Raw genomic sequence first — 66,495 nt, 5'->3', positions numbered from 1 at the left:
GTCCTCACCTCACACTGACCTGCCTGCCACTTGGCCTCAGGCATATTTGCATGATCAAAAACAAGTATTTTGGCAAACCAGAAAAACCTTTTTGCCCGGGAACACTCAGGGGCCTGCTTTTACAGCACCCACCTTTCAGGGCACCCTTCACTCCATGCCAGGGAAGAGCCAGAAATCACTGTACGTTGCGCACACACACACACACACACACACACACACACACACACATTCCACACTAAGTTTTCTATAAGGAATCCAGTCCAAAGATACTGCCTTTTTCTGCCTTATGACATGCAGTGACATTTGCAGATGCACAGTTGGGGTGACAGGTTGGGGTGGGGTCTCTGCCTTGGAGGGGTGCACAGAATCCTTCCCCCACCCCGTGCCCACTCTGGCTGCACATGTCCTGGAGGAGACCTGCTGCTGGTGGCCCCTCAAGCTGGCAGTACCACTGTGCAGGCAAAGGGCAGCCAGCTGACTAGACGTGTTACACAAGGAAGGGGTCATGTGATTGGGTGTTTGTTTTGGGAAAGTCACTGGGGCATGAGAGGTTTTTTTGGGGGAAGGGGGCATTGAGGAACTTAGGGTTGTCAGACCAGTTGGGGTTGTGAGAAAGCATGAGACCCTCCCTGGGGCCACAGCAGCAGGTGCCAAGAGGGAGAAATTGATTTTAGAACTATTCAAGTCTTTAGGTAAATGAGAATTAAAACTATAGTGAGGTGCCGCTCAGCACGACTTAGCATGGCTAAAATTTTTAAAAATCGGACGATACCGACTGGTATTGTGGCCACGGAGCGACTGGAGTGCTCACTCCCAGTTGGCGGGAATGCAAAATGGCACCGCCTCTTTGGAAAGCGGTTTGATGGTTTCCTTTAAAGTTAAGCATATGTGCGCCCTACAACCCAGCAATCCCATTCCTAGGTATTTATCCAAGAGAAATAAAAATGTGCCCATACAAAGATCTGTGCGTGATTGTTTAGAGCAGCTTTATTCCTGACAGTTCAAAAGCTGGAAACCACCCGTGTGCCCCTCATCCGGAGAGCAGATAAGCCGCATGTCCAAACAATGGAGCGCGCCACAGCAACCAAAAGGAACTACATGCTGACAAGGTCACGGCGTGGATGAATCTCAAAAACATGCTAAGTGAAGGAAACCAGCCACAAAAGCTGATATCCTCCATGATTCTGTTTATATGACATTCTGGGAAAAAAGGAAAGTCAGATCAGTGCTGGCCAGAGTGGGAGGAAGGGACTGACAGTAATGGACAAGAGAGAACTTTCTGGGGTAATGGATATAGTCTATATTTTGATTTTGGTCGTGGTTATATGAGTATATATTTGCCAAAACCAAAGAATTATTTTATGAAAAAGGGCCTTTTTGTTTTTAATTGGTTGACTTTCATTTTTTAGAGCAGTTTTAGGTTTACAGAAAATTGAGCAGATAGTATGGGGAGCCCCCGTATACCCTCCAGTCTCTGGATTACTAACATCTTTATTAGTGTTGGTATTTGTTACCATTGACTAAGCAGTACTGATCCGGTGTTAACTCAGGGCTCAGGCTTCACTCCCGGCCTCCGCCGCGCGGCCGCCCCCGCTTCCGCCACGCGCCAGCCACGCAACCACCCCCCCCCCCCCCCCCCCCCCCCCCCCCCCCCCCCGCCTCTGGCAGGCACCTGTGGTCGCAGTCGCACAGACGATCCCGCGGTCCTGACGGTGCCCCATGCATCCCCGCTTCATCGCTTGCCCCTTTCCAGCCCCCGTGCGCCCCTTCCCCTGCGGCTTTGCGGCCCCTGGGTGGGCTCCCTGCCGGGAAGGCCGTGGGCCCTTCCTGGCTTCTGGGGTGCTCACCCTCCCTTTCCCCGCCTCAACCCGCAGCTCCCGCCCCTCCGTGATGCCACAGCTGCCGGACACCGAGCACCGCTGCCGCTCGCTTGCCTGGCAAAGGAGAGGAGGGCGCAGGAGGGCGGGGAAGGGAAGGGAAAGGAGAGCAGAGGGAGCTCTGGCCTCGACCCCTGGGCTGGAGGGTGGGCAGTGGGGGCGCCCGGGTCCGCATGCACAGTCCGGGGCTGGGCTTCCCATTGCCCCATCTCGCCCCCTCGGGGACCGCCTGGGCTCCATCCCATGGCCCACGGCCCACCCCCCACCCCCGAGGCGGCCTGGGCTCTGAGCTGTTGGCCCTGCTTTCCTGCTTGCACCTCTGGACTGGGGCTTCCCTTCTCCGAGCCTCAGTCCTGTGGGCAGCGGGCTGGACAGTCGGGGCCCCTGAGGACGCAGCAGGAAGGTGGGCAGGTGCACTGGGTGGCCTGGGTCCTCGGTGGCTGCTTCCCAGGCGGACCAGGTGCGCCCTACAGACCTCCCACAGCCCGCCGCCTGCTCCCTGCTGGGGCCCTGGGCTGTGTTTGCCATCCCAGCCCCATCCCTTCTTTAGCAGCTGTATCTCCGCAGGACTTTGGAGAACCCCCTTGTGTTGCGGGCTCTGTCCCCTGCACTCCAGCCCCAGGCGTCGCCCCTCAGTGTACCCGGTGTCCTCAGTGATTGCTTCAGGGATGGGCAGCTGTGCCGGTTTGAAGCTATTATGTTCCCCAGAAAACCCACGTCCTTTAATCCTCATTCAGTGTTGCTGGGTGGGAGCTTTTTAATTGCTCCTATGGAGATGTCACTCGCCCAATTGTGGGTGGGACATTTTGATTAATGGTTTCCATGGAGATGCGTCTCTACCTATTCAAGGTGGGGTTGCTTCCTGGAGCCCTTTGAGAGGGAACCGTTTGGAGAAAGCTTCAGAGCCCGCACAGCCAGAGACCATTGGAGATGCGGAAAGAAAACACCTCCGGGGAGCAGTTGAAGAAATCTGGAGAAAACTAGCAGACCTCCCATGTGTCTTCCCAGCTGAGGGAGAAAACCCGAGCTTCATCAGCCTTCTTGAGCCAAGGTATCTCTACCTGGATACCTTGGTTTGGACATTTTCATAGCCTTGCTTTAATTTGGACATTTTGAAGGCCCTAGAACTGTAAACTTGCAAGTTAATAAATTCCCTTTTTAAAAAGCTGTTCTGTTGCTGGTATATCGCATCCTGGCAGGTAGCAAACTAGAACAGCAGGTAACCCTGTTCCACCAATAGGGAATGTGCCCATCAGAGAAGGATATCCAGGAAGTGAAAACACAGCCTGCAGATTAGGAGAAAATAGGTGCAGTCTCTCAGACCCTGAAATCCGATGGTTCGCCCTGCTGGGTTTCAGACTTGTCTGTGCCCCTGCGTTCCCTCCCGTCTCTCCCTTCGGGACGGGGATGTTTGTCCTGTGCCTGCCCCTCCTTTGCACGTTGGAAACTGTCACTTGTTCTCCGGGTTTCACAGGTCCACGCAAGGAGGGGCTGTGGCCCAGGGCAGGCCCTGCCGGGAACCGACTTTGAGAGACTCTGTCCTCAGCTCTGAGACTGAACTGACTTTGTATTTTGCATGTGGGAAGAACATGCTGTTTGGGGTCAGAGGGGACGGCTGGGCGACACCGTGTCCCCGCGGCCCTGTGCTCGGCTGCATTTGGTGCACGTGGCCCCGTCGGAAGCCACATCTCTCCTGTGTGCAGCCCTGGGCCCCGCCGGGCGGTGGTGCATGTCACTGGAGCCCGGCTGCAAGAGGGAATCCAGGGACCGGGAGAAGACATCGGCTCGGTGATCCAGCGCTGCCGGGGCGCAGTATACCAGAGATGGGGGCTCTTGACAGTGGGCATTTATTAAGTCACAAGCTACAGGGCTGAGGCCGCGAAAATGTCCGCACAAAAGCATCAGCAAGGGTCCCCATCATGAGGAAGGGCCGCTGGCACCGGGGCTGCTCTGCCACGCGGGGGGCACATGGTGACGTCTGCTGGCACGTCTCTCCCGGGCTGGGCTTCCAGCCTCCACGGCTCTCTCAGCCCTGGTGGGCCCTTCCCGCACTTCCCTGGGGCGCTGCTCTCTCTGTGACCTTCGCTGGTCTCAGCTCTCTGCTCTCTGGTCTCTTGGTATTTCTGTCTTTATTCTCTTCATCGAGGCTCCAATAAGAGGACTAACACCCACCTTGAATTGGGGGGGGTGTGTCACATCTTCATGGAAACCACCTGAGCAAAAGGTCCCGCCCACTACAGGTGTGCCCCACAGGATTAGAGAACGGGGCTTCTCTGGGGGTGCACACCAAGGAAAGTGAGCAGAAGGCAAGGGAGCCTGGAGGAGCAGGAGACGGGACGGGGGAGCAAAGGGGCCCGAAGACTGCGGGGCAGCCAGAGACACCGGCCGGGGGGAGCAGCCTTCCCGCCCTGGAGACACTGGCCCAGAAACTCCTGCTCAGTGTCCCCCGCTGAGTCCACCCCTTGCTGAGCCCACCACCTGCCGAGCCCACCCACTGCCCGCTGAGTCCACCCCCTGCTGAGCCCTCCCCCCACTAACCCTACTGCCTGCTGAGATCCCCCTTGCTGGGATCCCCTGGCTGAGCCCCCTTTGCTGAGCATCCCCCCCCCCAGCTGAGACCCCCCCTGCTGAGCCCTCCTGCTGGGAGCTAAGGCAGCAGGTAAGAACAGCTACTGTCTGATTCCACATACACGAAATATCTAGAAGTAACAAATTCATGGAGATGCAGGCAGATTAGGGGTCACTGGGGTTTGGGGGGAGGGAGGAACAGGGAGTTTGACTTGGGTGCTGAGCGATGCTTGCAAATGGCCTGGGGTTGCCCAAGGCAGAGGGCTAGGGGGGTGTCCAGGGCAGGGGCTGCTGGGGTGCAGGGGTCGGAGGGCCGTGGGGTGCTACAGACTGTTCCCTGGGGCCACATGGGACAGTGGCATGGGCGGGGGGGCCCCTGGGGCGGGGCTCCGGGGGCTGGGGCGGCCTGGGGAGACGGAGCCTGTGCTTGCTGTCTCTCGGGGCCACAGGAGCTTGGCAGGATTTGGGATGACCTCATCCGGTCACCCCCACAGCCACCAGCCCAAAGAGGGGAACCTCACTGAGTTCTGTGTTCAGGTCGGGGCTGGGGGTGGGGTGGGGGGAGCGGCCCCAGGCCCTTTTCCCCAGCCCCTTGCCCGGCCCCTCCTTAGTCTTGGTCTGGGGAGACCCTGCCAACTCCCACAGTGGAGCCAGTGGGGGTGGCCCTACGTGGGGGTCCCACAGTGGGTCCTGGCATGGGTGGGTGTGGGCTCCGCTGGTCTTTTCCATTCAGCTGCTCCTGTTCTGGGTAATTGTGTGTGTGTGTGGCGGGGGGGGTTGCATAGTCCGGGAGGCTCCTTCTATCTCTCGCCTCCTGGTTTTTGCTTGTACCAGTTCCAGCTTGCGGCACTAACATTGGCGTTTCCAACTCCATGAAGCTTCGGCCAACTCGCTCCTAGCCGTCCTGGGTTGTTGGGCCTTTCTCTGGGCGAAGCTGGAGTCCTTTCCTCTTGGTCTTCCGGCTGGCGAAGCCTGCTGTGCTTGTAGTGCCTTAGCAGAAGGATGGAGAAAGAGCCAGTTCTCTCCCAGCCCCGGTGTTTTTATACTGAGTGGCTGGACTCTGCGGCTGGGTGGGCGCGTGTGGCGTGGGTCCTGGAACTTCAGGCATTGGCTTCCTGCAGGAGCAGCCAGCTCGCGGTGGGGCCTCGTCCTGCACCCTGGCCCCTTCCCATGGACCCAGGTCCACAGCCTGTGGGCTCCTGCTCGCAGCGCTCACCTTCCAGGTCCGGTTTTCTACGTTGCTGCCAGGGTCAGAGAGCCAAGCCAACACGGCTTTAGCCAAGGGCCTCTTACTGCCTCGTGCTCTGGAAAGTCCGGGCTGGTCTAGGGGCTGGATCCGGGGGCTTCGATGGTGGAGGCAGCCTCCCCCTCCATCTCCTGGTGTCACTGCCTCAGTCCTGGCAGGGTCGCAGGCTACCCTGGAGGCTGGGCTCCTGCACCCCCCGGCTGGACCGTGCCAAGACCACGTGCCTGCAATCATGGGTGGGCACTGCCTCCTGCAAAATGGGGTGTCCCTACCAGATGGCAGGCCCATGGGCTTCCACTCGTGGCCTGAGGGGAGGAAATGCAGGTGCGTGCTGGGAAGGGCCGGCGCTCAGGGGCTCCCTTCGGGTTCCTGCAGAGACAGACCGAGCGGTAAGGAGTTAAGAGCTAGGAGGCTGTTTGGGAAATGGTCCAAGTAGACCAGGAAGCACGGTGCAGAGCTGCAGGTGTGAGCAGCAACCCCAAAGCAGCCCACACCCTAATCCCCAAAACCTGTGCATGCATTACCCTACGTGGCAAAGGGACTCTGCAGAAGTGAGTCAGTCAAGGGCCTGGCCGTGGGAGACAGTCCTGTGTCCCGAGGCAGCCGGTGGGAGGGGCCAGCACTTGAGGCCACAGGGGCAGGACGGCCCCCCAAGGGCGGTCCTGGGAACAGAGTGAGGGGGATGCTGGATTTCCATGAATGTAGGAATCCAGACGCACCCTTTGGAGAAGCTGGGTTCGCCCCAGGGAGCTGTTCTCCATGTGGGGAGTTGGCCAGTGTCCCGAATTGCTGCAGGCAGTGCTGCCTCCTCCGCCTGGACCTGCGGTGCACCTCGAGGGTGCCGGTGGGGCTGGCACCACCAGAGCGCCTGCAGCTGTCACAGAACGCCCTCCCCCCCCACAGACCCCTGCAGGCCCCGTGTGGGCCCGTCCCGCAACGTGCAACCACTGCTGTGCGCTCGGAAAGTGTCTGCACCCAGAAAAGCCGTGTTTTAATCCCAAGCCGGTCTTATGGGGCCAGACCTATGATTTAGTGTCCCGACCCGCGGGACAGACGAAACTGGACCTGAGGGAGGGAGTGAGAACAGGGGACAAAAGACACAGAGAATGGAGACAAGACAGGATTCTGATCAAGTCTCAATTTATTGAGGGCAAATCCAGGGTATTTATCCAGCAGGACAGGGGAAGTGCCTTTTAGCAGGTGATGGGCATTGCCCTGCGGCTAAGCCAATCCGCAGAGACTAAGATAGCAAAGGCGGATCAGCCGAGGCTAGTCAGCAGATTTCTGGGCAGAGCAGAGCAGACGTGAGAAAATAGAAACTTAACTTGAGATGAAAACTTAGCCTAAGAGAAAAACTTAACTTGAGTTGGTACCTAAGATGGTGTTAGACCACAGGGTGGCCAGCAGATGGCGTCAGACACCAAGATGGCCGGCACACTGTGGGTGCCATAAGCAGTTTCCCACAGGTCCCCCTTTTTTATTATTTTCAAAAAGATGGAGACTGCGACAACAGCCTATCCCAGGGGGACTGTGCCTGTCTTAGGTCGGGACACCACAAAGTCGGCAACCTGAAACCTTACCCGTCATGGAGGCTTAGGGCAGCATAGGGCCAGGCCTCTGGCTTAGGTGGTAGATTGCTCAGACTAAGGTGTCCAGTTGCCCGTCATTGGCTACCCAGTCCAGCACTCTGGAATGTGCGGAAGGAGTGTCTTTTATAGGTATTCATCAAGATTACCATCGCAATCTGCTGCGTCCAGTTTCTGATAGTGGACCTGAAGGGGCTGCATTTTTATGGCTTCAGTTTGTTGTTTTAAGGAGGCCATCATTTTATTGAAGAGGACAGGTCCTAGCGAAACTAGTATTAGTAAGACAAGCAAGGGTCCTAGGAATGGGAGAAAATAAGGCAAGCGCAGGGTGCGTTGACGGCAGTTCGCAGGAAAATTCTTCAATAAGTTCTTTCAATGCTTAAAGTCTTCTTATTTATGCCTGTAATGAATCTCAAACAAACAACTTAACAATTACTATATACGCTAGGGGGTAAATTACATTTCGGTTATAGCATCATCGTAAGTAGGGCTTGAGGGAGGAATAGGTTGGTAATGTCGCGTAAACATCATAACGTGAAAAGTATCGACCCGGGTTTTAATGAAGGCCAGGAGGTGCTTGAATATACATGGGCCTATAGATATTAGGAGAAGGAGGACAAGAAGGGGTTCTAAGATGGAAGAAATCAGGGTGGTTAGCCATGGGGATTTATAAAACAATTGTTGGTACCAGGTTTCTTGGGCTTCCCGCTCGCGTTTACGGTTCGCAATTCCTTCCCTAAGCTTGGCCATAGGTTCTTTAACTATGCCGGAATGGTCAGTGTAAAAGCAACATCCCTCACCTAATACAGCGCAAAGCCCTCCTTGCTTAAGGAAAAGTAGGTCTAAGCCTCTCCTGTTTTGGAGAACAACTTCTGATAGGGACGTAAGGGATTTTTCAAGATGAGTGATGGAAGTTTCAATGCGGGGTAGGTCTTCGTCCATTGCAGCTCTTAGGTTGGGGAGGCTTTGTTGTTGGAGGGTGATTGAGGCGATGTCGGTGCCTGGGCCAGCCACGCCAAAAAGAGAAGCAAGGGTAACGGCTGTGATGAGCTCTGTTTTTTCTCTCCGCATAGCTGGAAGCCGTGTATCCCAGTACTGATAAAGGTCCTCTTCGTTCAGGAAGAGGATATGGGGCAACAGTGTTACTAAAACGCACATTTCTCCTGTTTCAGTAAGAGCCCTCATCGACACACAGGGGGTAAGCCCTGTAGAAGAGCACAGCCATTTTGCCCCTACTGGGGGAATATAGTATTTACCTTGCGATGGAGAGAACGATTGCACACAGACTTTTTTTAGGGAGACGGGGACATTACCAATGCAATGCCCAGAATGAAGAACGGATTGCATGGTGAGACCAATTTTTCTGCTATACCAAAGACATTGGGAGGGATTGTTCTCATTAGAAGTATTAAATGAGGCATTAACGGCTATGGCATCATAATAAGGAGGCTTGGCAGAAAGACACAGCCAACAACTGCAAGTAAGGTTAGGAAAGGAGGAGTTTAAGGAAAGGAAAGTAGCTTGTAGCACTGGCCAGAGTGGGTTATTGGCTGGTCCGAGTGCAGTGGGAGAGCCTGTTTTGTTAGAGAGTGATGATGTTGAGATGAGAGTAGAAGAGGTGGTGGGATGACTCTCACTTGACTTGCGAGAGGTAGTGGAAATGCGAGGAGTAGTTGGAAGCAGGGGCACAAGCACTTTATTTGGCCCAATGGCAGATGTTTGCTGTATTGTTTCCTTTTTTATTCTAATAAGACCTCCCGGGTCGACCCCCTCCACATAGATCCTGATGCCCCAAGTTCTACCAATCAGCCAAGAGGGATCATTAGGAAGCTGTACGGTAAAGTTCAGTTTTTCACAGTTTGATTTATCGTATAGGTAATTAATGGAGTAGTCACGGGGTTTGCATCCAAAAGGGGCCCATGTTAGAGTTAGGTAATGATCAGTGGAGGGGGGTTTCCAAGTGGTGGTTAATGTTTCACACCCCCAAAATGGACAGCAATACTGGTTGGGAGCATTGCAATACCATTTTCCGGGGTTAAAGGACGGGCACAAGTAGTACTGGGCTTTGTTAAGGCATGGTGTGCCCTCTGGAAGCAGAACCAGAGCACAAGCATAACAATGAAGGAGGGGCGGCCTGTTGTGATCTGGGTCTGTACAATTTTTGAGTCCTTCCATCGTGCTAGGGCCCATTTCCAAGGCTGGTGGGGGTTGGAACCGGGGATAGGGAAAGAGTCACCCAAGCTATTAAGCACACTTAGTAGGAGAAAGTGTAGGGTGGCAAATGGCAGTAGGCTTAACAACACCATATTGATAAAGGCTATTGGTTCCCTTGATTAAGGAAAACAGGTTAGCAGGGTGATGCACCCTACAGCGCATAAATATGCTATGGCAAGCAGAATTCTTTCTAATGGATTCCAATTAGGGGCGACTGTCGCTAGTCCGATTGCAAACAACAGGGCAAGGAAACCAATCGGCAATAAGAGCCAGCAATTCATGTGAATTTAGTGAGAGGGTGTTTACCAGTGGGTGGATCCTTAGACTTCAGTCGTCCGTCAGCTTAGCCGTTTCTGAATAGGTTCTGGCAGGGCTTGCCAGTTTGTTAGCGGCTTCAGCCGTAATGGAGAAAAAAAAAGAAAGAAAAATGCCTTTTCTCAGGGCAACTTTTTTGCCCTGGAGAGATTGTTATTGTCTATTTGTTTTATTAAGCATTCTGGTAACCATCTGGCAGAATCTAATTCTTTAGAATCTATGCAGACCGATCCTCTGCCCCATATTAGAACATGATCTGTTCCATGCCGCATATTATCTAATGGGTCCTTCCAGAGGACCATGGCAAACTGTTTTGGACTTTGTGTGCCAGAATCGCTCTGCAGCAGAACGTCCGTCTTGATCCAAAGTTAAAAAATTTTAAATTAAAAGAGAGTGTGATATTAAGTTTCTGGGTGATCTTTTAGTGGGGTACCACTTCCCTTTTTTCATTTTTTCAATGGTGTTTTTTAAGGATAAATTTGCTCGTTCTATTATTCCTTGTCCTTGTGGGTTATATGGTATGCCTGCGGTATGTTTGATTTGTAGTTGTTGATAAAATTTTGTAAACATTTGACCTGTGTATCCAGGACCATTATTAGTTTTTATATGCCATGGGGTCCCTAGTGCAGCCATGGCTGCTAACATATGTGCAACAATTTGTTTTCCTGCTTCACCAGTCTGGGGCGTAGCAAATATAAATCCACTAAAGGTATTTATATTAACATGCACATATTTAAGATTGCCAAATTCTGGGATGTGTGTTACATCCATTTGCCATAATGCATTGGGCACTAAACCTCAAGGGTTAACCCCAAATGTGGTGTAGGCAGATGTGTGACGAAGCCTGGACACTGTTTAACTATTTGGCGAGCTTGCTCTTTGGTGATATGAAACATTAGCCTTAAGGTGCGAGCATTGAGATGATGCAATTTATGAGCTTCTATAGCTTTTGTGACTAGGTCAGGTAATTGGTTGCTGAGGATAATGTTTGCACAGCATGCGACATGTGTGGCTTGATCAGCTAATTGGTTTTCCAAGGACAGTGGCCCAGGGAGATTAGTATGAGCTCTAAGGTGACGAATAAAGAATTGTTGGGTTCTAGTCCAAATGAGGGATTGTAGTTGAACAAACAGACAAGCTATTTGAGAAGTATTTTTAATTTGAGCTGCAGTTTCTAATAGTGGCACAGATTGAACAATATAAGCACTATCTGTGTAAAGATTAAAAGATCTGTTTGGATAAGCTGAAAACACCGCTATGACTGCTTGCAGTTTTGTTAGTTGAGCAGAATTGCAGTGTGTTTGTAATTGAATAATTTTATTATTAACAACATAAGCAGTGATCTTTGATGAGGACTGTTCTAGTTTGCTAGCTGCTGGAATGCAATATACCAGAAACGGAATGGCTTTTAACAAGGGGAATTTAATAAGTTACAAGTTTACAGTTCTAAGGCCTAGAAAATGTCCCGATTAAAACAAGTCTAAAGAAATGTCCAATCAAAGGCATCTAGGGAAAGATACCTTGGTTCAAGAAGGCCGATGAAGTTCAGGGTTTCTCTTTCAAGTGAGAAGGCACATGGCAAACACAGTCAGGGCTTCTCTCTCAGCTGGAAGGGCACATGGCGAACATGGCGTCATCTGCTAGCTTTCTCTCCTGGCTTCCTATTTCATGAAGCTCCCCGGGAGGCATCTTCCTTCTTCATCTCCAAAGGTCGCTGGCTGGTGGACTCTCTGCTTTGTAGTGTTGCAGCATTCTCTGCTCTCTCTGAATCTCTCATTCTCCAAAATGTTTCCTCTTTTATAGGACTTCAGAAACTAATTAAGACCCACTCAAATGGGTGGAGACATGTCGTCACCTAATCCAGTTTAACAACCGTTCTTAACTAAATCACATCAACCAGGGAGATGATCTCATTACAGTTTCAAACATACAGTATTGAATAGAGATTATTCTACCTTTAAGAAACGGGATTTATATCAAAACATGGCTTTTCTTAGGGGGCATATATCCTTTCAAACCAGCACAAGGACCCATCAGTAAAGATTAAGAGGGCATTTTTAATTGGCTGCAAGGATGTTTTAAGTGGAAATATAAAGTCATGAGTGCTAAGAAATTGCAAAAGGTTATTTTAGGGTAATGATTGTGCATTTGGCCTGAATAGGAAGCACAAGCAACAGGCCAACAGTCTGTAGTTTGAAAAAGCCAATTAATTTGTGCTACAGTATATGGTTGAATAAGTGTATCTGGATCTTTACTAAAATATTTACACTCTGTTCTCGATCTAAGAGAATGATATTGGCAATTGCTTGGTAGTAGGGATAAATAGTCTTTGCGGGAGAAGCGTGCAAATGAACCCACATAATAGGTGCCTTTTGCCATAACACAGCCGTGGGTGTATAAGCTGTCCGGCAAACTACTAGAACTAATGGTTGAGTGTAATCTATGAAAGTAACAAATTGTGATTGAATAGCCTGTTCTACCTTGTTAATGGCTTCACGTCTCTCAGGGGTAATGGTTCTAGAGGAATTAGGGTTAGAGTTTCCCTGAAGAAGGTCAAATAATGGCTTGAGATTTCCAGTAGTTAATTTTAGGTAAGGCCAGAGCCAATTAATGTCTCCTAAAAGTTTTTGGAAGTCATTTAATGTGGATAATTTATCCAATCTTAATTTCATTTTTTGGTTGGTGATTTTATTCCCATATAAGTGGAACCCTAGATGTGTGTATGGGTCTTGTAACTGAACCTTTTTAGGGGCTATTTGGAGTCCGTAAAATGCTAAAGCCTTAGTTAAATCATAATAACATTTAAAAACATCCTGATCGTCTTTTCTTGCTATTAATATATCATTCATATAATGAATAATGTACAGAGCTTCCCACTTTTCTCTAGTACTTGAGATGGCTAAACTCACAAATTTCTGGCACAAGGTAGGGCTATTAGCCATACCTTGGGGCAGAACTTTCCATTGGTATCTTTTCATGGGTTCCCTAAAATTGGTGGATGGTACACTGAACGCAAAGCGTTTTTGATCTGCTGGGTGTAGAGGAATAGTAAAGAAACAGTCTTTGAGATTGATAATGATTTTATAGTAATTGAGGGGGATGGCTACAGGAGAGGGCAGTCCTGGCTGTAAGGCTCCCACGAGTACCATAGTTTTGTTAACCGCCCTTAAGTCCTGCAATAACCTCCATTTTCCTGATTTTTAATCATAAAGATAGGTGTATTCCAGGGTGAGCTACTTTCAGTGATGTGACCTGCACTAATTTATTCCTGTACTAACTGTTGTGCAGCCTGAAGTTTTTCAGTAGACAAGGGCCATTGATCTACCCATACTGGCTCATTCGAGAGCCATGTGATTTTTTCTGCATGGGGTACAGGAGGATCAATGACCCCTAGGATAAATTTCCCAGTTCCTTCTTGTTAAGTTGTCCTTTGATTTTTAAGGGTTGTACAATGCTTAATTTATTCTTTCTTAGCCCTTTGCTATTGATATGAGTTAATTTGTTTGGTGATTTTGTAATGACAGAGGATTTTTTATAATTGGTTGTGTGTTTTGCTAATTTTAAATTTATGGCATACAGTTTTTATGATATTTTTCTATAATAGTGGCTCAATTTCAATTTGCTTACATGATCGGGCCCAGTTTGGTCCTCTGGGAACTGGCTAGGGACCAAGAGGAGCTTTTTGGGACCTAGATATCTTTATGAAAGCACATCTCTGTCCGGGAGGATAGCCAGTTCTCCCAGCTAGAGTGCACATTTTAATTGTTTCTTTTCAAGGTCATGTGATAGCAACATGAGCTGCATGTAATGGCAACGTCAGGTGAATAGAACAGATGCCACAAGTATATTTTTTCTTGCATTTAGCTTTTAAATTTGATTTGTTCTTAACTTAAGTCATGGTTATTTTGGGATAAATTTAGTTTATACCTAAATAGTTTATATAAACACTGGATAAAGCATTAAAATATTTTGACTTAAAGGAATTTAGGTATTTATATGATTTGAATATTATTTAGTCAGTAATAGATTTATTTACAGCAATATTACTTAGATTAATAGATTAAGTCACCTGGTCTGGGGCAAGAAAAGAAACAGTTTTTTGCCAGTATAATGATACCCAGAAGAAAATCAGTGTATTTTATATAGATAATGACATGATAAATTAACGTAAGCTATTTTGATAAAACATAGATTCTTTGCCTTTTACACTGAGTATTTAGAAAAAAATTTTTATATCTTTTCATTAAGAATCCAAGAAAATGTTGTTATTTTAGACTCATTAACTTTTTTTTTATTTTGACCATAATTTCCATCTTTATAAACCTTCGGTAATTATTATATTAGTTCAGGCTTTGTCTTACATTGTTCTCATTTTGTAATAGTTATTTATTTTATCTTAAGATAAAACTATTTTTTATTAATAAAAATACATCATTTATATTTTATATTTAAATTATTATTTTAAACAAATATTTTACTACATATAATTACCATTAAAAGTAAATATGTTAAAATAATGTTAAATACTTAGAATATTTTAGTTAATGCATTTTTGAAACATTAATATATAGAATTTAACAAGAATTTTTAGTTTTAAAGTTCTGATAATGTATTTTTCTTTTCAAACATGAATAGGAGCTAAACTTATGGTCAGTTTCCAAATTGCTGTTTATTGAGGATTTAAGTTAACAAAAGGAGATGGGGCTGCCGTTCCCATTCTGAGTCATAGGATTTTATCTGCAACATTGGTATAAATTTCAGTAGAATAATTATTTTGATTAAACCAAGGTAACTTAACAGAACACTTTGAGTCAGAACTATAATTTTGAATTGTATACCCCTTAGGGGACTAATTTGTTACAATTCCATAGGAACCATTAATGAGTACTGACTCTTGTTCTGCAGTGCTCCTATTGAATATTTTCTGATTCAGATGTTTATGAATTTTTATATAAAGGCAGCTCATTAAGAACAAGCTCAGAAATTAATTAATACTTTTTCTAAAGGTATGGTAAAGAAGCGATCTTTTAAATCTATTATAATTATAGGAAACATTACAGCCATTATGCTGAAACCAATAATATTTTTTCGTGACATGTTTAAAAAGTTTCTTAAGTAGAGCATCAGAAGCCTCCATATCCGTGGAGTGTAACAATCCCTTAAGTAAATATAAATATTCCTGTTGTATTAACGGTGAGTTGCCCATTATAAAACATAAATCTAAAAGCCCTCCCAAATTCCAGGAGGCGCCTTATCTCTAGTGGGAACCAGGGACAAATTTCTTTTAAAAATTCAAAAAATTGTAACAAATCTTTAACTCTAACCTTTATTCCCTGTGTCTTTAAAGCATTTTTTAAACCTTCTACAAAAGTTTCATGCTGACTAATTGCTTGTCCCATAATTGCTGACCATTTAGCGAGGAACCTGACGGCAGGGCGGAGTCCCCCACCGCGTCCTCCACTTACCGAGGATCCTGACGGCAGGGCGGAGTCCCCCACAGCGTCCTCCACTTGCCGAGGATCCTGACGGCAGGGCAGGTTCCCTCACCGTGTCCTCTGTTTTCACCCGGGGGGGGTTTCACTGTCAGGGTTCTTCACTGGACCCCTCGTACTCAAGTCCCTGTTCGGGCACCACTTGTCCCGACCCGTAGGACAGATGAACCTGGACCTGAGGGAGGGAGTGAGAACAGGGGACAAAAGACACAGAGAATGGAGACAAGACAGGATTCTGATCAAGTCTCAATTTATTGAGGGCAAATCCAGGGTATTTATCCAGCAGGACAGGGGAAGTGCCTTTTAGCAGGTGATGGGCATTGCCCTGCGGCTAAGCCAATCCGCAGAGACTAAGATAGCAAAGGCGGATCAGCCGAGGCTAGTCAGCAGATTTCTGGGCAGAGCAGAGCAGACGTGAGAAAATAGAAACTTAACTTGAGATGAAAACTTAGCCTAAGAGAAAAACTTAACTTGAGTTGGTACCTAAGATGGTGTTAGACCACAGGGTGGCCAGCAGATGGCGTCAGGCACCAAGATGGCCGGCACACTGTGGGTGCCATAAGCAGTTTCCCACAGTTTAGGGCGGAAACTTTGATTGGATTGTTTCCATGGAGATGGGACACACGTAATTGTGGGTGTGGCCTGTTGATTAGATGGAGATGTGACTCCACCCATTCAAGGTGGGCCTTGATCAGTTTACTGGGGTCCTTTAAAAGCGGAAACATTTTGGAGAAAGCTCAGAGCCAACTGAAGACTCAGACGTTTGGCGATGCAGAAGGAAAACACCCCCAGGAAGCTGTTTGAAACCAGAAGCCAAAGGACAGCAGATGCCAGCCACAAGCCTCCCCAGCTGACGGAGGGGTTCAGACCTATCATCCTCTCTGGAGTCAGGGTATCTTTTCCTGGATACCTTAGTTTGGACATTTTTATGGCCTTAGAACTGTAAACTTGTAACTTAATAAATGCCCTTTATAAGAGCCAACCTGTTCCAGGTATCTTGGGTTCCAGCAGTTTAACTATCCAAACCCACCCCCCACCCAACACTGCTCAATTTTCCACTAAAGGCTGGAAATCAGTTATCAGGGGAAATTTCTTGGTTTTTAAATATTGAAAACTCATTCAAATGAATAAGAAAATTGTATGGTCCGTAGAAACACGTGTGAGGCCCCTGTTCTGTTCCACAGGCCACGCAACTTGGATCCCTAAAATATAGAGCTGTCAGCTACAATTTGGGGAAAATGAGAAAAGAACAGGCATGTGAGCGAGGGCAGTGGCATGGATTGAGAAACTAAAGGCCAAGGGTCCAGGATGGAGCTGAGTGTGAAATGAGACGGCCACGGGAAGACATTTCTACATCCTGCTCGGCCTGGTGTGTGCTTCTGTTGTTTTGGGCTTACACTGAAAGTTACCATAGGCTGCAGCCCAATCTCCTTCCATGCCATTCTTTAAGGCGGTTACTCCACGCGCAGGTGGCTAGAGTCACATAAAGGAGCACAGGAAGGCTTTTATTTCCAGGAACGTGGCAAGCCAGATACGTGGATACACCTACCATTGCAGAGCACCTGAAAATACTAATCAAAATATAAGAAGCAGCATTCAGATGCAGAACTGAGCTCGCCATCGTCAGCCGGCACGCCTTTCCTGTGGGGTTTGTCGAGAGCCTTCATTGGAGCCGCCAGCTGCACAGCCTGCCTGTTCTAGTGTGCCGGCTCCAGAACACAATACTAGAAATAGAGTGGCTTTTTACAAAGGGAATTTAATAAATTGCTAGTCTGTAGTTCTTAAGGTCAAGAAAATGTCCCAATTAAAATGAGTCTATAGAAATGTACAATCTAAGGCATCCAGGGAAAGGTACCTTGGTTCAAAATTTTCCTTCTTCATCTCCAAAGGTCGCTGGCAAAGTTTACTCTCTGCTTCTCGTGGCTGTGTTGTTCTGCTCTGCTCTCTCTGAATTGCTCGTTCTCCAAAATGTTTCCCCTTTTATAGGACTCCAGAAATTTATCAAGACCCACCCAAATGGGTGGAGACATGTCGTCACCTAATCCAGTTTAATAACCAGTCTTGATTAAATCACACCTCCAGGGAGATGATCTAATTACAGTTTCAAACATACAGTACTGAGTAGGGATTAGAAGAAAGGGCCACCTTTACAAAATGGGATTAGGATTAAAACATGGCTTTTCTAGGGCACACACATCCTCTCAAACCAGCACAGGCTCCAAGGCACCAGGCAAGAGATCTGCCCAGATTTTCCCGACTCATCCAGTCTTTCCAGAATCCTGAAAGAAACTAAGACCCAGCCCCTTCCAGGCTGTCCAAGGGGTCATGAGGATAAGCAAGACCAAGCAGACCTCACCTAACTATTGTCCAGTGCAGGCCCGCACTACGTCCCTACTTCCACCCCCAAGCCACAGCCTAGCCCCTCATAATTGTCTACACCAGATTGGACAATGGATGGTGGAATTCCAGACTTAGACCCTCTCCCACCTCCCAACCTCCTGAGAAGCCTAGACTTCCTGAGCTGAGTCCCCGTGTCGTAGAGGAGTCAGATGCACGCTGCCCCCATGCCATGTGGAGTGTCCTCCATGAGGATGTTCTGATCTCCTTCTCTAAGGACGGTGATCAGGGTAGAGACCACACATGGCATGGAAGACCCACCTCCCACCTCGCATGACTTGGAGGTGACTGGAGGCCAGAGGAGAGGATGGATGTAGGGAGCAGCTGCATCTGCTGAATCAGTGCTTCCCCAGCTACTGTTGGTGCAATTGGTGGAGTCCAGATAAAACTGTGGATGGACACACAGACACACCTATTTTAATTTTGTAAATTGATGTTACAATGAAAAAGGTATTTATCAAGCTGGGTATAATTTATTTCATAGGAAATTCTAATGTCCACCAGAAGTAATGAAATTGATCTGTATTCGTGTGCACTTGATTAAATTTTGCAAGAGTTTGTGTGAAGAATCACCCCTGGGATTTATACCTTTTAAACGTCCCTACCTTGGGAAGAGACATTTTGCTTTCTGGAAGTGTTTCTGGGTCAATTAGTAAGTGGGAACTTTTTTTTTTTTACCTTTAAGTATTAAATGCTATTTTAAATATATTTATAAAATTTCATTCCATGTTAATAAAAGTTTACTCAGTTAAAAAAAAAGAACTGAGCTTGCAAAATAGTAAGGAAAAAGCTCTTTACCCCCCACAAAATATGTATCTGCTAACAACCAAAATTTGGAATTGAGGTTGATAGTCAGCTTACTATAAGATAGGATAGATCAGGCTTATTTGGAAAAGAAAGAAATAGAATTTCTAGAACAAGAAATGTAGTTGTTGAAATTCAAACAACCTTAACAAAGAGATTAAACTACATATAGACATAACTACATATAGAATTAGTACACTAGAAGATACATTTGAAAAAATTACCTAAATTGCAGCCCTGAAAGGTAACATGATAGAAAACTTGAAAAAGTAGTTAAGTGAACATGAAAAATAAAGAAAAAATTTCAGTCTATATCTTAGGAATTCCAGGAGGAAAATGTGAAGACAATAATGGAGAGACATTATTTGAATAGGTAAGGCATAAGAAAGAACTTGGAAACTGTGAAATCTGACTCAGAGCACCAAAGATAAACAAATGAACAAATAAACAAGCGCTTAGAAATTAAATCATGATGGCAAAAAAAGAAAACATTAGTAGTAGGCATGTTAGGAGACAAAGTCGAATGAATCTCCCAATCAGTAGAACAAAATAACAATGAGAAAAGCAATAGAAAATAAAAGAAATTAGAGGCCAGTCTGACAGCTTTAACTTGTGAATAATAGGTATTCTGGGGAGGCCAGGGAAACAGAAAGTAATTCAAGGAAATTTGCCAGGACGAAAATGCGGAGTTACTAGATTGAAAGAGAGAATAGAGTAGCCAGCCCACTGGATGAAAAGAGATCCAAGCACTTCATTGTGTTGTTCAAAATCCAGGGAAGAGAGAGAGAGGTTGAAGCGTCTCTCTCACGGAGACTTTGGCGTCCCTCATGACAATACTGGGAGCGAGGTAATGGAGCTTTCCTTTTAAAATTCTGAAGAAAGGAGTTTTTCTAACCTAGAGTTCTATATTCAGTGGTGCCCTCAATGGAGTGTGAGGCATGTAAGTCATATCCAGACAAACAACTTCTCAAAAAACTGACCCCCCAAGCACATTTTTCTCAAGAAGGATGCCCTTTGCCAAAACAAAGGAGTAAACCAAGAAGAAGATGCTAGAAACAGGAGATCCAGAGGAGAAGACAGGAGGATGGAGTCCCTGGGCGGACAATGAAGGGCTGGCCCCAGGAGGACCCCTCTGCACCAGGTCTGGGGACAGCCGAGCCAAACTGGAGCAGTGTGGCCCAGGAGACGGCTGTCGTCGCCAAGACCCCACCTCCACGGGGCCGTCTGTTCCCGTGCAGGCAGGTGCCTGGGACAGCAAGGTCCAGGAGAACGTGAACTTCCCCTCAGGCCTTGACTTGGCTTGACCAGGTGTGACCAGGTCTCCCCACGTGCTTCGCTGAGGACACAGCCGGCTCGCAGCAGGGCTCGCTTCCCCGTGGAGAGCTGGCGGCCGGCCCTCGTGGGCAGGAAGGGAGCGGCCACTCCCTCGGACCTTCCCAAGGCTGCAGGTCCGGCCCCAGGTCCTCGCCTCAGCCCTGCTGGGTGCCCAGCAGTGCCGAGCCCCGTATTTGCTGAGACTCACCGTGACCTTGCTGATGCCTCCCCAGAGGGGCCCTGCCGACTCCCCAAGAACCCAGAGACTGCTCAGCTCACATCTCCTGGAGTCTCTCCCCAGCGGGGGGGCCGCCCTCGCCAGCCCGTGGGTGCTGCTCCCATATAGAGAGGATGTTGTTCAGGGATGGATAATAGATGGGGGTGGAACCACAGAAAAAAGCGAGGGGAGGAGGGGCCCAAAAGTGGGGACGACTGTCGCCTCGTGTGAGATGGAATACATTCTTTCTGGTTCTTACTGACGTAAAAATGTTGTGGCAAGTTGGTCAAAGTCCCCTAATATCAGAAGGTTTATTGGCCTGGTCCGGTCAGGAAGGCAGAAACAAGTCTAGGTGTCCCAAGCATTTGTGAGAAGGGCTGGAACAGGGGAGGGCAGGGGAGGCCACCGCAGCGTCCCAGAGTCGGGCTTCTGAGGGAGCTGCAGGAAATCTCTGCTGGCCGCGGCCTGCAGCACCGGCGTGGGTGAGTTTGGGGAGAACCCGAGGGCCAAGCAGTAGTTCCTGTTTCTGGCCCGGTGATCCAGGAGGGGACATGGAAGATGATGGGAAGTGGCTGAGAGTCCACAGGCAATCCACACCGAGGGTTCTGAGCCGAGAGAGCTACGGGGACTAAATAGCTGCCATGAAGACACTGCTTGAGCCCACTGTCCCTGATAACTGTGTAGGGACCTAAATTCCAACTGCACAACCTTCAGAGCTCTGTCTCCAGTTTTCTCCTTTCCAGCCTGGAGTAAAATCAGTGGCTATAACAGGTTAATGTTTTGTTTTTTTTTTAATTTGGGACTTTCAACCCTGTATGCTGGCATGATTCTTTGGGCAACCATCTCAAACAGGATCCCATGGTCTGCCGGCACTCCCGAAAAGCTTGCCCGGCAAACCCTCAGCTGGGAGTTCTGAGCTGTAGCCTGTAAAAGAGTCCTTATTAATTGTACTAAAAGCACGGGTCACAGCGTGTGGACATGGGTCAGTGGTTAGTAACAAGCAGGGCGCGTCCCACGGGACACTGCTGAGCTGCCCAAGCCCTGGAAATCCACGCACACAAACAGAACGAGGCTAGCAAAGCCCAAACACAAGAGACAAAGAAATCGTTCTGGTCTTTATTGTATTTAAATTGCATAGTGCTCTGGTTGTGCTTTTAAGTGGAGAGAGCAAGGCAATCCATGTGAAACCATTCTCTTGCTGGGAATATTTCAAGCTGCTCTGCAATGGCCAGGGCAGCCCCCAGACTGCTGCTGAAAGAGAACCAGGAGCAGATGAAACACTTGTGGAGCTGAGGGACCCTGGCCAGAGAGGAGGAGAAAATGCGGAAGGGAGCTGGGATTTCGACAGGACTTTAGGAGGCACTGGAAAATGGGCTGGGGACACTCGGTGGCGGCAGGGCCGGGACTCAGGAGCTGCCTCAGCAGGGGAGAGGGCCGTCCAGAGGGTCAACGTCCTGGTGCAACTGGGCCCGGGGTGAGCAGTCGCCCGCGGACGCGTCTGGGGCCGTCCAGAGGGTCAACGTCCTGGTGCAACTGGGCCCGGGGTGAGCAGTCGCCCGCGGACGCGTCTGGGGTGGCCCGAGTGTGCGGACTGGGCATCACCCTGGCTGCAGAGAGCCACACGCTAGAAAAATAACTTAAAAAGCTATACAATCTTCAATAAAAATATTTATAGCTAGTGTTGGCTACAGAAAGGTTCACAGTTCGTCTGGAGAGAGCTCAGTCTCTACTGCCGGGCAGGGAGGGCAGCGCGGAGGTCCCGCTTCTGACGCCGGGCACCACCGCCCCTCCGGGTGACACGCGATGCCTCCACGCGCTCCCTCATTCCACGGTCACGGACTTGGCCAGGTTCCTGGGGAAGTCGACCTGAAAGGAGAGAAAGCAGCTCCTGAGGACGCCGCGTCCTGAACGCTGTCTTCAAGGTCCCGAACCAGGAGGTAGAGGCGCCCGAGCGCGCGACCCTGACGCCCCACCGCCCGGGAACGAGCAGCCCCGACGGACCCGTGCGCCCCGCCGGGGTGGCGACACCCGGCTCCGCTTCCTGAGCAGCTCAGGTCTGCGGGCACCCGCGTGGGGCTGCGAGCCGGGCAAAGGCGCTGCGCCTCCCCAAGCGCCGCTGTCCCGCCCACGTGTCAAACGCTACAAAAAGGCAGCGCCAGCAGTCGTCGGCGGGGTGACGGGAGGCCGGACACGCCGAGGTCCCTGCACGAGTGTCTCCGCTGAGCAGCATAAAACTACCATTTCCTTCTACAGTGAATCGTGTGCATTTACCGTCAGGTGAGATCATGCTTTGGTTCCCTCAAGGAATGTAATCTGGCTATAGATGCTGGGAGCCTTAAAATGCGGAATCATTTCCCAGACCAAAGGCAAATCTTAAAAGTGGGACAACGGTGCTGATTCGCAGATGCTCACTGCAGCGTCACTTACGCAGACAAAAAAACTAGAAGCAGCTTCAGTAACCGAAGAGCAGCTACTAATTGATAGAAGCCACAGTTTAAAAACGTGATAGAATATTCTGCAACAATTAAATGTCACAACTAATTTTTAGAGATGTGGAAAAAATACTTATAACAATAAAAGGAGATAAAAAATGTTCTCTTTGCCGTAACCTTGAGAATTTAAACAAAATTCACATGCAGGGGACAGAGGCAGGAATAAGATATGAACTCGGCTGGTGGCGCTGCCTCTGGGTGATAAGGCCGCAGTTTGACGAGTTCCCCACTTTTCTTCCGGGTGGGGGCACGTCACTTTGAAAAGAGGGTTCGAAATGAAGTGTTTAAAGCGCAGGAAGGACTCTGTCCGCGCCCCCCGCCCCGCCCCCGCGGACGCACGTCGTAGCCCCGCAGCACGGCCAGGTGGAAGGACAGGAGCTGCAGGGGAACCACGCTGAGCACGCCCTGCAGGCAGTCCACAGTGCGCGGCAGCTCGATGCTCTTGTAGGCCAGCTTGCAGCTCTCCGTGTCGTCCTTGGAGCACAGGATGATCGGGCGCCCCTACGACAGGGACGTGCGGTCACAGGGCGTCCCCTCTCCATGGCCAGTGTCTGCGGCCAGCCCGAGGGCCTCCGTCCACGGAGCCGTGGCCGCTGGGGACGTTCCCTCCCTCCCGGGGCGACCCCGCCCGCTGTCCCCACCGCCCTGTCCCGGCAGCCTCAAGTGTCCTGTCCAGGGGCATCAGTGTCCCTGTCCAGGGGCTTCAGTGTCCTGTCCAGGGGCTTCAGTGTCCTGTCCCTGGGGGACTCCATGTCCTTGTCCCGGGACCTCAGTGTCCCATGCCAAGGACATCCCCTCTCTGACAGCGTGTGGTCCAGCTGGAACATGAAGGCATAAAGGGGCAAACGGGCTTAAGCCAGGCCAGGCAGGACAGAGCAGGGAAATGACAGGAGGGGGCAGGGAGGGGCAAGGGGGGAAGGGCACTGGAGAGGGGCCTGCATCTGACTGGGGGGCACAGCACCCCACCCCGGGGCACCGAGCACCAAGGCTCTGGGCAGCACCCAGGAGGCAGAGGGGGCCAGAGGCCCCCAGGGGCTGTGGGGAGGGGATAGAGGACCCCGGGGGTGGGGGGGCAGAGGGCCCCGGGGGCTGTGGTGGACAGAGGGCCCCGAAAACTGCAAGGGGCAGAGGGTCCCGGGGGCTGGGGGGACACGGCTGTGCTTCAGCAGCCCCCCTGGCCTGGGCCGAGCAGGCTGGTGGCAGCTGGCTCTAGCACCCTGCGGCGCCCACCTTCCCGGCGGGGTCGTGGGTGGGAAACTTGCCACCAGGCTCCTCCCCGCGGCGTGGGGGGCTGCTGCGGCTGTGGCCGGGCGCTGGCCAGGCCCTCGTGGCTGTGCGGGCTGCGCGTGTGGCCACCGTGCTCGCGGGCCGAGGGCTCAAACCGGGATGGGCGGAGCGGGGCTCACCTGGCGGGCCGTGACCTGCTGCAGGGCGTTCTGGCACTTGGCAAAGCAGGGGTCCTTCATGACGACCATGATGACCGGCATCTGCTGGTCGACCAGCGCCAGGGGCCCGTGCTTCAGCTCGCCCGCCAGGATGCCTTCCGAGTGCATGTACGTGATCTCCTTGATTTTCTGGGGAAACAGGAGGTGGAGCATGGCGCTGGGGCCGGGCGGGGCGGGGGTGTGGGGCGAGGCGTGGCAGGCACAGGGCAGGGCGCGGCGAGTGGGGGGCTGGTGCCGGGTGGGGTAGGTGGGCGCAGTGGGCACAAGCCGCAGGGTCCCTGGGCGCCTGGTGAGGGCAGGCCCAAGGAAGAGTCCCAAGGAAAAGGCCCGAGGCTCGGCCTACACGCCTCCTGTGCGACCCCAGGGCACGGCAGCTCCTCGGCCCCGCAACCGCCCAGCTCCTCGGAGGGACAAGTGGGCACTGCCTGCCCACTTGTCACGTGGGGCCACCACCGCGACGCTGTGACGCCCTGCACCCACCCAGCGGGCCATCCGTCAATCTCCTGACTGACCAGCCGCCACCCTCCCACGCTGGACCGCTGTTTGAGAGTCAGCCTGTGTCTGGACGGGTCCATGGATGCTCCACTGGCAGGAGGTCCATGACATGCCATTTAACTGGACAGCATGCCGAAGGCGACGTGGCTGACATCCCCAGAACTGTTCACTTGGGTCAGGGAAATGCCGTAAGGAGTGCGGCTCCCACATGGGTGCCACAGACAGCTGGGGCACTGGCCCAAGGGCCATAGGAAGCCACGGAGCTGGCCAGCGGCAGAGTAGACATGTCCTCCTTTCCCCAGAGACTAACTCGCAGGTGCAGCTGAGGCACCTCTCCCGCGGGCCGCACAGCTCCCATAGCCATGAGGGGTCGGATGGGCACGTGGGGACAGCTGGGGCCGCTCCCCTGCAGACCCCCTTCTGTGGAAGCGGGAGCTTGTTGAGGTTTGGGCAGCTCATGTTTTGCTGCCCAGCTGCACGCAATGTCTGAGGTGCTTGGTGGCCCACCTGCCACGAGCCCTGTCTTCAGAGTGGGTGGGGGAAGGGAACGGCCATCCACTCTCCTGGTGGGAGGAGGGAAGCTGGTACGGGAGCAACTGGGCCCCCCTCACAAATGATATGCTGAAGTTCTACCCCCAGTACCTCCGAATATGACCTTATTTGGCAATAGGGTCAGTGTAGATGGGTCCTACAGGAGTGGGGGGCTGCTGACTTAAGAAGAGAAGAAGCACAGAGATGAGACACCCAGGGAGAAGAGAACCATGTGAAGACAGAGGCAGAGAGTGGGCCCATGCTGTCACACGCAGACATCACCAAGGGTCACTGAGGATGGCCAAGGATCGCCAGGGATTGCCAGCCACCCACCAGAGCCAGGAGACCTGGGCAGAGTCTTCCCCACAGAGGGAGCATGGCCCTGCCACCCCTTGTTTCACCCTTCTGGCTTCCAGAAGTGTGAGCAAATAAATGCCTTGTTTCAAGCCGCCCGGCGTGTGATTCCTTTTAGCTCTAGGAAACCCGCATCAGACGTCAGGCTGGACGAGGAGCAGTGTCCCTCAACCTGGGGCCCCACATTGGCCCCCCAGCATCACTGCCTCCTGTTCTCCTTGGCTGACTGTTCTATTGCCTGAGTTGGGGGCAAGCACGGGCTGCCGGTGGCACTGTGCCCCCTGCCTCGGGCCCCTGGTCCCGGCCCCCACCGCGCCTCACCAGGTCTCCCTTTCACTGGCATGAATCCTGACTGCCAAGGGGGCAAGATATCCGGGGCCATTTAAAAGACGCAGGGCCACCGAAGCGCATCCCTGCAGGAGATCAAGCTCCAGTTTGGAGTGTGAGGGGTACCAGGGAAAGTCTGCAGTGCCTACAATTCTGGTATGCCCAAATCCTCCCAAGCAGGCCACTGTGGTCGGAGGGATGAAAGCACAGCCTGAGGCCACCTGGAACCTCAGCCCAGACACTCCAGGTGATTCTGGGCAACACACTCGGCCTTTCTGAGGCTTCGGGCTTCCTCCTGGGGGAGATGTGGGCCACAGCCCTGCCACCTCGAGGGGTCCCGCGAGGGTGCCCGTTTCCCCGGTAGATGGGGAGCTCCCTGCAGGCGGGCGCCGGTCCTCCACCTCGTGTTCCCGAGAGAGCCAGTGGCCAACAGCTGCTGCTCAGTGCAGCCCACCCGGGCCAAGGGGTCCATGAACACTCCTCTCCTCACCCCCACGCCCCGTTTCCCTTCCACAGCTGGTTCATCCAGGGGTCTCCTGTACTGCCTCATGTGGTCTGGGGGGACTCACTGTGAGTCAGCGGAGATAGGGGGTGGGCAGGTGGAGGTCAGGCAGGTGGAGGTGGGCATTGGGCATCAGGCAGGCGGAGGTGGAACTCGGGCAGGTGGAGGTCAGGCAGGCGGAGGTGGAACTCGGGCAGAGGGCACTCACCAGGGCTCCCTCCAGACAGGTGGCGTAGTTGTAGCCGCGCCCCATCACCAGGAGTGACCGCTGCGTGTAGAGCTCCAGGGCCAGGTCGTGGACCTTCTCATCCAGCGACAACACTTCCTTGATCTGCTCTAAAGTAACACAGGCCCGGGAATGAGCCAGTGATTACGCTTTTCAAAATCTCTCCATCGGGAAAAATGCGGGCGCACAGCACAAGATTCTGGATTGCGACCACTGGGCAGACGCTGCCCCCTTGCTGGGGTTTTAAAGTCAGGCTGCAGAAGGTAGGGGCCCCTGGTGCGGACTTGCTGGCTGGGGGGCTGCACCGCCAGGGGCTGCCCTGAGCCGCTGAGGCCGGAGGGGAGCACTTCTTCTTCCGCTCGCTGTACGGAAGGAACCGCGGTGAGAGCCGCGATGGCAGCGCCTCCTGGGGCCGTCTCTTTAGTAAAGGTGCACCCATCGGAAGCAGCACCTTGCAGGGAGCAGCCAGAAGACACAGGCCCAGAAAGGAGGGAGGCTGGGGTGTGAACCAGGACGCCCCAGCAGCCGAGGCGCGCCCCATCCCCCTGCTGAGCATGGAGGGTATTTTCTCCTGACCTGCTGACCTCCACTGGCAGTCTGCTCATGCAGACTGTTAAAGTGACAAAGTTTTCTTAAATTATTGGTCCACTTTTGTAAAAGTTATAAGAAGTTTTTTTTTTGAGAAATCGGTGTAACAAGCAGAAAGTCTGTGTTTTATCCAAGTAATTTCTTGTACTTTACATGGGCTTTATCATGTCCTCAGTCATTTAAGGAAAACAAGTCTTTGCACTTTTAAAAGAGCTAAGTCTTTTCCTCAGGTTTAGTTAAATAAGGAAGCAAATATTGTCTCAAACCTGACAACTTTCAGCGTTTTGGTTTCTCAAGGTCAAACCCTAAAGGATATCTTTTTCTTCCTTTTTATTTTTATTCTTAAAATTTTTAAATTTATTAGTTGCAAAGGATTTGTTCTTTCACCTCGTAAAAAAATGAAGTGCTAAAAATGGTTACGTTCATTTGATATAAGTTGCATGAAATGTTCAGACGTTGTTAGAAAAATTAAAGGAATTTTTCTCACCTTCTGTTTAATTACTGATCTGCATAATATTAAACAAAAACAGAGTGCAGCTACCCATGGTTTTCTGTTTCCTAGTACAAACGTGGAGAGGAAATCAGCCTCGGCTTTAACTAAGGCTGCACATGTGAGGGCGGCTCCTGAGCCAGGTACAGGGTCCCACCTGACTCCCCAGGAGACTGTGTCTGCCGGCCCTAGAGCCTTCTAACACGAGCCATCTGTGTGGACGCTCTCCAGGAGCAGACGGGAACCTGACGTGACGGAAAACACCTCGATGCCCTGCCTGCACCGACCTGTTTCCCAAAAGACCAACAGCGCCACGCTAGACAGCATGCCAAGAGCGCTCCCGGTGCTGCGACCGCAGTGGCGCGGTCAGATCTGGGCAGAAGAAACGGGCACTGAGTCCTGCTCCCGTGTGGCATCGGAGCCCAGTGCCCTGTAGCTCAGAGAACAAGGTGCTCAGTCAGCACTAGATGCGTACCTGCACGCCAGGTAAAAGTGATGATGTCTCCTCTATACTAGACCCTGCAAAGTGATACTCCACATGCCATAAAGCTTAGCAGACTTGACTCGTTTTCTGAATAGCTGATGAACTCGCCTGGGAAAGAGACTGGCTCTGTCAGACACTGCCTTGTTTTGCTTGTCTCACTGTGTCCTATGTTGTCTTTGTGAGCTTACGGCTCGAGCATTCTCCAAAATACCTGGAGATTTCCCTTGTCTGACTCAGCAGGACTGTTTTGAGTCTCTAGGAGAATCAGGTAACATGTTGCCCCCAAACCATCGGACACCAAGAGAAGGAAGCAGTTCAGACCCCCAGGCTGAAGTTCTGCCCATGAGAAAAGCGGGAAGTGACCAAGGAATCAGAAACCAGGACTCAGTACCCCAAAGACTGAGCATGTTTCCGTGACCTTGCCTTAAAGCAGAGACCTCTTCTTCCATGTGTGAGAACCTAACCCACACCCTCACTTGGGGCTAGTTTGGGGAAGGGTCCTGCAGTCCCTGCTTGTGCATTCACCATGCACTCCCTCGGCACCGAGCACCCGAACCGGACAGAGCAGAGCTCGTTGTCCACTGCCCACATGCCCAGGCTCCGGGAGGAAACAGGGTGCTACCTTGGTTTGGGGCCCCTTCTAGCCTCAAATCCGCGAGCCAGAAACCTGGTCCATGGCGCGGTGTTGGCGGCTGGGACGCCCGGGACGCCCAGGGAGGGGTAGGCGAGCCACCCACCCCAAGGAGGGTGCAGTGCCAACGGGTCCCCAGGGGGTGGCCGCAGGGCTGCGGGGTTGAGTGGGGGGGTCTCAGGAGGGCCGGGAAGAGTTCCCAGAGGACAGCGCCCAGCTCGGTGCCTTCTGGGTCTGGAGGAGGGGAGGGGCGGGACGTACCGGGGAGTGCCCGCAGGCCGCGGATGATCTCCTGCCTCCGGCTTTGTAAAGAAATGCGGTCTTCCGACATCATCAGCCCGAACATCACCAGGGAGATGAACTGGCTGGTGTAGGCCTGCGGGCGGGTGGCAAGGAGGCGGCGCTGGCGAGCGCGCGGGGGGCGCAGAGAGCATGGGGCACGCGGGGGGGGGGTCGCGCAGGGAGCAGCGGGCACGCGGGTGTTGGCGTGCAGGGAGCGGGGGGCGCAGAGAGCAGGTGCCATCCTGGGCTCACCTTGGTGCTGGCTACGCCGATCTCGGGGCCTGCGTTGATGTGCACGCCGCAGTCCGTCTCGCGGGAGATGGAGCTGCCCACGGTGTTGGTGATGCCCACGGTCAGGGCGCGGCGGCCCTTACAGTAGCGCAGCGCCAGCAGCGTGTCCGCCGTCTCGCCTGCGCACAGGGGCCTCTCAGCTGCTGCCCCAAAGCCCTGACCCGGGGTAAATGCTGCCCCCTCCCCAACACAAGGACAAACTGTTCAAAGCCCCTACCGCGGGTCCTGGGGGTGTGTGACCTCATTTGGAAATAAGATCTCTGAAGATGGGATTAGTTAATGTGAGGCCACACTGCTCAGGATGGCCCCCAAACATGACGGAGACCGTATAAAAAGGGGTGAATTTAACCCTGAAAAACACGAGGGATCTGTTTGAGATTCTTAAAAGGTTCCATACACGAAGTTTACTTTCCAAAAACCTACAACCTCCACAGGCTCCTAGGCCAGTTGTGTCCTGAAACTCAGAGGGCCCAGCCTCTCCAGAACACCAGCCAGCTCCATGCCCCTGCCCCATAATATCAACAGCTCCTTCCAACATGAAAAGTTAGACTGGGCAGAGCTCAAATACCCCTAAAGAGTGGGAGAAGGATCAAAGGAGAAGGAGGAGTCAGAACAGAGAAGAAAAGATTTAACAAATGAGTGTGACTGCTGAGTCATTACACTGATATTTCTTTTAGTCTCCAGTGTCTCGGAGCAGCTGGAAGGAAAAACCTGAAATTGTGGAACTGTGACCCACACCAAATTCTGACGTCTTTTCTGTTACTACTTGGTTCAATGTACTTTGAAATATACCACTTTTGCTGCATATATATTATATTTCACAATAAAAATGTTTTTTTTTTTAAAAAAAGCAGAAGCAGCAGGGAGAGCTGGAGCCAGACAGACAGACACAGAGAGAAGTCAGCCAACTGGAGGTGGAGGGTGAGGCAGGAGTGATGCAGCCACAAGCCAAGGGCACCTGCCCTGTAAACCAGGAGAGCCCGGCATGGTGCGGCCTCTGGGTCTCCAGCCTCAGTGTGGCATGAGCACGCAGCTCTGCCACCTGCCACCGCCCAGTCTTGGAAGCCACAGGGGACGAGTGTGCCCCTTCCACTCTTTTGTTCAGAGAGGAGAATCAGGGTGACTTTATTTTTTTCAGTTGATTTTTAGATTTGAGATTTAGTTGCTGGTTATTTAAGTCCTTTCTCGTCCACGGTTCCATTGAGCTCTTGTGGCTCCCTGGAGGGGCCGTGTGCTGCTGTCGAGGATGATGGGCCCTGGGACTGGAAACTGAGGCCATGGTCTTGTCTTAAAGGAAAGCTCTCTGGCAGCTCCCCAGGGTGGACTCATCGTTTCCATCTAGAGCTGCTTAAGTAGGTTTCCGCACATGCCCACATGAACCCCCCAGGTTTGTAAGTACGGAAAACCAGAAACATAAACAAGTAAACAAGTTAAATACAGGCCCAGCTGTGAAGTGACACGCCGTGTCCTGTGTCCCCACTGCGCGGCCTGGTGCCTCTGCGGTGGTGGCTGGCGCTGCCCGGTGCTGCACGAGCCCCATTCTTCTCCTGTCTGTGTCCAGCACTGGGTGCCAGGGCCGGGCCCTCCCTCACGCCATGCACACGGGTGCCCTCAGCCTCCCTGCTCACCCGCAGGTGTGGGCACGCACAGTTCAGTTCTTTGACTCGTACGTAAAGGGTGTGGGGTGGCTTGGAGCTGTCTGGGCCCCACAGAACTACGTGTGCAAGGGGCATCCGTCATTGCAGGTGCCGGTCGGAAGTGGGGCCTTCTGGTGAGTAGGACATTAAGTGGGTCTTAGTGCTCAGTGGAATCCTCTAGAAGAAGATGAAATGCACAGACAGAACCTGAGAGAGGACGCTGCAGAGACAGAGAGGAAGCCATGACACCAGAAGCCGGGGAGAAGGGAGAGGCCAGTGGACCCCGCCACACGCCTGGCCGAGCGGCAGGCGTCCAGGTTCCCTGGCAGCTGGTCTTCGGGAGAAAGTGTCGCCGTGATGATGCCTTGGCTGGGACGCTTCCCCGGCCTTGGAACTAAGCTTGTAAGCTGCTAACTCCCCACTGTAAAAGCAGACCCATTTCTGGCAGGTCGTGTTTCAGGAGTTTAGGCAGATTAAGACTGGGCTGACCCAAGTGAAATCCACAGCCCCTTCTCTGTAGACTCAGGAGCGCCCAAGACCTCGTGTCCCCTTTGGCCCAGCCCTGTCCTCTTGCAGGAGCCCCTTCAGGGAGTGACCTGAGACTCTGGTGGTGGGTGACACAGGGCCAGCTGCTGGCAGAGTCTCTACTTTCACGCGCCTCTCTACTTGTATCTGGAATCCATCATAATGAAAACATTTTGGGGAGCCTCCTAGAGCTGTTGGGGACCCCGAGGATCTGCCCACCTTGGGAACCACTGCCTTGTGCAGCTGGGACAACATGCTCATGCCTCAGACCAGCCGGGCAGCTGGGCCAGCCTGGCTTAGGCCAGGAGAGCACCGGCCTGCGCTGCAGCCCCTGCTCCTGCCATCCCTTCCGGGAGTGCATGTCCCATGTCCAGCGCCCGAGGCAGGGGCCACAGGGTGGCGAGTGACCGGCCGGCCGCGCAGCTGGGACAGCTGCTGGCTGCCCGTGCCCTAAGGTCCAGCCGGCGCTGCCAAGTCTGGGAGTGGCGCGGGAGGCCCTTACCTGACTGGCTTATGAAGAAGCACACGTCGTCCCTGAACACAGGTGTGTTCCTGTCCAGAAAGTCGCTGGCCAGTTCCACCATCACGGGGAGCTCAGTCAGCTCCTCCAGCACCTGCCGCGTCTGAAGCCATGAGAACGGGACGCAGGCTGAGGCAGGGGACGCAGGTTCCCGGCTGCCTTGGGGGCGGCCCGTGGGTGGCCGTCCGTGGGCCGTGGGGACAGGTCAAGGGTACTTACAGCCACGGCCGCGTGGTAGCTGGTCCCGCAGCCGATGAGGATGAGGCGGCGGCAGCGGCGAATCTCCTTCAGGTGGTCCTGCAGGCCGCCCAGGAGCACTGCGGGGGCAGCCGTGAGGCCGGGCCTGCCGCCCCCGCCCCGCCCCCCGGATCCCCCCGGGCCCACCCACCTGTGTGGGTCTCGAAGTTGACGCGTCCACGCATGGTGTTGAACACGGACTCGGGCTGCTCGAAGATCTCCTTCTGCATGAAGGCGCCGAAGCGGCCTGCGCAGGCGGAGCACAGGCTGGCCACGGTCCCTGCTGCCCTCGTGCTGGCCACGTGCCCCGCGCCACCCCCCCCCGGAGATCAGCGGCCAGCCGCCCCGACCGCCTGCCTCGCGCAAGGGCCGACGGAGGGAGGCCCCGGCCACAGGCCAGCTCCCCTGGCGATGACCACAGCTGGGTGGGGAGAAAGCCACCCCCTCCCAGCAGGCCCCCCTCGGGGGAAGCGCAGAGCGACCCAGAGGAGACAGGGCTCATCCCCCTCTCACGCACTCTCCCCTGGCTGCCGTAACAAACACAAAGCTCCTCGGCCCGCCTGCCTCCCTGGGCTCTGATTTTAGGGGTCGGGGGATGTCACAGGGACGGTCAGCCCGCGGGGCACCCAGGCAGGGCCTCCAGCCCCAGGTCTGGGACATCTGCGCGGCCTGCCTGGGAACACTGCTCACACACGCCTGGCTTCGCGGAGAGCTGCCGCCACACACACGGGCCTAGAACTGTGCATCTGTCACCTAGCAAAGCCCCCTTGGGAAGCCAGACCATTTCTGGCATGTTCCATTTAGGCAGCGTCAGCAAACCACAACAGCCATGAAGGAAATAAAGTGAGTGACGTGGTGGTCGCCGCGTGGGCAGCTGGGGGCCCAGACGCCGGGTCAGGGAAGGGTCCCAGGCGGGACGTGCCAGGGGAGACCGATGCCCCTTTCTCCATGCTTGGCCCTCCTGGGAGAGGGTGGGTGGGCTTGGCGGGCAAGGGGTGGAATGCAGAGGGGCCAGGCTCCTGAGGCCAGGCGGGCCACAGTGGGGAGTCTGGCTTTTCTTCTGAGGTTGCAGGGGGGCAAAAGTGGGTTCTGCTTGACAGGCGCTCCCCACAAGGAGACAGTCCCAGCACCTCCCCTCCCCCCAGCATTGCAGCCTCCCCCCAGAGGCTCTGCCCCCCAGAGAAGAGAAAACACCTAGAGGCATCAGGACAAATCCCAGGGAATTGGTAAAGGGGCGCAGTTGATGGGTTGGGGGTCAGGCAAGGGGATAGACACATACCCTTGAAGCATCAGATCAGGTTTTCCCGCAGCCCAGCCAGGCCATGGCAGGCTGGAGGGCAGTGGCCCAGAGGGCAGGGCACACTGTCTCCAGGAGCCTCACCGCCGAGCAGCGGCTGCAGTGGAACCCCGGCGGGTACCTGCCTTTCATGATTTGCTGCAGTTCCATCTGTAAGGTCTGGATGGCTCGAGATGGGTCATCACTGGCCAAACGCTTGACCCGGTGGATGGAGAGCTTCCCATCAGCCACCGCCGCGATGTCGTCGTCCTCGAGGAAGATGACACGGTTGGTGTGCTCTATGATGGCGCTGGGAGGGGAAGACACGGCGTCAGGGGTGGCCCCGCGACGGCGACAGGAAGGCGGCCCCGGGCCCTTCCCTGAGGCGTGGGCTCCACGCTGGGCATGATGGCTTTCGAGGAGGGCAGAGAGAGCCACTTGGAGACACAGAGTCAAACGTGAGAAAAGGGCCTGCCTCCGATCTCTTAGAACCCTTCTGGTTGACGTCTCAGAGAACACGGCTGAAGCTGAGTGCTGACGTGTTTTGAAAACCTCTCCGACTACCTGCAGTCCGAGACTGGCCTTTGGAAGGCCACAGAATCTAGTTACATTAATGGCATATTTTCCTCTCGTTATAGTTACTTCAAACACTTTTCACTTTGGAAAATTCCAAAAGTATGACAAGGTAGAGAGAGGGGTTATGAATTTTCACAGACCCAGCACCCAACTTCTGTAACCACCATTCCTGCCAGCCCTAAAGAACACCCAGGGCTCTGACTGAGATCCTACAAAGGGGAACTTTCCAGAAACCTACAACCTCCAGAGGGATCTCTGGATCAGATAAGTCCTGAAACCCAGAGGGTCCAGCCTCTGCAGAACATCAGCTAGTTCCATCCCCCTCCCCCATATTATCAACAGCCCCTTCCAACATGAAAAAGTTAGAATGGGCAGAGCCCAAATACCCCTAAAGATTGGGAGAAGATCAAAGAAGGAGGAGGAGTTATAACAGAGAAGACAGGATTTAACAATGAGTGTGGCTGCTGAGTCATTATAGTGACATTTCTTTAAGTCCCCAGTCTTGGAGCAGCTGGAAGGAAAACCTGAAATTGTGGAACTTTGACCCACACCAAACTCTGAAATCTGTTCTACAACTACTTGTTACCATGTACCTTGAAATGTAGTGCTTTTGTGTACGTATATCAAATTTCATAACTTTAAAATGCCGGAAGAAAAAAAAGAACAGGGTGGGGTGGGCAGTTACAGGTGGGGTTGTGTACGCTGGATGGGGGGCTCTGGGCAGGGCGGGGGCTGTGGGCTCTGACCTGGTAGTTTTCTTGGCGTCACAGGTGGGTTAAAGGGCACCCCAAAAGGCTCAAAGTGGGTCCCACCCTGCTTTGGGGAACGGCGCCTTTGCAGATGTGGTCAGTGGGGGACGGCAGATTGGGCTGGGCCAGCCCTAATATGGCCGGGTCCCCACAAGGACAGACGAAGCGGACACAGGCGGAGAGAGGAGAGACAGCTGTGGGAGCCGGGGCGGAGGGCAGGGACGTGGCTGGGGCCCAGCTGCCCGCCCCCCCCGGCCTCCCTGGTGCCCTCCCCTGCGGCTGCCCCCGCCAGACCCTGCAGGAGGCCTGGGGGCCCCCGGGAGGCAGGGGCCAGGCACTGCGTACCTCGCGTCGGAAGCGAAGAAGAACTCCACAGCCTTGTCGCCCACGGCGTGGAGGCAGGTGGCGCTGTCCAGCCGCTCCACCCTCGCCGTGGCGATGCCCTTCACCGGCTCCAGGTTGCCTAGTGAGTTGTGGACACCATTAGCCGCTCGGTCACCGCCGCCAGACACGTGTGGGAGGGGGTGGCAGCGCTAGGCTCTGGTCAGCTGCAGCCCGTGGGCAACCCCCACCCAGCCAGCGGGGCCAAGAGCACCGATGCTGCTCAGTAACAAACCGCGGGCACCGGGTGGGCTGCATGGCTGGCCCCGCGTGCTGAAGGCCCCGCTGCTGCTGCAACATGGGTAAGTGTGTAAGTGTCTGCGACGTGAGGGGGCAGGGGAGATGGGCTGCGGTGCCAGGAGGACGCCTGGGCCTGGGGTGTCGCCCGCCTGCTGCCCAGAGGGGAGGACAGCCCCCGGGTGCTCCTCCCTTGAGACTTACACGTCCTGTACAAGACTGGGACCTGCTCTGTGGACAGTTTGTATTTACTCCGCACGCCGATGAGCAGTGGGCTGCCCCTCCTGCGGGACGAGAGGGGCTGGGGTGACCGAGAGCCTGGGCCACATGCGCCCCCAGCATCGGGGGTGGCCCCCAGACCCAGCCCTCCCTGCGGGCAGATGGCCGTGTTGGAGCCGCCGGGACGGACTCCTGGCTCCCGAGGCTGGAAGTCAGGACGCTTTCCTGGGCTGCTGCTCGCCCACGCATCCAGCTCCACAGGCACCTGGCTCCTGAGCCCACACACGTCACGTGCGGCCACCGGCACAGCTGGCTGTTGGTGTCCTCAGCCTTGCGCCATGCCCCGTCCAGGGCAGGCAGGGCCGTCTCTGCCCGGCAGCCATCTGCGTCTTTAGAGAGGACTTCAGATGTCCAACGTCGGCCCCCGATTCCCTCCCGCTGGCCCGCTGGCCCCACTGCACAGGGGATGGTGGTTTGCAGGGGACGGTCCATGGGATCCTGCAGCCGCCCCCAGCCGCCTCAGCTCCCAGGAAACCCAGGAGGGAGCACCCCTGAGGAAGTGGTTTACGGTGGTGCTTTGCTCCGAAGTCCAAAGTTCATGTAAATGATGGCGTCCGGTCAAACCTGCGCCACCATGATGACCCTCTAGACCCACGACTCATGGCGGGAGCCTGAGGAGGGCGCTCCACGGGTGCTGAAGGCTACGCAGGTGACGTCCCCACATGTTAACTTATTACTCAGCAGAACACGTCGGGAGCGTTCTCATCAGACAACGTAAGGCAGCTGTCTGCAATACGTGAGTCAGAACACAGTGCGGGGAGGACCAGTGCCCGGCCAGCTTCTTGCCAATGCTTAGGCCATGCAGCTCTGTGGCCATCAGCATGAGCGGCCCCTGCGTGCCTCTGGGCGGCCTGTCCACCCCAGCGGAGCCCTGCATATGTCTTTGCACAGCCCTTGTCAGGCTGTTCCTAACCAGCCCAAGCCCCACCCCAACTTCTCCAAAGTGCGGGGCAGGGCGGGGGCTTCGCAGAAGGAGCTGTCTGCTGTCAACAATTTGGACAATCTTTTACGGTGTGTAAAGCAAACAAGAGACGCAGTTCTGGGCCCAGAGAGGAACCAGCGTAAACGAAGGCTTTATAATGGACAGTGAGAATGTGCCATGGCTTATAATATTTTCTTGGCTGCTATCTCCCTCAGACTGCATCGCTGTACATTGAGCTCTTTGTGACAAATAATGCTCCCAAGATACTCCAGAGATTGTCTGGAAATTACAAAGCCATTAGTAATGCACAGCAATGACACCAAAAGCTTTAACTGCCTGTTCGTGCTGCCCTCACCTACATTCACTTTAAATACTACATCATAAAAATGTCAGATTTTAACCAGAGTTTCTAAATTTGATCAGAATCAACTGGCCTTTTACAATTCTGATGGGCAGGAATCAAATTCCACTTGGTAAATTAGTTTCTTTCCTGGAAAAGATAAAATTATCGTAGCATTCACCATGGGGCACTGTGCCACTTTAAACTGTTGTCTACTCCAGAAAAGCCCTGCTCTTTCATCCTGATTCCATGTTGTTGCGTGGGATCTTCCACGAGGTGGTTTCCATGGAGATGTGTCTCTGACCACTCAAAGTGGGTCTTAATCCCCTTACTGGAGCCCTTAAGAGGCAAGCACTTTGGAAAATGCTTCAGAGCCAGCACAGACAGAGGTGTTTGGAGGTGCAGAAAGAATCAGCTCCTGGGAAGCTGTGTGAAACCAGAAACCAAAGGACGAGCAGAGGCAACCACAAGCCTTCCCAGCCGACAGAGATGTTCAGACCCACTGGCTTTTCTTGAGTCAAGGTCTCTTTCCCTGGATGCCTTAGCTGGACATTTTCATGGCCTTAGAACAGTGAACTTGTAATGTATTAAATGCCCTTTATGAAGCCCACCCCGTTCTGGTGTACTACGTTCTGGGAGCCTCAGCAGACTGAGTCAGGCAGCTTCTCCCCGGCCCTGTCTGCCACCCTGCACAACTGCGGTGTCCTCAACGGCAGGGACCTGGCCAGACCCCGAGTCCCTGGGGCCCAGGCACCAAGCACTCAGATGGGCGATGGACGAGGAGACAGGCAACCCATCTAAACACAAAATGGCGGGAAGGCGCTTAATCTGACACCATCATGGGACTCGGAGCAGCATCGGGGAACTGCAGGAGGCCCGGTGCTCTCAGCCAATTCCTCTCAGCCGGAACCCTGAGGCCTTTCCTTTAAACGGATCTAAATCAGTACTTACTTTTGTTCCCACTTTAGAGTTCATAATTCTGTATGCTTTTTTCTTAAAGCGGATCGCCCAAATTACATAAACTTCAGGCCCCATGAAACTTGGACTTTCCCCCTCTACCTAATTGTTTTAAAAGAATTTAAACTTGTTGTCAAGATTAAAAAGTCAGGAAATTTCAGATAATCCAACTTTCTGGCCTCTTTTTTTTAAACATCAGAAGCTCTTTTACCACCAGCTGCAGTCCCTGGGCGTAAAGCCCAGCTGCCCTGGAGCAAGTCATTTTCACTTTGCCAAACGCCTTACCCTTCCCTAGTGCCTCCCTAGTGCCTCTCGATATCCTATTCTACTCTGTAGACAGAAGAGTGAAATATCCTATACCTACATCTGTATCAAAATGGGAAAATGCAAGCCGACCGAGAGGGCTGCGAGGGTCTTACGGCTCATTGTGCCCTTCGTTTGCTTCAGCGGCTCTTCCCCTTGCAGGTGAGAGCTGGCGGGAGGCAGGACTCGACCTTCCTGGGTCAGGTTTCTCCACCCAGGCCCAACCCAACGCCCCCATCTGCAAAGGGCGCCGCGCCTTGGGGTGTCGGGGATTCCCCAGGAGGGCCCTGGAGCACAGCCAGGCACAGTGACCGCCAACGCGGGGCTGGAGCCGGGCCCGGGGCTCGGACCGGGCAGTGGAGGCCGCTGAGGGCAGCGGGGCCTGCGAGCGTGAACAGACGCCCTCCGCGCGGAAGGCCCTCTCTGGTCTGGACTTCTGGGCGGAGGTTTTGTGTCGAGGCTGGCGACGCTTTACGTCCATGCGCGCGCCCCGCTGCCCGCCCTGGGCCGCAGAGCCGCGCGGGGAGGGACGGGGCGTCCCGCGAGCTGACCGCACCTTCCAAGTTCCTAACCTGGGGGCGAACCGCAGGTGCCCGCCGCGGAATTATTTCAGTTTATCGGCGTGTTGTGGGGATGCGCCATGCGCGTGGCCTCACCTCGTGGCGACGGCCTCTCCGGGGTAGTGGGCGCTCTTGAACACCAACGCGAACGCGCCTTCCTGCAAACACGACAGGGGTCAGGGCGGCTCCTCCGCGCTGCGGCCTCCGGGGTCAGCAGGACGGCGGCAGCAGGGACGGGGACGGCGCCAGACCCGTGGGGTCACCGCAGCTCCCGCCCCGCGACCCCGCCAGGGCCCCGGAGAGGAGCGCCGGCTCCCGGGCAGCGTGTCCCGCAGCCCCCGGCCACCGGAGCCCGCGTCCTGCTCCCCCGCCCGGGCAGCGCCGGCGGCCACCACTTTGAGGGGTCCGGGGGGCGGGCAGGGGACTGGGAGCGGGCAGCCCCCAGGCCCCAGTTGGGGGTGACAGCACAGACGGTGAGCGTACGGCCCCCGCTGTCAGGAGAGTCACCTAATAACGGGGGACACTCAAATAGACCCTCACCGTGGAGCGCGCAGCGTCCCGCAGACACAGCGCCGCGGAGACCACCGCATTTAAACGATACTTGTGTGGTGTTAATACATAGGACACGACCCAGGAGAAGCGCGCTGTTAGAATACAGCTCAGACATACAGCACACATTGTTAATGCATGTTTTATAAAACCCAACAGAAGCATGCTATGTTATCATAAAATAATTAAAATAGACCTTACATATTATTGATATATATTATATAGAATCCAATGGAAGTATGATGTTATAACGATAATTAAAATAGACCTTATACACTATTAATATTATATAGAATCCAGTAGAAGTGTGATGTTATAATGATAATTAAAACAGACATTATACATTATTAGTAAATATTATATAGACTCCAATAGAAGTATTTTATAATGATAATTTAAAATGTTTTAAATCTACAATATAATATATATTATTAATAAATATATAGCTATAAATGTAGCTATGTATCTATATATCATAACATTATATATTGTATATTATGTATATATACTGTTGCATATTCTGTAGAAACTATCACATGCCATACATTATTCTGTTTATTATTATTGTAAGTTGAGACCCGAGACCCATTTATGGAAATAACAGCACACACACCCACCCCAGTTGCTCCCACAGCTACGGCAGTCTGGCCGCGCCCTCTCTGCTGGCCCCTGTCCCTCCCAGCCCAGCACCGAAGGCTCTGCCGTCTAAACTCTCGGTACCGAGTCCTGCATGGGCGAGCGCTGCCCTGTGCCACATCTCCAGGGCACCTCGGCCACGTGCCACCCGCTACACAGGCGGTCCCTGAAAATGGGACCCCCAACCCGGCCAGGCAGCTGGGGAGACCAAACTCGGCCACACAGCCAGGGGGACCCCAACTCAGCCATGCGACCAGGGGACCCCAAGCCAATGCCACTGGTTGGCTGGAGTCACATCGGGCACAATGTGGATCTGGCTCCTGGTTAAGTCCATTGGAGTCAAGCTCGCACGCGCTACCGTCAGTGAGGGTCCAGGGACCGCGTTACAGCATCAGCACCGCGTCCCTGCGAGCGTGATTAACCCCCCGGGTGCCGTGCTCGGGGGTGGTGAGGTGGGAAGTTCCTGTCGTGTACATGCTCCCACAATCGAAAATTAGAATGGGAGGAGCAAGTAAAGAGATAACAGCAATTAAATTCAGTACATGATCCTGGATGGAATCTGAAAAACGGAGGAGAAAAGCTCAAAAGGACATTATAGGACATGTGAAAAAACTGGACTATAGACTCTGAGCTCTATGTCAATGTTAAATATCATGAACTTGATAATTGCACTTAGGGTGGGTACGTGAGTCAGTGTCCTTGTTCCTAGGAAATGTCCACGGCAGTGGTAAGGGTTCAAGGAGCAGGAGGTGTGCAAACTGCACCCAAGGGCTCAGAAAATGGGTTAACAAATAGACAGATGGATGGATAGGTAGATGAAAGAAAGGAAAGAGAGAAGGAAGGAAGAAGAGAGAGAGAAAGAAAGAAAAAGGAAAAGAAAAAATGGCAAATGTGACAAAACGTGAATACTGGTGGAACTGGGTGTCTGGTTAAGGGTATGCTGGAGTTCTGTATATAGCATTTGTATTATTTTTCTCACTGTCCTGTAAAATTGAAAGTATTTCAAAATAAAACACATCTTTAAAATGTGAAAAACTGCATCTCCCCGAGATGGATGACAGCACTGCCTATTTCATGTTTAATACAAAAATCACAGAACTCCCAGTTCTACGAGAAGCCTCCCTTCACGGCAGACTCCAGCCGAGCCACCTTCTCTGCTCAGCACTGCACACGCATTTGCTGTTTGTGAAAAACACACAAATGAAGGAATGAGTTGCACAGGTGGGCTTGGGACTTACCAACTGCTGAATGACCCTTTCCACCAGAGTTGAAAATCGGATGTCCTCAGTTTCCCTGTTGTCGAACACGTACTTGATCAGCTTCGCGATGGTCTCCGTGTCTGTTTCTGACTCAAACTCGTAGCCTTTGCTCTCCTGGAATATTTGGTGGGACACAGGGCATCAGACAATGACCAGTGTCGCCGCGGCCAGCACCGTCTCCTCACTTGTGACCTGCCCGTGGAGGGACTTAAGATTGTAACTAGGAAGTCCGGGAAGGGATCAGAAATGTTGGCGGGAATCATGCAGCCAAACCCCACTGAGTCATCCCTGACCCCCCTGAGCTCACACTAAGTGTATCTTTGCCTTCAATCTGGACATTGCAAAACCACATCAGGCAATATGATAAGACAGGCTGAGTCAAACGCACCCACGTCCCAGTCGACACACACCCCTTCAACTTAAGGCACTTGCCGTTGGCGCCCCACCCCAGTTCTGTGTGGTGACTGCGTCGATGTTTTATTACAAAGATACTTTAAGGGAAGTTCATGTTTTTTGATTTTGTGAATCTGCAATAGCCGTGGAGATAGATGCCAAGCCCTGGCTGGGGGACTCCCATCAGGTCCTGCGTGTCTCCTGAGGGAAATGAGCTGGCTGAGAAGCTTCAGGGGAATCGATGCCACCCGGCTTGGATGGTGCCTGGGGTAAGGAAGCAGCTTACCAGAAACTTCCGCAGGTCTTTGTAATTGGTGATGATTCCATTATGGATGACCACAAATTCTGCAAGGAAAGCAGAGTCAAGAGAGAAATACGATTAAGAAATGAAGCTCAAGTCAGACCCTGGGGAAAATAATTCGACAACCTGAAAACTCCTCCAAACTCTTTAGAACAAAGAGTCCCTTTCCAAGGGATCAGAATGCTGTTCCTGACGGTGGCTCCGAGGGAAAACACGTTGCCCTTCACGGAAACCCGAGCAGGCTGGGAACCCGCCCCTGAGGGTTATGATGTTATGCCCCAGGCTTTGGGGTTTCTGTCGAATCGGGGGAGGGCTGAGTGTCTTTATCCAGAAATGGTTCCAGTCTCCTCCAGCAGGATCTGGGCTCATAGAAGCCCAAACGAACGGCCCACAGAAAAGGGGTCTGTCGGACCCACGCTGTATTTTATTTTATTTTATTATTATTATTTTTAGGTGCATGGTCCGGGAACCGAAACCGGGTCTCCCGCATGGAAGGCGGCATTCAGCCACTGGCCCACCGTGCACTCCTCACCCACTGAATTCTTAAAATTTTTTGAGTTAAAAAAAAAGTTTGAGTTTTCATTTAAGCTTCCTTGTTTTCTCTGTAAAGAAAAACTCCAGAAGCTCTAGCACCCCTGGGCCCTGTGTCTCATGGGCACTTCTCGTTAGCAGGATCTGCCTGCGGCACGCTCTGCCCTGCCCCCCGCTGCCCCCCCCCCCCCCCCCCGGCCCTGGAAGCGTGGGGAAGCGTCTCAGCACCGCTGCATTTTCTTGGTAAAGGGCTGAAGAATGAGTAACTTGAGGAAATATCTAAGGCCAGCCTGAGATTTTCTTCTGGGCAAGTAGCCACCCTCCCCACTTATGTACTCACAGCCTAGATGACAGACTCTGTGCTCGACAAAATCACCATGATGCATCTAGATAATAATATCGATTATTGTTAATCAGTAATATTATTACTCATTGAAACTTTGGATCTGCCAACTCAAGCCTTTCTTCAGTTTGAGCATTTCTCATATTGTATCTTTTAAAACCTTTCCCTTTATTCATTTTTCTTTAAATTACCGTAATTTCCTCCCTACTGTTTAAAGCCTACTGCTTATTTTTGTTCGGTCACACAAACGTGTGGGGCGCTGGAATAAGACAAGCCCATTTTCAGCAGGGGCAGCAGCCACAGCTGAACTCTGTAAAAGCTTTACGTCGTTTTTCCCTGTCCCAGTTGCACTCGTCTCTTCTTGGAAACCCCAGTCTTGCACATGTTGGATCTCTATTGACTGTCTCCACATCCATCTCCTTCTCCAAAAATTTTTATAAGAATTGTGCTATTGTTTCTTTCCAATCTTTTCTTAACTGTCACATTTTCTATTGCCTCAGCCTATTGCCTTAACTTCCCATCACTCATTTATTTCCTAGAATCCACGTTTTCTTTAAGAAAACTTCCTTGTGTATTTGTCTTGTGCAAAATAGTGACTGGGTCTAAGTCTTCTTCAAAAGTATCCTCTTCATTCCATGCGGGAGACCCGGATTCGATTCCCAGAACATGCACCCCGCCCCCCCCCCAAAAAAAATATACTCTTCAGCTCTCACTGGTGAGTTATTCAAGAAAACTTACAGAATCCTTTCTTACTTCCTGTGCTGTTTTCTTTTTCAGTTACTCATCCTGGAGGCAGGGCAGGAGTTTCCAGCTGGGGGAGTGGGTGGGCTGTGCCTGGAATCGCGCCCTATGACTGCCCTTGTCCTAAAGGCTTAGAGCTGCCCCCGCACCCCACCACCTTGTGGGTGCTGTTTCCATTTCCCACACGGCCACTGGGGGAGACCCTCTCCCTCAGCCTGGGTGCTCTCCGGTCTCGCGGCTGCCCCACCCCTAACACTCTCAGAGGTGGGTTGGAACAGAGGGTCCAGGGGTGCCCCCTGAGATCACCGCAGCAGGAGAGGCGTCCCAGGTCCCTGGCTGGGGGTGTGGCGAGTGGCCCTGCCGTGGCTTGGTGGTCCGCCAGGCACTGCAGGCCAGGGTCTCCCCGTCGGCCAGCTGGCCCAGAGCCGCCACAAGGCTGGGCTTTTATGTACAATAATTCTCACAGTTTAAAAACACAAGCCAGGCCGAGAGAGGCCCTTGGCTACCGCCTGTGTCCACATGGCACACGCCTGGTTGCTGCGGCCCTCGACGCTACCTGGGGAGAGCGTGGCCCCTTCACCAGGACCCCCCCTTCAGGTCTGGGGTGGGCGGGGCCTCCCCTGATGGCGGGCCTTGGAGCTGGGGGTCTGGTGGGGTACACCGAGCACACCCCCTCGCCCGAAGGTTCCAGCCCAAGGCCGACCACACCCGCAGGACGGGAAGTGCCACCCTCGTCCTGGGGCCGCCTGCACTTTGGGACAGGTGCCGGGCGTCTCTCGGGTGGCCTGGAGCCCGCTCTGGGGGCGTGTGCGGCTCCGGGGCTCCGCATACCGTTGTCCTTGTCCGAGCGCTGCGGATGGCTGTTGACAGCACTGGGCTCGCCGTGGGTGGCCCAGCGCGTGTGAGCGATGCCGAAGTGCGTCTCGAACTCCACCTGGAGGTCCAGGCTGTCTTGTTCTAAAGGAAGGAAGAATCAGAAGGCTGCGCCAGCCACGGGGCCACAGGACACGCGCACCCAGGCACAGCCCCCCCCACCCCCACGGGGGCCGCAGGGCACGCGCACCCGGGCACAGCCCCCCCCACGGGGGCCGCAGGACATGCGCACCCGGGCACAGCCCCCCCCACCCCCACGGGGGCCGCAGGGCACGCGCACCCGGGCACAGCCCCCCCACCCCCACGGGGCCACAGGACACGCGCACCCGGGCACAGCCCCCCCCCACCCCCACGGGGCCACAGGACACGCGCACCCGGGCACAGCCCCCCCCCGACAGGGGCCGCAGGACACGCGCACCCAGGCACAGCCACACGCACACTTATTTTAAAGAGAAAATTTTATATCACTACCATCAATGGGAAAGCAGCAACATGAACCATCGAAATTAAAATAAATACGTCTACGAAAGTTGAAAAAATAAAAAGTCCTCCAAGCGCCACTACTTAAATTGCTGCCACACTGCGGGGAGCGCGGCACCCTCTGTCCGTGCCTCTCGGCCCGGGGCCCACAGTGGAGGCCGCTGTGATGGGCCTGGCTGTGCTGACCACACAACTGGGGGACGTCCCTCCACTTACTGCAAAGTTCTTCATCGAGAGCCTTGACCTTCCCCTTTTTCTTCACCAGTTGGATGTGTCTTTCTCTGACTTCACTGTTATTTCCGTCAATTGCCACGCCTGGAATTTACACATGATCATTATTTTTTGATATTGGAATGTAGGTTTCCCCCCAGGGCTGGCCAGGCCTGCAAGGGCTGTGTGTCAGGATGTGACGGGAAGGTAACTCTGCACTTCTCAGGGCAGCTGGAGTGACGAGCCCGTGACTGTGGATACTTAACGGAAAGTGAAGGAACGTGGGCTGGGCCCCAGGCATTGCCCTGCCCTGCAGGCCATGACCCCACTTCTATTGGCCTGGCAAAAGCCGCATGCGGCCCAGGGACGGCAGTGGGCACAGAGGGGCACCAGCCTTGCCAGGCGCTGGGCATCACCGCGCTAACTGAAGAGGTCCTGTGGCCCTGCGGTTTTGTTTTGTTCTTTACCCGCCTGCTGTTAATGCCGTGAGGCATTAGCCGGGTCGGTAGAGTGACAGCGCAGAGTCGGCAAACGTCAGCATCCGTGGGGGCGTCTGGGGGTGGGAGACTATTTTTGCTTGTTCATTTGAAATTATCCCAAAATAAAAAGTTCAGAAAATGAACAGGGGTTTACAATATCTGGCCATAGATATGTCTTCCCCTTTCTCCTAAGGCTGCTTAATTAAAAACAGGAAACAGACTAAAGATCCCCGTTTGGAGGAGGGACAGGTAAACTCCAGAGAGCTGCCCTCCCTGCCCTTCAGAAGGTACTTGGGAAGAGTTTAGAATAATGGAAAATGCTTCCAAGAAGTGGAAAAAAAAGAACATAAAGTTACAAAGTTGCACAGAGTTTGCAACTAGGTGCAAAGCAAAAAAATACCTGGGCTCAGACACCTTCCCCCGTGGGCCCCCCCAACCCCCCCCCCCCCCCCCCCCCCGGCAGACAGTCACACACCAGAAACTTTGGGCAGAGCTGCTGCTGTTTTTACTCTTTCTTTCTGTCATTTCCAAATTCATTTCTTTGATACTGGAAGCATTTATTTTATATTGAAATAAATACTAGATGCAACATCAGAGAAACACGAGGTGGTAAAATATCGCTGTAAATAAGCTGGGGGGGGCTGGGGGTCCCCCAAGGACGAGGGTGGCCTGGGGCGCACCTGCCGAGTCATAGCCTCTGTACTCCAGCCGCTGCAGACCTCTGATGAGGGTTTCAAAAATCTCCCTCCTTGTCCGGGGGACTCGGTAGTTCATGTAGGCGAAAATCCCTGTTACGAGAAAATCACATTTTTAAAGCCCTCGGCCTCCACTGAGAGGAAGCCCCTGTGGGGGTACGGGCCAGCGTGGACTGACCGAGGGGCTTCGCTCGCCGCCCACCGCGCAGCCCTCCCTGCGGGGCACCAGCAGCCCCCCAGCCCCGCTTGCGGAAAGGCCTTCCGTCTTCACCCGGCCCTTCCCCTCTCTCGCAGCCCTTCCACGCTCAGCACTGACCTCGCCCGTCTACCTTCGAGCATCTGCCTGGTGGATAAACTTGCAGAATCGCACAGAAGTGGAAGAAGCTTCCACCGGGCCGACGAACAGCGAACAACAGAAAACCCAACAACCTGAGCGCCTAGTGCGTTCCCAGCTTTATGCACAGACCTGAGAAAGGTCTTAGAGACGGCCAGGCTCCCCCCCAGGCCACAGCGCCCTGTCTGTCTTTGCATCTGCGGCCCAGCAGGGCGGGGGGACAGCCTGGGCGGTCCCAGGGCAGGCCAGGGCCTCTGCGTGCCCAGCCGCAGGCCCAAGGACACTGCGGCCACCAAAGGGGCACGGCTGGGCCAGGCGGCTGCCAGGATGGCGTACATCCGATTTCCAGCATGGAATCTCTTGCTTCTCTTTCATTTAACCAGGAAGTCTCCCCTTCCTCCCAGGCCCCCTTGGCTGGATTGCCCCTACACCCTGCAAAATGGAGTGAAGAGGTGGGCATCTACACTGCGCCCTTGTACTTAAAAATAGAAGTACAACAACAAAACAAAACAGCCGTTTTCCTGGGAATGTCTTTTTACTCCCACCGGTGTTTCCTCTCAACCCCTTCCTTCCACCCCTGGGAGCTGCAACTGGAACCCCCTTTGATGTCCCAGATAGGTCAGCACCCTGCAGCTCCACGTGCGGGAATTCAAACCCCGACACCCTCTTTGGGAGCCAGTTTGGCAATCGCTCGGGGCGGCTGCACCCCAGGAACGCTTTGCCCAGTCAGGGGCGCAGGGCGCAGGGCGCGGAGTGGCGGGGAGGGGCCGTGGGCCTTTAGGGTCACAGCTGCAGGCGGGTGCGTCCAGGGCCAGGCGGCAGGGTGGGGAGCAGCACCAGCCCCGGCCCCCCAGACTCCCTCCCAGCCCCCCTGGCCAGGGCCACCGCTGCCCCAGAGCACGAAGCTAGACCGCGGGGGCTGAAGCGAGGGCGCACCTGGCGCCTGCTTTCCAATCCCGGCCCACTGCCTGCTTTCTGTGTGGCCTGAGCCCCTGCTGAGCCCCCAGCCCTGAGGCTGCTGCTAAGATCTAACCCCGCAGGCGGACCCACGCGCTTGGCCAGCCTGGAAATTGCTGTCGTTAAATAAAACCGAGCTGGGACGCGACAATGCGGGTCACTTCTAGACCTTCTGTGGGCACAGCGAGGAAACCAAACCTACAACCAGAGGGTGGACGGGGCTGGAGGAGGTGCCCCCGGAGGGTCCCTGCGGCCAGTCCCTGACCCGAGGCAGCCAGGCTGCACCTGGAGGCGACCTCAGGGGCCGAAGCCCATGCGCACCCCCACCCCCCCAGCCCAGGATGGAAGTGAGGACAGAGGGCAGAGGACCCAGGCAGGGTCAGCCTCTCCACGCACCCTGTGAGCCGGAGGAACCGGTGGTCCCAACTGGCCACCAGGTCCCATCAGACCCCCCTGCGCTCCTGCAGCACCCGCCACTGTGGGGGGCCCACCAGCCACAGCACCTTCCCCCACCCCCCACGGTTGTCCAGGAAGCTTCTCTGCCCAAGCCCCCTGCCGGCTAGAAACACCCCTGCCTCGCCTGGCCTCTCTTCCTGGCCTTCTCTCCCCCTTTTCAGACCTCTGCCCTGGCCACCCCTGGAGCGGGACAGGGGTCCCCGCACGTGGGTTTTACTTGTGCCAAGAGCCCAGAAAAAAAGACGGGCGGAGAACTCCTCCTGTCCAGGGAGAAGGTCTCCCGGGCTGCTCCTTGCTGAGCCCCTCGCTCACATCTGGAAATCTGCTTTAGAGCAGGAGGGCGCGGCAGGAGGGGCGGAGCTGCCTTCCTTCCCAGATAAGGCCCTTGGCCTGGCGAGTCCAGTTCCCTGCTATTCAGGGCAGAGGATTCCACGCTCCCAGGGCAAGGCTGACACTGGAGTCAGTTTTAAAAATGTTAAGTAAACGTGGTTTAATGAAGGGGTAAAGCAAATGACATTAGAGCCCCCTCTGGCCAGGAGTCTGCACCCCGTGTCCATACAGGGTCCCAGGCCACAGGACAGGCACAGCAGTGGGCACCCAGCCAGCTCCGCAGCCTTCCGAGGCCGCTGGAGGTGCCAGGGAAAGAGGAAGGTGCAGAGAGGCCCGTTGGCAGGCGATGGAGGAATTTCAGCAAAACCCTGGAAGACAGAAAGGGGTCCTCAGACCCCAGGATGAAGTCTGGAAGTGAGACTCACCCTTAGGACATGGATCCCTGCAAAGGAGAGGCTGAGCCCACCTATGATACACCTGAGAGCCACCCCAGAGAACCTCCACCGTTGCTCAGATGTGGCCTCTCTCTCGGCAAACTCAGCAGGTGAACTCACTGCCCTCCCCCTACATGGGACACGACTTCAGGGGTGTAAACCGCCCTGGCAACCTGGGACAGGACTCGTGGGATGAGCCGGGACCTGGTATCATGGGACTGAGAAAACCTTCCAGACCAAAAGGGGGAAGAGAGAAATGAGACAAAATAAAGTGTCAGTGGCTGAGAGATTCCAAACAAAGTCGAGGGGTTATCCTGGAGGTTATTCTTACGTATTATATAGAAATCCCTTTTTAGTTTATGGTGTATTAGAGGCTGGAGCAAAGTACCTGAAATGGCAGAGCTGTGTTCCAGTAGCCTTGAGTCTTAAAGACAATTGTATAACTATAGAGCTTCTACAGTGTGACTGTGCAAACCTTGTGTCTGATGCTGCTTTTATCCGGGATACGGACAGATGAGTAAGGAAATAAAGGAAAAATAAATAAATAATAGGTGAATTAAGGGAGAAAAATTGGGTAGGTGGAAATACTAGTGGTCAATGAGAGGGAGGGGTTAGGGTTGTGGATGTATGAGTTTTTCTTTTTATTTCTTTTTCTGGAGTGATGCAAATGCTCTAAAATGATCGTGGTGATGAATACGCAGCTGTGTGGTGATGCTGTGAGCCACTGCTTGTGCACCGTGTGTGGAGTGTGTGTGAAGATTTGTCAGTACACATGCTTTTTAACAAGCATGAAAGGGCTGAGTGCTTTACCCTCCTTATGGACAGGCCCCTACTCAGAGCCCCGGGGAGGACCCCCTGCAGGCGGGGGAACCCCTAGTGGGGTCCTGCCCCAGGGGTGCCCAGAGAGCCCCTGAGCCTGCGTGGGGAGGTAGGGGCCCCTTTTGGGGATGGGGCGCTGCACAGCTGTCCCGGCCCCTCGCCCGCCTCCCTCCCCTGTTGGAGTCCCCTCGCGGCTGTAGATGGGCTGGCGGCCCTGCAGCTCCTCCGAGGCCCGCGAGTAGGGGGCCGTGTCCTGGGCTCTCTGGAGGGCGCCGCCCTTCGCCAGACCCCTGGGGACCCTGAGGGGTCACCCCCGAGGGCGCAGAGCTTGCCGTGGCGATGGCCGGGCCCTGCCGCAGGTGACAGAGAAGCCCCTGGTGGCGGGGTACCCAGACCAGATGGAGCTCCCCAGCCGCCACCGTCCATCAGACACGGTTTTAGGGGAAAAGCACAAAAGTCTCTTCAGTCAAAACACGTCCATGAAAAAGACATGCAGGAGTGCTCCGTGGGGAGCACTCCCTTAGAAGACTCCGAAGCAGGCTGCCCCGCGGTTCCCACCCTGATGGGGTCCTACACCCCCTCTGAGAGGCCCACGGCTGCAGTGACACTGCCCTGCCTTCCGCGCTCTGGGGACGTGGTGACCCCATGTTAGGCGGGGCCCCCCAAGCCCTCGAGCCGGGCGCCCCCTCCTCCGTGGACCTCAGGGCTGCTGCCCCAAACTCAGATTGCCCAAGAGCCAACCGAGCGCGGCTCCTCCCGGCGCTATCCTCACCGAGGGGCTGTCCTGCGCCCGGCGACCAGAGCCACTGCCAGCTGTTCACCTGCCCAGCTCCGAGGGGAGTTCGTGCCACCGGCTCCACCTGCCAGGCCAGGGGCCCGGAGAAGGAGCCCAAGAGAAGGTTACAGACCTCCAGAGATGCTGGGAAAACCCCTCTCATCCGGCAGGTTGCGGGGAGCCAGCCGGCGGGGGTGGGGCACAATGCCCCCGCTCGGCCCCATTGCGGGGTCCCGTCTCAGGTGCCGGGCCAGGGCCTCAGAGGTGGGGGGTGCTGGGGCACCGGTGGCCCGGCAATGGCCGAGGCTTGGATGCCGGGGACCTGCAGCCCAGGGCTGGCCTTGGGAGAAGGCTCTTGAACGTGAGAACTGGGCTGAACAGCTGGCCCTGGAGACAGCAGGCCTAAGCCTGGAGCCTGTGCATGGAACTGGTATGGACAGTGTCTTTATAGCAGTGGCTAAGCAGAGCCTTTTAATGTGATGGGGAGACGCTCCTGGGTTGGCTGGATAGAGCCCGAATGGAGTCACAGATGTCCTCATAAGAAGAAGGCAGAGGGAGTCTGACGTGGAAGGGGGCCATGGAGGCAAAGACCGGAGCACTGGCAGCCACCAGGAGCAGGAAGAGGCGAGGAGCAGATTCTCCCCTGAAGCCTCGGGGGGGGGGGGGGCAGGGGGTGCTCAGCCCATCAACGCCTTGATTTCAATTCCAGCAAATAGAACACATTCTGGCCTTCCAGCCTCCACAACTGTGAGAGAAGAAATTTATGTTGTTTTAAGCCAGTAGATTCATGGCAAGTTATTCCGGCAGCCACAGGAAATGAGTAGACGGACCAAGGCAAGAGATAGTGAATTTAAGCCAAGAGCTCTTCCTCCTACCAAGAACGAGAACTCTCCAGGCCTCTGTGCTGTTTTCCCCTCGTGGGTTATAGTAAGTGGACGGCAGGGAGGTTTAAGAACGCACGGATGGGAAGGTCCTTTTGCAGTTTTCCACGCATGGGCACTTGCCTTTGCTGGAGCTCTCAGCCTGCAGCCTGTGGTCCCTTTCTCCCCATGAGTGCAGACTTGGGGTGTGCGCTCGCGGTGGCGGCCCAGGGCCCCCTCTCCTCCTGGGGAAGCCAGGGTGCTCCTTTGTGCCCACTGGGCTGGCGCCCCAAACTCAGGCCGCCGACAGCGGCAGGCCACGACAGGGCTCGGGGCAGCTGGGGGGGCCGGCAGGGCTGGGCATGGGGATGTTTGCCTGAAGGCTCCTGATTTTGTACTTTGGCAACTACTTAGAAAAACCCAAACCTGAAAACCATGTGCACCAAACCAAACCTGTCTGTCTGCCCGGGGAGGACCCGGAAAGCCAGGCCGCGGCGTGCACCCCGGGGCCCCCAGTCGGGGGCATGTATTCGAGGATTATCCTGTCCCTGGCCGGCCGGGCCTCTGGGCTGATGCCTGTCCCCTACCCCAGCCCCACACCTCCTGCCTGTTAAACGCAGCACCTGGGGAGGGAAGGGGAGAAGGGAAGGAGGAAGGAAGGAAGGAGAGGAAATGTAACCTTCCACCAGGCAGAAGCCACCCAAATGCCAGCAAACTTAGAGGCCAGCGACCCCCTGGGGAACGCTCCCAAGCCTCACCTGCTCAGGTGGGGGCGTCTGTTACTGCCCGGCCTGGCCTTCGGGGCGGAAGCAGCAAGGACGAGAGAGAACAAGGTAAAACCTGAGATCTGAGGCTGCGTGGAGGTGGCATCCCTGTGGAAGGGGCCCCCGCCTTGTCAGGTCCGACCCGAAAACACCCCTGCTCGGACATGGGCATGCGCAGGCCTGGCTGGGCCACCCCTTCCCCAGTGTCAAGTGAAGGCGTCAGGCGGCTCCTCCGGGAACATTTTCAACTGCCAACTTCCCTGTACCCACAGCCCCATCATTCCCTTACCATTTTTCTGTAAAATGGACTGGATTTTCAAAAACGTACAGGACTTCATTACAAAAGAGAACAACCGTTCAAAGAAAACCAGTACCACTTGCCACACAGCCAGGGCCCCTCCTCTCCGGATGTGTTAAATTCTAGCCAACTGGTGCTGGCGACTGAGCCCCAAGCTTCCTCAGCTTGGGGAGCCAGACAGAGGTCAGAGACACATTAGCACCAAGGTGAGACTTTTCTCCTGGCAAAACTTGAGAAGGAAGCGACTTTCCCAGGTAGGGACTAAACCTGCCCGCCCCAGGCTCCCCTGGGCCCCTCTTCTGGTTCTGAGCACCCCGGGCGGCCCACAAGCCAGGACGGTTTCCAAGCCCTGGGCTGCCTTCAGGAGGCTCAGAGCCCCTCTCATGGGTGACCACAGGATGGGAGGTTATGGGTGGTGACAGCCTCAAACTCAGCCTTCCCAGAGGAGATGAGCCACATGCAGGCTTATGAAGGAAGCAGAAAAGTTGTGATTTTAAATGCTGGGAGAGGTAGAGCTCCCTGCAACCCTGGGAAAGAGAAGGATGCAAGTAAGGAGCAGAAGAGGGAAGGCTGGGGCAGCGGTGGATGGGGCACATGCCAGCTGTTGGCCAAAGGCCTTGAGTGTCACACAGATGTTTGGACTCTGTGAGAGCTCGGAAATCCCACAAAACTGCCACCTCTACCTCCTCACTGGCCCTAGAAATGCTGGGAGGTGGCCTCAGGCACTGCCTACAGTGCCTGGAACGCTGAGACTTTTGCCAAGGGTTCAGGAGTTTAAACCGGTGCCAGCTGGGGCTGGGGAAGGCGGCACCCCAGGATGACTCCTGTTCCTTCGTTCCTCCTTTCTTTTCTGGGATGGACTGGTCTGGAAACAAGGCCAGTACAGACTTTGGCCCAGGGCTCACCCACCCACAGCCCCCCGGCAGGGCCCAGAAAGGCCTTTCATGGCTTCAGAAGTCCCACCAGGTCCTCCAGCCACAGGGGGCTGGAGTGGGTAACTGAACCCTGCTCACGGAAAAAAAAGGCACAGTGACCTTTTGTCCCAGCTGAAGTTCCCGGCCCTCTCCCGGCTGAGGCGGCCCAGCCCAGAGAGTAAGGGATTGCAGATGTGCGCGCACGGTCCTTCGCCCTCCCCTGCGCCCCGCCGGGCAGTGACCGGAGCACCGGCCGGGGGCCCCCTTCTCCCAGCCCCCGGCCCGCGGGTCGGCGGGAGCTGCGGCCTCTTTCCTGCGCCTCGCCCAGCGCGCTTTCCAGCAAGGGGGCGGGCAAGACGGAATCCACCCTTCCAGGGCCGAGAGGTTCGTGTTGGGTCGCTGGAGGACGCGCAGGCGCTTCCCGAGCGCACCGGGGGCTGCTCGCGACGCCGCGGAGGCGAGCCCGGCGGCGGCCCGGAGGGGACAGGTGGGGTCGCCTCTCCCCGGTGGGAGCGGTGGGCGTCCCGGCACACCGGGGCCTGAAAGCCGGTGGGGCGCCCCAAGTCTGGGACGTGAGAGATCGCGCGTGGCCCCCTTTGTGGGCGCCTCGGACCAAGTGGAGGGAAGCGCCCTCCCCGGACACAGGGCGGGGGGACCTCCGTGTGGCCACGTCCAGGTCCGGGAGGCCCCGATTCCCTCCGCCCTGGGTGTGTTGGGGGGAGGTTGCCGGGAGGACCCGGGTTGGGCACCGCCTTCCCGGTCTCCCTGAGCCCCTATCTCCAGGGGAGGCAGGCCGGGCCGTGGGTGCCCCTCGGTTGGGGACGTGGCCCAGACCCTGGCGGATGGGGCGCGGGTCCCGCAGCCGCCAGGGAGGAGGGGCGGGGACCGGGGGCGCCGCACTCACCGCACATGGTGACCGTCGCTGGGACCCTTCGCGGCTCGGGGATTCCGTGCGCTCCGCGGCCTTTGGGGCCCGCCGATCTGCCGCCGGCCCTTATAGACCGAGCCCCCCGCGAGGGGCGGGCCCGAGGCGGGCCTCCTCCCTCCCGCCTGCTCCCTATTGGGCCCCGGTTGTCGTGACAACGGCCGGGACTGGGCCCCCAGCCGCGAGGAAAGGGGGCGTGGGGCGGTTCGCGCGCCAGTGGCGGCGGTCACCCGAGGGCGTCGGCGCCGGGAAGTCCCGGGGTGGGGTGGGGGCGGCGGGCGCCCGAGTTCACACCCACACCCAGCCGGGGACGGCGTGGGGCCCCGGGCAGCGGACTGAATTGCCCGGGCCTCAGTTTCCCCACCTGTGAAATGGGAATAACGTGGGAAGGAGGGCGACCATCTGGGCGCGCCGCAGACGTGGGCGTCCCAGTAAATCCCGCGCTGGAGAGTCTCCCTTCCGCCGCGAGTTCGCGCCCGGAGCCCTGCGGCCGCCGCGCGCCTGGAAGCGCCCGTTGCCGGGAGAGAACGCTGGGCCCGCGGGCGGCTGGGAAAACGCCAGCGGCTCCTTGGAAAGGGCCTTTGCCAAACCAGGGCATAGATTCGAACCCCGCACAAGGCAGAGCCGGAATTCCCCGGGGGGACCCCGCGGGCGGGGGCGCGCTCGGAGCACGCGGGGATGCGGGCAGTCTCTGCGCCGCGCGGTCCCCCCGCTACCCCCAGCCTCCCCCTGTCCCCCGCCCCCCCCCGTATATCCCCCGCTCTCCGAAACCCCACATCCCCCCCGCCCCTCCCGTATCACCCTGTCCCCCGCCCCCCCGCCTGAGTCACCCAGGCCGCCCCCCGCCCCCCCCCCCCGTCCCGCCCGGCCCCTCCCCTCCCTGCTGCGCTCGAGCCCGGGTCTCCGAGGAAGGTCACGAGAACTGGCCCCACATTTGCGTTCTTTGAAGCCATCTGGTGTTTTTAATTTTTACTTAAAAAAAAAAAAGATAAAACTCCTGAAACCCTAAGCAGATCTTCCCGAGTCGCGTTGGAGAGCGAAACCGAGGTTTGAACGTCGCCTCCAGGGCGTTTCCCGCCTGGTTCCCTCTCCAGTTCCTCCGGCCTGGAGGAGGGGGTGACCCTACCCCTCGGGCCGTCCAGGAAGTTGAGGCTCAGCCGCGGTAAAAGAAGGTGAAGCACGCGTTCTCGGTTTGGCCCAGGCAGACCCTGGGAAGAAGCGGAGCTGGTTCCGAGCCACCACCCTCGCCTCTCGCCTCTCGCTCATTCACTCACTCACTTATTCATTCATTCGTTCGTTCGTCCTGGCACGCCCTAACCCGGGGCTGAATGAGAGAGGATAGGTCCATCAGTGCCCCTTGTGGCATTAGCCCAGTGACCATACAGAGTGCTGGACAATTCCAGGTGGGGTAGAGGGAGGAGGGAGGAGCTGGGCTGGGGCTGGCGCAGGTCACTCTGGTGCCAGAACAGGGCAGGAGAGGAGGGAAGGGACGGGGGCGGGCAGAGGAAACCGCATGTGCAAAGGTCCTGGGGTAGAAGCTGAGAATCCAGTCTGGAGCCCAGGCTGGCCTCTACTCTCTGTGACTGGAGTGGGGACAGCGTGGTGTTGCCAGGCCCTTCCACTGGCACAAAGATGCCAGGAGCCCCAGCATGGGGCCCTGCGGCCTCAGCTGAAGGGCATGCGGCCTCAGCTGAAGGGCAGGAGGCAAAGCAGGGCCCAGGGCCGCCATCTTTCCCCGGGACTCACGGCTCTGTGGAGGCAGCTGGCTGAATGGGGTGACGCCTGTGGATCCGCCCACCCTCTTTGAGGATCAGTCCCCACTGCGAGGTCAGTGGCTAGGGCTTCATCCCTGCCTTGATAAAGGACGAGCTGCCCAGCTGGCAGGACAGTGGCCGGTGCTCCCAAGACCTTCCACTGGAGGTGGGAGTGGGGCTGAGCATACAGCACCCAGAGCCCACCAGGGCCCACGATGGAGGAGGACGCCGTCTGCCATGCCACAGCCAGCCAGGTCTGCCGCTCAACAGTGGGCCCAAGGGTCCACGTTCACAGTCGGGGCCTTGCAGGGACTCTGCAGGCTGGAGCAGAGGATCTGAGCTGTGCAGCCGTCGGCAGGCTGTCTGCTGCCCCCCCAGGTTCTGTCACTGCCCTCAGCCTTGGGGGCACCAGTCCTGGTGATCCTGGAGGCCCCTGGGCTTAGTGAGGTCCGTGGATCTGTCTGAGGTCCGGAGATCTGTCCGAGGTCTCACAGCCAGGAGGAGGTGCAGGTCAGGGAGCCCCAGCTGGACGCCCCAGCTGCTCCAACCCCTATGGGATGCTTTGCCCTCAGCGCAGAATAGAGCTGGCAGGAGTAGGTGTGGGGGAAGCTCTGCAGCCCCCTAGGACTGGGGGGGAGAAAGCATGGGGGGGCCAACAGGGGCTGCGGGACTGGCCAGAAATGGAAAGCTGGGTGGGCAACTGAGGCAGGGGTCCCCCAGAGCAAGGTCTAGGGGTGAGGGGCCTCAGAAGCTCCGCAGGGGCTTTGCTTCTAGATGTTTCCATCCCCCCAGCTCCTCCCCCACTGAGGAGGAAGAGGACCCCCCCAGGCAGCTGCGCGGTGGTGGCCTTCCCAGCACAAACCTTCCAACAGAGGCCGAGTGTCCTGGAGTGCGGGTTGGCCCCCCCCAGGAGTTAGATGGCCTGCCCCAAAGCTCAGGTCAAATATGCCTTTTCTGATTGCATGTTCATTGTTTAAAAATAGGGCTAATTATACATGTTTAGAGCTTTTATGCTACAGAAGAAATACATGGTCACTTTAAGAATTGTAGAATTTAAACAATTTTAAAGGGTTTGGCACTGTCATCTTTCTGTACCCTCCTGGTGCTCTTCTCCGCCTACGAGTAGCGCGGTTTAGGCAGCAGCGCGGTCACGTAGCTGGAGTTTCAGCTCGGCTGGAAAGAGTCTGAAATGGAGCTGCAAAGCCTGGGTCTGTGGCAGGCAGGCCCCCGGCCATCCCTGGCACGCAGGAGGAGCTGGGTCTCTGCTGTGCCCCGCTGGGAGGCGGGTGTCAGGGTGTGCCGGGACAAGGGAATCCGCGACTGCGTTATGCACTGGCCGCAAGTGGGGCAGGCCTGGCCCACCCAGGCTGCAGAGGGCCTGTCGGCTCTTTGGCCAAGGTCAGGGCAGGGAAGGGCTTTCCAGGCAGAGGGAACAACAGCATGTGCAAAGGCCCAGTGGTGAGAAGCCTTGCCAGGCATAGGAACTACCTCGTCTGGACCGTGTTCTCGAAACTCCATGTATTGTCCAGCCCCAAATGTGCACAGGGTCCGGTGGTGATGTAAATGAGGGAGCGAGTGGGGAAGGGGACGATGTGGGGTGGGATGTGTGGGAGGTGGGACCAGGGCTCGTGTGCCCAATTTAAGGGTCCTGTTGGTACAAAAAAAAACCCAGCAAAAAACCCATGAGGCTGGGCAAAGATGGCTTCTAAGAGAGTCTTTTTAATAACCCAAGATGAGGGCTTCAGGTTTCATTCGCCTGCCCCTTCCTGAAGTGGGACTTTCCTGAAAGGCCCAGCGGGTGCTGGCGGCCGCGGGAAAGGGGGCTTGAGCGCTCCGGGCCGCTGGAAGGCGGCACTGCGGTGGCCTGGGTCCTTCTGCCCCTGCGGGGTTTCCCCGTGGGACCTGGAGGACGGCTGTCCTGAGAGGTGGCATGAGGCTGGCCTGGGCCGACTGGGGGGCGGCTGCAGACACTGGGGTACATGAGTTAGTTCTGTGGGGCCTCGTGGGTCTCATTGCGTGCTCTTCCTTGTTTTTCACAAGCCCTTCAGAGATCGGGAAGCTGCCTTAGCTCCCAGACTGTGGCCGGCTGGCTGATGGCCTCCGTCCCTGGGACTTGTGGATGGTACTTTACGAGGCAGCGGGAACTGGGTTCTGTTAAGACTCTCCAGAGGGGCCTGGGTGACGGGCAGGGTCCGAGGCAGTCCCAAAAGTCCTTATGAGAAGGACGCGGGGCCAGGGCTGGGGCCCGGAGATGCGAGGACGGAGGAGGCCACCGGGATGCAGGGCTACGTGCCAGGCGGGCAGCTGGCCCTCACCCAGCAGGATGCGGGCTGCGCAGAAGGGACACCATCCACCCGCCCCCACCCCAGAAGTCCAAGTGGCTTTAGCCACTGAGCTGACGTGGCTGTCACAGCTGCCACCAGGGGCGAATATCCCAACATACAAAGCAGCTCCCCGGCCGGACAAAGCGGCCTGGGCTCTCAGCGAGGGCTGGCCGCAGCACTAAGCCCCGGCCGCGGGCCTGGACCCTGTGGCTTCTTGGGTGCCGGCCCCAGTTGTGCGCCCCCCGGGGCCCTCTGGCAGGGTGGGCGGCCCCCAGGCTCCCAGGCAGTGCAGAGCTAGGAACAGGCCGGAGGGGCTCCTGGGCGCTTGGGGTCCCCGGCCAGCAGGGGACTGGGTCTGGGCAGTTTCCTTGGGAGGACGCATGGGTACACCCCCCACTAGTCCCGCTGGCAGTTTGCAGGGGGCTTAGAGCAGCTCTGGGCTGGGCCCCTGAGCGTGGGAAGCACGAGCCCTGAGCGCCCACCTTTCACCCTTTCCCCCGGGAAGGTGCTGGCATCTCAGAGTCCCTGCACTCTGGTGGCTGCTCGGCTTTGGCCAGTGGGACACGCCCAGCGGGAGTCCAGGGAGGGAGGGCTGCAACCCCTCTGCGGGGTCCTGGCCCAAGATACCACCAGATGGCCGGTGGCCCCCGCCTGCTCGGGGCCTCCTGGTGCCGGAGGTCTTGCTCTATCCCCAGGAGCCCCTCGGCCTGGGGGAGCCAGGACTGCTTTACCCTCTGACCGTGTCAGGTCTAATACGGGGAGACTCGGAAGGGTCCACGTTGTCTCCTGACTTTCAGGCCATCCTGGCCCAACCCTGAGAGGCCCCTTAGAGGGGACTGTCCCCCACCTTCCATTCTGGATGGGGTGCTGACTGTCCCACCTGCCTGGGTTACCTGCCCGTTGGAGACTTCTCCCTCGGGACTCCCCAGTCCAGCCGTGGGCACCAGCTGGAATTCTTAGGGTGGGGCAGGGACAGCAGCAGGAGTTTGGGATCAGGACTGCTCCAGGGTCCGTCTCCACCACACAGCAGAGCGTGTGACTCCAGGTGAGCCCTGCAGTCTGGACAAGGTGGAGCATCGCAAGGGTGAGCCGGGTCCCTACCCCCAAGCACGGCTCATGCCGTCCCCACCTCATGTGTGACCTCATTTCCATGGTGAGGAAGATGTTGGGACAGGAGACCATCCCGGGCTGTGCTGCAGGAAGGAGGCCTCGGGGAGGGTCAGCCTGGGGGGTCAGCTGGGGGAGGGGTCAGCCTGGGGGAGGGGTCAGCCTGGGTATTCTCTAGGCACAGCAGCCAAGGTGTCTCCTGGAGTGAGGCGTGGGCACAGCAGATGCCCATGCCTCTGCCCTCTCCTGTGCCGACAGCACCCTGGTTTCCTCTGTGCAGACACCTCCGCTCCGCTCTCAGCTGGTCGGTACACGGAGCTTGGCTTGGCCCCGGCTGCTGGGTTGACACACAAGGCCTGGACTGGGGATCACTAGGATTGGCTCCGGGCAGGCCAGATGCCCAGCTCAGGCCTGTGAGAACCACTGGGGTCTTGTGAGGATTTTTTGGACTTCCTGGAAGAGAGGTGCTGTCTTTCCCACAGAGTTGCAAAGTTGTTAGGTAACATTGGGGCTCACCAGTGGCTGATGTGACAACAAGTGCAAAGAATCTGAGAATGAAGATAAAACAGTGTTTTGGTTTGCTAAATGCCTCTAGAAGGCAATATACCATAAGTAGAACAGCTTTTATAAAGGGAATTTACTAAGTTACAAGTTTATGGTTCTAAGACCATAAAAATGTCCAAACTAAGGCATCCAGAGAAGACACCCTGACTCAGGGAAGGCCGATGTCTGTCACGTGGGAAGGCACGTGGTGGCGTCTGCTGGTCCTTGTTCCCGGTGCCGTTGCTTCCAGCTTCTGGTGCCAGTGGCTTCCTCTCTAAGCGTCTGTGGGCCTCACTCAGCTCCTCAGGACACAGCTCTGGGTTCTGGCTTGTCAGCATCTCATGGGAAGGCACATGGCGATGTCTGCTGGGCTCTGCATCTCCAAACGTCCGTGTCTAGGCATCTGCGTCTCTGTCGGCTCTGACACGGCTGTGTTTTTTCCAAAATGCTTCCCTTTTTAAAGGACTCCAGCAAACTAATGAAGACCCACCTGGAATGGGCGGAGTCACATCTCCATGGAGACAATCCAGTCACAGGCTTCCACCCTACAACACTGAGTCAGGATTAAAGGACCTGGCTTTTCTGGGTACACGGCACGTTCAAACTGGCACACATAGGGAAGCAGATGTGAGAAATGGAGCAGGGCAGACACGGGCTCCTGCCTGCATCCGGGCTTTGCATGGTTTTTCCTTTGCTGCCTGAAGAGCCCTGGATTCCAGGGTTAGGCTGACCTCTCACCCCAGGGACTTCTGCACCCTTGCCCCTCCACTGGCCCCTGTTCCTCTGAGCTCAGCTGTGTTTGGGGCAGGAGGCCCTGTGCCCCTTTCCTTCGTGGACCCTGCGTGGCAAAGGGGGCTTCCTTCATGCGATGAGGCTTCTCCTACGGCACCGGCGGCTGCAACAGCTGCCTGTGAGCCTGTGGGTGGCTGTTCACCATGGGTTCCATCCCCACGGGACCCTGCGAGTCCAGTCACGCTCCCGTGCTCTGGGAAACCGCGGAACGCAAGCAGCATGCCCAGTGTCGGCCTTGCAGCGCTGCCCCTCAGTGCCACTGCATGGGTTCTGGGCACCGGGCACTCCTCTCTGGTGATGGGGTCTTCCCACAGTACCGACACACTGGACCAGAATGGGGAGCCCCACCTTCTGCTGCTCCGCTTTGATTATGTCCTAAAATAACTCAACCCGTCTAAAAAATCTTCCTGTTCTTGTAAATGGAAACCAGAGTATTTTTAATTTCCTCTCCTCAACAATAGTATGTTAGAAAGCCTTTTGATCGTAGCGGATTATGTATATATGTATAATACACGCCACAGACACGCACATTTACACGTATACTGGTAAGGAGAATTCTAGTACACACGGAAAGTGGGCAGGCAGGACACTCGCACGGGCACCACCAATGTTTACTGAGGCATGGTCTGTCTGTCCCTCCCACTTTTGTTTTGCCAGAGCAAATCCTGATAAAATTTGGTTTGTTCATCTTTATTACGTGCCTCAGCGAGGAGAGGCCAGCAGGTGCCCGTCCATGTCCTGCCTGCCCACAGGCCGGGAGCCAAGCTGGGGCACAGGCCGCACGCTGTGGGAAGCTCAGTGGCCAGGGCGCGGGGCCGAGCACCGAGACTCCGGTGCAGGCTGGAGGCGGTGCCTGGCGGGTGTGGCCCAGCTCTGTGCACCCTCCTGGTTGGCTTGAGGAAGGCTTTCCCGCTTTCCACAACACGGAGATGCACGGGCAAGCCTGGCCTGGCACCGTGGGGTCAACAATGCCATCCCGAACAAAAGAGGGAGAAGAAGTGTAACAGAACAAGGCATTGGTGGCTGAGAGAGTTCAAATAGAGTCGAGAGGCTACTGTGGAGGCTGCTCTTACTTCAGCTAGATATTGCTAATCGCCACGGTTTGCCAAACCCCAACCAACACAATTCCTGCCAACCCTAAAGGGCACCCAAGGCTCTGTCTGAGATCCTACAAAGGTTCTATGCACTGGGGGAACTTTCCAGAAACTTACAACCTCCACATGGCTCCAGATAAGTCCTGAAGCCCAGAGGGCCCAGCCTCTCCAGAACACCAGCTGGCTCCATCCCCCTACCCCATATTATCAACAGCCCCTTCCAACCTGAAAAAGTTAGGATGGGCAGAGCCCAAATACCCCTAAAGATTGGGAGAAGGATCAAAGGAGGAGGAGTTAGAACAGAGGAGATAGGATTTAACAAACGAGTGTGACCCCTGAGTCATTATAGTGATATTGCTTTTAGTCTCCAGTGTCTTAGAGCAGCTAGAAGGAAAACCTGAAATTGTGCAACAGTTTCCCACACCAAACTCTGAAATTTGTTCTACTACTACTTGTTACAATGTACTTTGAAATTTATTACTTTTTTGTATATATATTTCACAATTAAAAAATGCTAGAAAACAGAGATGGCAGGCACTCTCACACATTGCCAATGAAAATGTGAACGGATGCAACTTTCGGGAGGGAAACTTGGCAACATATATCAAAGATCTTAAAATGCGCATTTTCCAACAGCAAAAAGTACTCAAGATGTTCGGCTCGTGCTGTTTATACTCAGCAAACGGTGGAAATAACTGTGGCCCATGGACAGGCGCTGGCTGAATCCAGCCTAGAGGAACGCCTCAAAGAGTTCAGATGAGGCACAGGATTCACAAGCTGTACTGATAAGTAGAGAAAGAGCTTCAAAGAGGCTGTGCTGTCGTATGAGTCTCCTTGTGTTTTCATTTTATTTATAACACCTTTGTTGAGATGTAATTCACATAGCATGCAAGTCACTCATTTGAAGTGACTCAGTGGTTCGTGGTAGCTTCTCAGAGGTGTACGTTCATTGCCACTATCTAATTACAGAACTTTCCCATCATTCCCCAGAGAAGCCATGCACTCTTTAGCTTTCAATCCAACCCCACATACTTGCATTACCCCCAACCATGGGCAAGTGCTAATCTATGTCTGTCTCAACACCCTTGACCATTCTCTCTGGACATCCCATGGAAAAGGACTCATAAAGTACGTGATCTTCAGTGACCGGCTTCCTTCGCTTAGCGTAATGTTTTCGAGGCTGTTTCATGTCATAGTGTGTCAGCACTTCGGTCTTTTTATTGGCAAATAATATTCCACATGGGTATGACCACACTTCGTTTATTCGTCCATGCATTGGAGGACACTTGGGCTGTTTTCAGATCTGGCTGTTAGTGTTATTAATACTGCTCTGAATAATGATGCGCAAGTGCTCGTGTGGGCGTATCTCGTCCTTTCTCTCGGGCGTGACCCTAGGAGTGGAGTTGCTGTGTCATATGGTGATTCTGTTGAGTTTTTTGAGTCATTGCCCGGCTGTTTTCTGAAGTGGCTGCATCATTTCACACACCCGTCTGCAGTGGAAGAGGCCTCCAGTTTCTCCACACACTTGCCAACACTTATTCTCCTCCTGATTCCCGTCCTGGGGACCCTCAGTTCGCTGACGGCCGACAAGGCGGGGCTTGCATGTGCTCATTGGCTCTTTTCGTATCTTCCTTGTGGAAATATCTTTACAGATTCTTTGCCTTATTTTTTTTTTAACTTTTTTATTGTTAAATATATATACAAAAGAGCAATACATTTCAAAGTACAATTTAATGAGTAGTTATAGAACAGATGTCAGAGTTTGGTGTGGGTAACAATTCTACAATTTCAGGTTTTTCCTTCTAGCTGCTCCAAGACACTAGAGAGTAAAAGAAACATCCCTATAATGACTCAGCAGTTAAATCCTACCTTCTCTGTTCTGACTCCTCCTTCTCCTTTGATCTTCTCCCAATCTTTAGGGGTATTTGGGCTCTGCCCATTCTAACTTTTTCATGTCGGAAAGAGATGTGGATAATATGGGGTAGGGGGATGGAACTAGCTGATGTTTGGAGAGGCTGGGCCCTCTGGGTTTCAGGACTTAACTGGCCTAGAAGCCATCTGGACTTTGCGTGTTTCTGAAAAGTTCCCCTAGTGCATGGACCCTTTGCAGAATTTCAGAGCCCTGGGTGTTCTTTAGGATTGGCAGGAATGGTGCTGGTTGGAGTTTGACAAACCATGGTAAATAGTAATATCTAGCTGAAACTTGCGTAACAGTAGCCTTCAGAGTAGCCTCTTGACTCTATTTGAACTCTCTCAGCTACTGATGCCTTATTCTGTTACACTTCTTTTCCCTCTTCTGGTCAGGATGGCATTGTCGATCCCACGGTGCCAGGTCCAGGCTCATTTGTGGGAGTCACGCCCCACATCGCCAGGGAGACTTTCACCCCTGGAGGTCATGTCCCACGTAAGGGGGAAATGATTTCACTTGCAGAGTTGGGCTTAGAGAGAGAGAAGCCACATCTGAGCAACAGAGAGAGAAAAGGTCCTCTAGAAGTAACTCTTAGTATTTGCCTTTTTTAGGGAAGGTACATATTATATATTATAGATATGAGTCCCTTAGCATATATACAATTTTGAAATATTCTCTCCCATTCTGTGGGCTGTCTTTTCACTCACTTGATGGTGTCTTTTAGAATACAAAAGGTTTACATTTTCATCAAGTCCAAGTTATCCATTTTTTTCTTTTGTTGTTTATTCTTTGGGTGTCAAATCTAAAGATGGCTTTTCCTGACCCAAGGAGACAGATGTACCCCCATGTTTTCTTCTAAAATCTTTATAGTTTTAGCTCGCATATTCAGGTCTTTGACCCATTTGGGGTTAATTTTTGTATACAGTGTGAGATAGGGCTCCACCTTCATTCTTTTGTGGAGACCCAGTCTTCCCAGCACCATGTGTTGAAGGGATTATTCTTTCCCCCATTGAGTGGACTTGGCACCTTGTCAATAATAACTTCACCATAGACACATGGGTTCACTTCTGGACTCTCAGTTCTATTCCTCTGATCTATATATCTGTCCTTATGCCAGTGCCACTGTCTTAACTACTGTAGCCTTTTAGTAAGCTTTAAAAGTGGAAAATGTGGGTGGGCCACGGTGACTCAGCAGGCAAGGACGCTTGCCTGCCATGCCAGAGGACCCCAGTTCCCGGTGCCTGCCCATGTAAAAAAAAAAAGGAAAATATGGGTCCTTCGACTTTGTTCTTCTTTTTGTCAGGACAGATTTGGCTGTTCTGGTTCCCTTGAATTTCCATATGAATTTTAGGATCAGCTTCTCAATTTCTGCAAAGAAGCCAGCTGGGATTGGGATGGGGCTGGTGCCGAATCTGTAAGTCAGTCTGAGATGTACTGCCAACCTAATGGTATCAAGTCTCCCAAACTGTCAACATGGTACTTATCTTTCCATTTATTTAATCTTCTTTAGTCTTGTTCAGTGATGTTTCATGGTTTCAGAGTATATATTTTGCACCTTACTGTTGAATTTATTCTAAGTATTTTATTCTTTTTGGTGCTTTGCAATAGAAACCATTTTCTTGATTTCATCGTTTCACTGTTGTATTCGTTAGGGTTCTCTAGAGAAACAGAATCAACAGGGAACACTTGCAAATATAAAGTTTATGAAAGTGTCTCACGTGACCGTAGGAATGTAGAGTCCAAAATCCACAGGGCAGGCTGTGAAGCCGATGACTCCAATGGATGGCCTGGATGAACTCCACAGGAGAGGCTCACCAGCCAAAGCAGGAATGCAACCTGTCTCCTCTGAGTCCTCCTTAAAAGGCTTCCCATGATTGGATTTAGCATCACTAATTGCAGAAGACACTCCCCTTTGGCTGATTACAAATGGAATCAGCTGTGGATGTAGCTGACGTGATCATGACCTAATCCTATGAAATGTCCTCATTGCAACAGACAGGCCAGCACTTGCCCAATCAGATGAACAGGTACCACAACTTGGCCAAGTTGACACCTGTCCCTAACCATGACAACTGTTTATTGCCAGTATATAGAAATACAATACATTTTTTGTATCAATTTGTACCCTGCACCTTGCTGAACTTGCCTATTAGTTCTAACAGTTCTTAAGTGCTTTCTTAGGATTTTTAAATACAAGACCATGTCATCTGCAAATAGAGAATATTTTACTTTTTTCTTCCCAATATGAATGCCATTTATTTCATTTTCTTACCTAATTTCCCTGGATAAGACCTTGAGTACAATGTTGAATAAAAGTTGCAAGAGCAGTCTCCTTCTGGTGTTCCTGATTTTTGAGGAAAATCATTCAGTTTTTCACCATTAAGAAAAATATTAGCTGGGGTTATTTCATAGACACTCTTTATCAGGTTGAGGATTTTTCCTTTTATTCTTAGTTTTTTTTTCTCATGAAATTGGGGTGGATTTTGTCACATGATTTTCTGTGGCTCTTGAAATGACCATGGGATTTTGCTTTTATTCTACCAGTACAGCACATAGTATTGATCTAGGTTTCAGATATTAAACTAACCTTGCATTCCTGGAATAAACTGCCCTTGGTCCTGGCTTGTAATTCTTTTTATGCTGTTGGATTTGGTTTCCGGGTTTTTCTTGGAGGTGTTTGCATCTATGTCCATGAGAGATACCGGTCTGTGTTTTTTCTTTCCTTGCGATGTCTTGGCTTCGTTGTGCTTCTGAAATGGTACCATTGCCCCAAGTTTCCCTGGAAGAAACTGCAGCCTTGTTGAGGATGCAGACTGCCTGGGGTACAATTGCAGTCCCCTGTGGAGCTGAGCCTGAGCCCCAAATCCCTGTTCTTTATGCTACAGCATGGAGTTTCCCCCAAGTTCTCATGGCCTTACACAGAACCAAACCCCTTCAGTGTTATGGGTT

General features: G+C 54.3%; 1 protein-coding gene and 1 long non-coding RNA gene across 3 annotated transcripts; both read right to left on the bottom strand.

Annotated features, from left to right (window-relative positions):
- Positions 1-6,820: 6,820 nt before the first annotated feature.
- LOC143664820 (uncharacterized) lies at positions 6,821-15,548 on the bottom strand. The gene is made up of 3 exons (XR_013166604.1): positions 15,321-15,548; positions 9,798-11,620; positions 6,821-8,386 (listed from the first exon to the last, which is right to left on the bottom strand). It is a non-coding gene; the product is annotated as an uncharacterized LOC143664820 (long non-coding RNA).
- A 6,137-nt stretch (positions 15,549-21,685) lies between these two features.
- GFPT2 (glutamine--fructose-6-phosphate transaminase 2) lies at positions 21,686-54,144 on the bottom strand. 2 transcript variants are annotated; one of them, XM_077138195.1, is made up of 19 exons: positions 54,003-54,144; positions 46,143-46,250; positions 44,990-45,088; positions 44,252-44,377; positions 41,791-41,849; positions 41,091-41,225; positions 38,764-38,825; positions 35,511-35,590; positions 35,034-35,151; positions 33,510-33,673; positions 32,239-32,334; positions 32,070-32,167; positions 31,833-31,953; positions 29,130-29,287; positions 28,857-28,971; positions 26,385-26,512; positions 23,929-24,096; positions 22,862-23,023; positions 21,686-21,896 (listed from the first exon to the last, which is right to left on the bottom strand). In XM_077138195.1, exons 1-19 carry the CDS (start codon positions 54,007-54,009, stop codon positions 21,852-21,854), a joined length of 2,049 nt encoding a protein of 682 aa, XP_076994310.1. In that variant the 5' UTR covers positions 54,010-54,144; the 3' UTR covers positions 21,686-21,851. The 2 variants fall into 2 exon arrangements, with proteins under 2 accessions (XP_076994310.1, XP_076994311.1); XM_077138196.1 differs by lacking the exons at positions 21,686-21,896; positions 22,862-23,023 and adding an exon at positions 23,138-23,340.
- Positions 54,145-66,495: the final 12,351 nt, after the last annotated feature.

Source organism: Tamandua tetradactyla, chromosome 20 (genome assembly GCF_023851605.1).
Source record: "Tamandua tetradactyla isolate mTamTet1 chromosome 20, mTamTet1.pri, whole genome shotgun sequence".
Taxonomy (NCBI): domain Eukaryota; kingdom Metazoa; phylum Chordata; class Mammalia; order Pilosa; family Myrmecophagidae; genus Tamandua; species Tamandua tetradactyla.
The sequence above is the reverse complement of the archived record's forward strand: the minus strand, read 5'-3'. Positions and strand labels throughout refer to the sequence as shown.

Bases quoted from the DNA above. Each gene is read 5' to 3' on its own strand.
- GFPT2 (XM_077138195.1), bottom strand. The intron at 35,591-38,763 runs GTGAGGCCACGC...CTCGTCCCGCAG, and splicing joins GGAGAGGCCGTCGCCACGAG to GAGGGGCAGCCCACTGCTCA. The intron at 28,972-29,129 runs GTGAGCCCAGGA...ACCCGCCCGCAG, and splicing joins TCGGCGTAGCCAGCACCAAG to GCCTACACCAGCCAGTTCAT.